The sequence below is a fragment of the Lycium barbarum genome, chromosome 4 (genome assembly GCF_019175385.1).
Source record: "Lycium barbarum isolate Lr01 chromosome 4, ASM1917538v2, whole genome shotgun sequence".
Classification (NCBI taxonomy): Eukaryota; Viridiplantae; Streptophyta; class Magnoliopsida; order Solanales; family Solanaceae; genus Lycium; species Lycium barbarum.
The window spans coordinates 31,673,145-31,745,233 of NC_083340.1; the positions used below are offsets into that span (position 1 = coordinate 31,673,145).

At 34.6% G+C, this 72,089-nt stretch overlaps 2 protein-coding genes and 1 pseudogene across 2 annotated transcripts; 1 reads left to right on the plus strand and 2 right to left on the minus strand.

Annotated features, from left to right (window-relative positions):
• Nucleotides 1–13,500: 13,500 nt before the first annotated feature.
• LOC132637375 (carotenoid 9,10(9',10')-cleavage dioxygenase 1-like) lies at nt 13,501–50,103 on the minus strand (annotated as a pseudogene).
• Nucleotides 50,104–53,541: 3,438 nt separating this feature from the next.
• On the minus strand, nt 53,542–59,991 carry LOC132635807 (exosome complex exonuclease RRP46 homolog). Its single transcript, XM_060352342.1, has 8 exons — nt 59,721–59,991; nt 58,891–59,004; nt 58,413–58,513; nt 57,239–57,259; nt 56,054–56,126; nt 55,876–55,943; nt 55,632–55,764; nt 53,542–53,961 (listed from the first exon to the last, which is right to left on the minus strand). The coding sequence occupies exons 1-8, from the start codon at nt 59,818–59,820 to the stop codon at nt 53,846–53,848; spliced, it is 726 nt and encodes a 241-aa protein (XP_060208325.1). The 5' UTR covers nt 59,821–59,991; the 3' UTR covers nt 53,542–53,845.
• Nucleotides 59,992–66,691: 6,700 nt separating this feature from the next.
• On the plus strand, nt 66,692–70,881 carry LOC132635808 (probable glycosyltransferase At5g03795). The gene is made up of 6 exons (XM_060352343.1): nt 66,692–66,988; nt 67,119–67,203; nt 67,575–68,578; nt 68,668–68,798; nt 69,395–69,743; nt 70,072–70,881. Exons 3-6 carry the CDS (start codon nt 67,706–67,708, stop codon nt 70,717–70,719), a joined length of 2,001 nt encoding a protein of 666 aa, XP_060208326.1. The 5' UTR covers nt 66,692–66,988; nt 67,119–67,203; nt 67,575–67,705; the 3' UTR covers nt 70,720–70,881.
• Nucleotides 70,882–72,089: the final 1,208 nt, after the last annotated feature.

Genomic DNA, 72,089 nt, shown 5'->3' on the forward strand with positions numbered 1-72,089 from the left:
CAATAAGAGGCAAATGCTCGTCCCAAATACCACCGAAGTCCAGCACACATGCTCGTAGCATATCTTCTAAGGTCTGAATAGTGCGCTCGGCTTGCCCGTCGGTCTGTGGGTGGAACGCCGTGCTGAGCTTAACTCGAGTACCTAGACCTTCTTGAAAGGACTTCCAGAACTTGGCTGTGAACTGCGCCCCTCTATCCGTGATAATGGCCAAAGGAATACCATGAAGTCGTACAATCTCCTTGAGATACAATTTAGCATAGGCTTCCGCTGAATACGTAGTCCTGACGGGGAGAAAATGAGCTGCTTTTGTGAGCCTGTCCACGATCGCCCATATAGAATCATACTTCCCTCGCGTACGGGGTAATCCTACCACAAAATCCATATTAATTTCTTCCCATTTCCACGTAGGAATTTCCATTGCTTGCAATAAACCTCCTGGCTTTTGATGTTCGGCTTTCACTTGCTGACAATTTGGATATTGGGCTACAAACCCTGCTATGTCTCGCTTCATGCCATCCCACCAATATAGCAACTTAAGGTCGTGGTACATCTTGGTTGCACCTGGATGAATAGAATACCGGGAATAATGTGCTTCCTCTAAAATCCGTTGGCGTAAGTTTGCCACATCCGGTACGCATAACCTGCCTCGATATCTAAGGACCCCTTCTATGGAAACTTCGAATGGAGACTTTTCTTTTTCGTGAGCTAGATCTCGATAATGACTTAGCTGGGAATCCTCATATTGCCGTTCCTTCACCTCTAGATTCAATGATGAAACTGTGGGGTCATTGATGCTAATACTTGCATCTCCTGCATCAGTCGCACGTACGCCGAGACTTGCTAGTTGATGGAGCTCACGAACCATTTCCTGCTTTTCCGAAGGAACTCCACATAAACTACCCATCGATCAGCGGCTAAGTGCATCTGCCACTACATTCGCCTTCCCTGGATGATATAGAATGTTCACATCGTAATCCTTTAGTAATTCTAACCATCGCCTTTGCCGCAGGTTCAACTCCTTCTGTTTGAAAATATATTGGAGGCTTTTGTGATCCGTATAGATGTCAACACGTACACCATACAAGTAGTGCCTCCATATTTTTAGGGCATGGATAACCGCGGCCAATTCGAGATCATGAGTCGGATAATTCTGTTCATGCCTTCGCAACTGTCTCGAGGCATATGCAATGACTCTCCCATGCTGCATCAATACGCATCCTATTCCCACACCGGAGGCATCACAATATACGACATAGCCATCGGACCCTTCCAGAAGTGTTAGCACTGGCGCTGAGGTCAACCTGTTTTTCAACTCTTGGAAACTACGCTCACAGGCATCATTCCACTGGAATTTATCCAACTTCTGAGTTAACTTCGTCAATGGGGCTGAAATAGATGAGAAACCCTCTACAAATCTCCTGTAATATCCTGCTAACCCAAGAAAACTACGAACTTCCGTAGGTGTCGTAGGCCTTGGCCAAGTCTTCACAGCTTCTATTTTCTGAGTGTCGACTCGGACACCATCATCTGAAATAACATGACCTAGAAATGCCACGGATTTTAGCCAAAACTCGCACTTCGAAAACTTTGCATACAATTCCCGATCTCGAAGAACGCCAAGAACAATTCTTAGATGATCTGCATGTTCTGACTCTGTGCGAGAATATACCAGGATATCATCGATAAACACTATCACAAAAAGATCCAAGAACGACCTGAACACATTATTCATTAAATTCATGAACACCGCCGGGGCGTTTGTCAACCCAAACGACATCACTCAGAACTCGTAATGGCCGTACCTCGTTCTGAAGGCTGTCTTGGGAATGTCTTATTCTCTGATCCTCACTTGATGATAACCCGATCTTAGGTCTATCTTAGAAAACCACTTAGCACCTTGTAATTGATCGAACAAGTCGTCGATTCTGGGAAGGGGATATCTGTTCTTCACAGTCACCTTGTTCAACTGTCTATAATCGATACACATTCGTAGCGACCCATCTTTCTTTCGCACGAACAAGACCGGTGCTCCCCACGGTGATGAACTGGGTCTAATAAAACCCTTCTCGAGTAAGTCTTTCAACTGTGCCTTTAGCTCTTTCAACTCTGCTGGAGCCATTCGATAGGGAGGAATAGAAATAGGCTCGGTGTTGGGTACTACATCAATAGCAAAATCGATTTCCCTTTCTGGAGGAAGGCCTGGTAACTCGTCGGGAAACACATCTGGGAATTCATTCACTACCGGGACAGACTGGAAAGTTGGCACTTCCACTTCCGTGTCATGAACCCGAACTAGATGACAAATATAACCCTTGGCTATCATCTTTCTCGCCTTAAGGTAGGAAATAAACCTACCCTTTGGGGAAACTGTATTACCCTTCCACTCGAGTATGGGCTCTCCCGGAAATTTGAATCGAACTACCTTTGTCCGGCAACAAACATTAGCATAGCATGACGCGAACCAGTCCATACCCATAATTACGTCAAAATCTATCATCTCAAGTTCAATCAAATCAGCCTTTGTCTGACGATCACGTATAATGACTACAAAGTTCTTATATACTTGCCTCGCTATTACAGGATCACCAACCGGAGTGAATACTTCGAAAGTTTTAATTGGCTCGGGTCTCACCCCAACACAATCAGCGATATACGGAGTAATATATGAGAAGGTAGAACCTGGATCAATCAGAGCATATACGTCACGGGAAAATATAGTCAGGGTACCTGTGACAACATCTGGGGAAGACTCGAGATCCTGTCGCCCAGCTAAAGCATACACACGGGGCTGAACAACACCTGAAGTAGATGCTCCCCCTCTACCTCTGCCTCTACCTGCTGTAGTCTGAGGAGTCTGTGCTGTCGGGCGTGCTGAAGAAGAACCCTCTGCTGAACCTGTAGGCTGAGTCCCAGCTCTATCCCTCGCTGAGGGGCAATTTCTCATCATGTGACCAACTTGCCCGCAAGCATAACAAGCATCCGAACCCTGACGACACCATCCGGAATGTAATTTGCCACACTGGCTACACCGCGGTACTAGAGGTCTCCTCTGACTAACATCTCCCTGATACTGAGAACTTGGGGCCCTCGAACTCTGGCCCTGCCCTGACTGGAAAGAGCGATCGAACCTTCCGTCTGAGAATCTGGGAGGCGCACTAGTCGCGGACTGACCTGAGTGCCTGGGATGTGTCTGTCTCGATCCCTCTCTATACTCACTGTTCTCTCCCATAGATCTAGCCCTCTTACCTTGTCTTCTGTCACCATCACGATCACTTATTTACTGTCGTTGTCGTTCCTCGAGATTCTGAGCATGGGCCTGTATCCGGGAAATATCCATCCCGTCTTGCAAGGAGGCCGTCAAACAATCTCTGTACAAATGTGGCCCCAGACCACTCAGAAATCTATAGATTCTGTCTCCCATGTCGGCCACCATAGTCGGAGCATATCGAGCCAATGAGTTGAATTGCATGCTATACTCTCGGGCACTCATACCCCTTTGCTTTAAATTCAGGAACTTGTCCGCTCTAGCTCGGCGGACTTCGGGTGGCAAGTAGTGACGAATAAAGGCATCTACAAACTCTTGCCATACGGGAGGTGGAACATTTTCTCCTCTTGTTATCACCCAAATCTTATACCATAACACCGCCACATCGCGGAGTCTATAAGAAGCCAACTCCACGGATTCGGTCTCGGAAGCATGGATAATCTCCAAAGTCCTCAACATCTCATCGATAAAATTTTGCGGATCTTCATCTGGCTTTGACCCAAAGAATTCTGGAGGATTTAAGGCCATAAAGTCACGGGCTCTCGTGCTAGCTGAACGATCCCTTGGACCCGCATCCTGTCGTTGTGCCTGAGCGGCAACCAATTGTGTCAATAAATGGATGGCCTCGGACACTTGTTGACCCGAAGCACCCGGTGGAGGAATCGGAGCTGAGGCTCCTCCCTGCTCTCCTACATTGGGCGCGGCCTCACTTTGCGATTCGCTTTTCTCTACATTTGCCGGAGGCTCTCTTTCCGCCTGCCTCTTTGCCGTAGCTTTGCCCTTCTGGGCAGCTGTAGCTTTTCCCTTTGGCGGCATTTTCTGAAACCATAACGCACTTTTAGGAATAACATAATCCTAAGCATGGCTCTATCGCACGATTTCATGAGAAGAAAGATGGTCATTTTCCTAAATGCCCTATAGCCTCTTGTTTATTAGCGTGGCGCGCAACACACCATAAACAAGACTCTACTAGACACGGCTCGCAGACACTTCCTAGGACAAACTGCTCTGATACCACTTCTGTCACGACCCAACTTGGGGCCGCGACGGGTACCCGGAGCTAGTTACCGAGCACCGCTCACTCTACTACTTATCTTGCTCATTTAATATTCTTTTATCAACTTACATATCAGTTGTAGGAAAATCATAATTAAAGAAACATAAATACTTTATATACAATTGCCTTTCGGCCATCAAAATAATATACACGCATATGAAAACGTCTTGTGAGACCATCTAACCCACACTGCGTATCTACGAGCCTCTACTAACATACTGTAAATACATGGACGGAACAAGACTCCGTCGTGCCCAAAATATACATATATACCAAAAGGATAATCCTAAGCACCTCCGGACAATGGAGTGCTTTCAACCAGCTGACTGCTACTGAGGATCTGGGCCAAGCTCTCCTCTCTGTCTACCTGTGGGCATGAACACAGCGTCCGAAGAAAGGACGTCAGTACGAATGTTGTACTGAGTATGAGAAGCATAAATAATGAAAGAAAACATCAACAATATAGTGATAACATCAACATGAAATATCTGGATCTGTCTGATAATCATAAAGGAAATCATGCGTGCCATCTTACTCGTACTCATCCTCATAACATATATGCATCATATGCAAGCTGCCCGTCCATGTCGGAACGGTGTGATAATCAATAATATTAGCTCGCGTCCAGGCCTCCCGCGTCCGGTACCATCTCATGCCGCCCACTAGTGGTGTCTGCCCATGCCCGAAGGTCATGGTGTATCCGTATAGCTGCCCGCCTTGGCGGTGACTGCCCGGCCAACTAGGCACGGTGTGAAATGCTCATGTCATGCTTATCATAAAATGCTCATAATAATAATATACTCATCATAAAATACTTATCTCATTGTAATACATGCATAAGGCTCAAGATCAACTTTATTCTATCGGGGTGACGTAAGGTCGTGATCCCCCGATTCCATTATGAAACAACTATTGATACTCTGCCTCACCTTGAAGGAACTAGTACATAAGGTGAGTGTAAGCGATAATTAACACCATCATTATACTAGCATCATCATATCGTATTCCTCATCTTATATAGACATTAAGGAGTTAGACTCTTAACCTTTCGGACTATAAGAACTCATGAAGAGAATAGGAATTTCGTGCTACAAGATTCATGCCATCAGGAAGAAGGGACTAGCCTCACATACCTTGGTCGTTTAGCTAAGATATCGCTCACTCGTTCTCCTTCAATATCGCGTCGTTACCTTCATAAAGAATTCATATCAACATTAGCATACTAACTACAAGAACGCGTCGCTAATTCTAAGAGAAGTCGGACAGCGCTTCTCTTGTTTATACTATTTTTCCCATGTTTCATATTAACTCCCAACATTCATAGCATTACTCACAATATCGAAATCAACAATCGTCGTTTACGTACATTTAGCAAAATCCACCATTTTCCTCCAATTTCCCTCATAATTAGCCTTATGACTCGTCCTTGCATTTTCATGCGTTTAACGCTTGTTTCATGATATAAACATCATTTATAACGTATTTGTATTCACAACACTTCAACATTCATAATTCAATCCCACTATCATTCATTTATGGCACTATTCACTCAATAATGGTTTATTTCTATGTTCTTCTACATTTCAAGTGTCTAAGCTTTTCAATACTTCAAACAACATAGAATGATCATGAAACTTACCTTGGATAGTGGTTGAACAACCCTTGAGTTGAAATTCTTCACTTAAACAAAACCCTAGTTCACCTTCTTGGGAATTACTTGACTTAGATGATCCCTTGATGTGTTCTTGCACTTGATTTCATAGGTTTTGTGTTGTTGATCTTTAGCTTTCCCTTGATTCTCTTGGATTTTTATGGAGGAAGTATTTGGAGAGTTCTAGAGTGTTCTTGAGTTGTATGAATGAAGAATGAAATAAAATGAGGCCTAAGTTCCTTTTAATAACTCAAAAGCTGATGTTTAATGAATTCTCGTCGGGTGAACAGTGGTCGTAAACTGCAGTTTACGGACCGTATTTTGATTTACTGGTCGTCCACTGTGGTCGTATTTAAGCATTCCAAAAACAGAGAGTTTGGCTGGTGGACATGGCAGTTTACGACTGGGGTTTACGGTCCGTAAACCAGTTTACGGGCCGTCCTCCAAGTCGTTTTTAATCATTTTCACCATTTACAGAAAGTCTTGGCTGAGGGACCTGGTGGTTTACGACCTGGTTTACGGTCCGTAAACCAGTTTACGGGCCGTATTCTGGGTCATTTTTAACCATTTCAACACTTAACAGAAACTTGAGATTTTTGACGCAATGAAAGACGATTGCACTATACGGTCCGTAAATCACTTTACGGGTCGTATAGTGCCATATACGACCACTGGGTGAAAATTTTTCTGCAACTTTATTATTTCCAAAAATGCAAAATTAGCCATTCCCGACTTAGTAAAACACCATACACTCAAGTCCTTCATTGTTCTACTCATCACACAAGTACGAAAAAATTTCCGAGGTGTAACACTCACAACTCCAGATATACTATACACCCTGGATCCACTAAGATGTACCATGACCTGAAACAATTGTATTGGTGGGAAGGTATGAAGAAAGATGTTGCTAACTTTGTTTCTAGTTGTTTGACTTGTCAGCAGGTTAAAGCCGAGCATCAGCGACCCGCGGGATTACTACAGCAGATTGAGATTCCAGAGTGGAAATGGGAAAGAGTTACTATGGATTTTGTGATCGGACTACCGCGAACCCTTAGAGGTTTTGACTCTGTATGGGTAATTGTAGACCGACTAACAAAATCAGCCCACTTCTTGCCAGTAAAAACTACATATGGTGGAGTGAAATATGCACATATATTTATGAATGAAATTGTCCGACTTCACGGAGTTCCAGTATCCATCATCTCTGATAGAGGATCACAATTTACCTCCCGCTTCTGGAAATCTTTTCAAGAAGCATTGGGTACACGAGTAGATCTTAGTACGGCATTTCATCTGCAGACAGACGGGCAGTCTGAACGTACTATACAGATCTTGGAGGATATGTTGAGAGCCTGCGTTCTTGATTTTGGAGGTAGTTGGGATTCTTACCTACCCTTAGCTGAATTTGCCTACAATAACAGCTTTCAGTCAAGCATTGAGATGGCTCCATATGAAGCCTTATATGGAAGGTGGTGTCGTTCTCCTATCGAATGGTTTGAAGTGGGAGAGGCTAATGTATTGGGACCAGACTTAGTACAAGAAGCTATCGACAAGGTCCAGTTAATTAGACGGAGGTTGCTTACAGCTCAAAGCAGACAAACGTCTTATGCGGATAAGAGAAGAAGAGATTTAGTGTTCACAGTTGGGGACAAAGTTTTCTTGCGAGTCTCTCCTATGAAAGGTGTGATGCGATTCGGAAAAAAGAGGTAAATTGAGTCCGAGATTTATAGGACCATATGAAATACTTGACCGCGTAGGAGAGGTAGCTTATCGTTTGGCACTTCCTCGTGAGATGTCTTTTATCCATCCAGTGTTTCATGTTTCTATGCTAAGAAAATGCATATCAGACCCTTATCGTGTGCTGGAAGCATCGACTATAACGCTTGATGAGAACTTGACGTATGAGGAGGAGCCAGTGGCTATTGTTGACAGACAAGTAAGGAAGTTACGGTCAAAAGAAATTGTGTCCGTGAAAGTCTTATGGAAAAATCATGCCATTGAAGAAGCTACTTGGGAGTCCGAGAATGATATGCGAGCCAAGTATCCCCACTTGTTTCAGTCTATAGGTATGCTCTTATTTTAAATTCGGGGACCGAATTTCTTAAGGTGGAGAGAATGTAATGTCCTATATTTAAGTGTAGGTATGTAATTGATAAAACTTAAAAAAAAAAAAAAAAAAACAGAAATAAATTTAAAAAAATATATATATATTAAAAAAAAAAAACAGGAATAAGTTATTTGGGCTAAAGCCCATTTCAATGAACTGGAAACAAAAAGGGGATTAGGGAAAGGGCTCACGAAGCATATAAGCTTCTGTGGCAACAAAAAAAAAAAATAGAAAAAGGTCATAAGCATATTATTAACGTTGGACTATTGAAATTGAAAAGATGGAGAATTTTTTAACATCGAATAGGGAAGGATAAAGGAGGATTGAACAAATTGATTTTTGCTGCAATCTTTTGGCGTGAAACAGAGAAGCGAAAGAACACTATTGAAGTTATATTCAATTCAAGGTAAACATATATTTTTGCTCCTATCTCAATTAGTATTTTTATATATACAGGGATTTAGAGATTTGGGTTAAGTTAAATTATGATATTGAGATTGGGAGTATTGTTCAAGTGTATAACCTTAATTATGCATTCTCATGATGAAGAAAATTAGCACGAATGTTTGGGAATAAAGAAAATGGTAAGGAATAAAATTTACTAGGTCCATCAATAGCTTAAAAGTGATCTTTTTGAGCGAAATTGAGATATGGGTAATTGGGATCGTGATGGGTTACCACTTGAATTTATTGGATTTTGGAGTTAGAGGATGATAACATAGAAACTTATATTGATTTATAGATTCACACACGAATTGAGCAGTTTGGATCGATAAAGAGGCGAGCTTTGGTTAGTTGGCATCGAAAGGTGAGTAGTAATCTTACCACAATTTGTATTTACATAACCTTCATAGTTTATACATGATTTTGAAAATAAAATGTGTTACTGATGCTTTGAAATTGCATGTGGGACAAGTCCTTTACTTGATATAGTACCGAACAGTTTACTTGAGATGGTTACCGGTTATTCTAATTGTTTTCACCGTTACTAGATATGTTTTACCGTTTCTGAAATGCAATTACATGATTTGATAAGAATTGAAATGCCCTTTATTGTTTGAAAATGCTTTCATATGAGTATTTATTCTTTACAAAGAAAAGTATTAATGGGAGGAGACTTTGAAGGATCCCGTAGCTAACGGCGGGTTCGTTAGACCTGGTGCACCTTGTATTACATATTACTGTTATAGCCCTCGCTAGTGGGAAGGTAGAACTAGCATACATGTAACATTTTCCCTCGAGCAGGGACCGACAGTTATATTTGACTCCTTTTACGAAGGGGTCCACATGATACAGATTACATGATCCTTTCTTGGAAACCTCCCAGATATAAGAGTTGATACGACAATATTCACCGAGTTTATTATTGAATTGTTAAAGGATTTCTGCTTATATGAAAATAGAGAAGATTGGTTATTGCTACTGTTTTTGCAAAAAGGGCATTTATTCGTGATATTTTATGAATATTATATAAGCATGTTTTCTGACTTGTCCCCAATAAAAACGGTTGTGGTTAAGTGTTATTACTCACTGAGCAAGCGTCTCACTCCTCGCTATTTTTTTTCAGAGACCGCAGGTGACGTTGGTGAGGATTACGGTAACTAGAGAGCACGAGTTGCAAGTTCCTGGTGAGCCCCGCACTTGTCCGCGTGGGCCAAGATTCTATTATCTATGATGGTCTTTTCTTTTGAATTCTTAGAGTTGCTCCATAGTCATTTGATTTATTCCTTGAGTATTCTTTATTCATTATAGACTGGTGACTAGTATTAGGCGTTTTTCCCGTATTCCAGAGATGTTTAGTATCATTATGTTGGAAATGGGTTGATTGCATTTAGTTTGGTTGAGATTGGATGTTTTTATTGTTGATTTTGAGACAGGAAAATTTTGGATAGTCATAAAAATAGGGGAAACTCTGTCCGATTTTCTGTAAATTCTTGTTAAGGCTTGCTTTGGGAATCCTACCCCTTAGCGCCGGTCATGGTCCTAAATTGGGTCGTGACACTTATATAGCAAAAAAAAAAAAAAAAAAACACTGGCGTTGGTGGATTTCGAACTCACATCTTGGGAAAAGAGAGAACTAGACTATCCTCTACTTTACCACTGTACCAATAGTTTATTTGTGTATGTGGGTTGACAAGTAAATAATATCTATCTTTATAGAATTTTTCTAGTACAAATACATGGTCTACACAAAAGCTACTGGGTTCGACCGAACCCCCCTTTATCACTGTAGCTCCGCCCCTGAGCGTATGCATATACACGATGGTATAGGATAAAAAGATAAAGTAACTGCTTTATAACAAGAACATGTGTGATTATTTATTAATCAAGGAATAATTTCATAGACCTCCTCCGAGGTTTAAACTTATAACACATGCTTCCTTTGTGGTATTAAATATTACATAAACCTCCCTTTTTATATAAATGTTGCAATAAAACTGTTTGTGAGCTAAACCTGGACAACTTTGCCCTTAAGCTTTATATTTTGCTTCACTTTTATTTTTCAAAAACAATTACTATCAGTGGAAATTTCACCGGGAAGAGATTTTAGTATGATTTGCTTGATTTGATAACATTTTTTTATGCCTTGCACTCGTTCTTCTGAGTTGTGACGTTTCTTCAATTTAAAAATTATTTACTTGCTCAAGACTTGATTAGGTGATTTTGATTTTAAAGAATAAAGGAAATAACGAAAATGAAACAAAATAAAAGAACTTCCTACTCTCTTTTAAACTTATCATCTTTTTACTTATACTCATATATTTTAGCATTATTTGTAAGTTTAATTTCATTTGTTTTCTTAATAAACCAAAAATAATTAGAATAAATTAAAGGAGTGTGATAGAATTAGAGTCGTATCTAGTTGAATACATGAATATAGTTTGTTTATATAAAAGAATATAATTAAAGTATATATTACGAATTTTTTTTAATGAAGAATAGAGGTTTACATAAAAATTTACTTTCAAGAAATAAGCTGAATTAAATCTATTCACCCCACGATAAAATTTAAATAAATAAGTATTTTTCTTACACAAATTAGTAGAAACATAAACTTACAAACTAAGGGGCAAACTTGTCCATTTCAAGTCAAAATATAATTATGTTACGTTATATAGGGAGTCCGGAACCTAAATGAGTCTAAAAAAAAAAAAAAAGAAAGTGACCAAAGTACATCATAAAAAAAGTGAGTGACCAAAGGACCTTTGACACACTTTTTTATGCGTTATAGTTGACTAGGCTAACGGCCCCCGTTAAACCCATTACCCGAGCTTTAAAAAAATTTAAAAAATAAAAATATTTGAATAATGCAGAAAAAATTGTGTTAGGCAAAGTAGATTTTTTTTTTTTTTTGCTTTGTTGTACATTGCACAATCTGACAAATATTAATGTCATTCTTAGTTCAAACCAAAAAACCCTCAATGAAACTTCCACATGACAGTTAAGTTATAGCCGATTGATTAAGCCCAAAAAAATAAATTAATAGTTTAAATTGAAAATCAAACTTGAATATTATCGGATTTTGTAGATTATCGGTTTAAATTAAAAACTAAATTTGTTTTGGGCTGCTAAGCCTGGTCTCATGTCACACTCAGCCATCTTCATACTCGTTCCGCCAAATCATTGGCTCTGATATCAGTTATTGGGCTAAAATGGTCCAAGATACTCTTAATTACATAATGTGATATTGTCCGCTTTAAACAAGTCCGCAAGACTTTTCCCCAAAAGGTCTCACATTAGTAAGAATATCTAACACCTTATAAGTATGTTTTGATACCAACAATTGTTGGTTTTTTGGGCTTTTTCTCTTCTTATGTGGATAAATAAAATACCTTTTGGACCTAACTCACTTTTCTCTATACCCCACTAATATTAAGGACATATAAATATGACCTATATTAGGTCTTAAAGACAACAAGAGAGAAAAAGAGAGGTGCAACTAGTTTTGAAGCCTCGAGAAAGAAAAAGTAGTGTTCTTTTGTTCCAGAAAATATCTGCTTAGGTAGCTCACTTCAAATTACGTTTTTTGATTTGCTAACCGTTGGATTGTGCTCAAATTTGAACTGGGGGTTCTCAATATCTGGTTCTTGGATTTCAATGGCGGAGATCGAATTTTGTGGTCTGTAGCTTCAGTTTTGGAGGCACGAACAGTAGCTCGTTTTGGGGGTGATTTCTCTCCTTTCTTCACTAATTTTGGTGCAATCTATTATGTATTGTTGCTTCGTGTTTGGCGTTGATCTTGTAGCCATAACATTATTGTAACTCTCATTGATTTTAATGTGGGCCGGAGGTCCCGTGGTTGTTTCCTCTTCACATTGAAGGGGTTTTTTCACGTAAATTTGATGTCTCTTGCATTTGGTTTATTTTGCTTGCTTTGGTATTTTATTGTTGGTATAGCTGCTGACCATATATCCGTTTGTGCTTGAAATCAATTTGTTCCTCTTGTTCAAATAGTACGGGAAGTTTTACCTTGGGTATTTCTTCAGTTATTACCTTGTCGTGCAATTTGATTATTGCTTGTTTCCTCCCAACAATTTGGACGCAAATTATTTAAACATAAAACATGAGAATGAATTTTAAAGCCAAATGAATAATAATGAAATTAAACCATAAGTACTAAATTATATTCCATTATATATTTGAATTACATATACTAAAATTCTTAATCATATATGCTTTACATTAGGGGTGTTCATGGTTCGGTTTGGGTCGGTTATTGGTTAAAATCATAACCAAACCAATTTAATCGGTTTTTAAATGTCTAAAACCATAACCAAACCAAGTAAAATAATAACCACCGGTTTGGTTATTGTCGGTTCGGTTCGGTTTGGTTCGGTTTTTCGGTTTATGACTAGCCGTGACAATTCAAATATTCTCTCTCTACATTCTTCAAATTTCTTATGAAGCTTTTTTTCCCTCATGGCCCACAAGGGTGAACTTTGCTGCATATTGAGGGAAAGACACGCTGTTGGCAAATCAGGTGGACCAAACTTGCAACGCAGTTTAGATTCAAAAGAACAAGTCAAACAGAGGTTTCAAAATACAAACAACCCTTATGCTTACGACTTATTAGAGTTGGGCTTGGATTGTTGGACATATTCTTTTAAGACACGGGCCTTAAAAATAAGTAGACCAAAATTAAATTAATAATTAAAAGGTATAAAATATCTTTAATTATTTATGAAAAGCTAATATTATACATATAAATAATTATAAATTTTATGTATATAATTATCGGTTTGGTTCGGTTATTTATTCGGTTATTTTTTACTATAACCATAACCAAACCAAATATTATCGGTTTTTCAAATTTAAAACCAAACCAAACCAAACTAAACCAAATGTCGATTATTTTATTCGATTTGGTTAAATTTTCGATTTGATTTTGATTTTAACCAAAACTGTGAACAGCCCTACTTTACATCACTAAAGGCTTTTCAGTTACAATGTGGCTAGAAGTATAATTATATTACATCATATAAAGAAGTAGTAAAAAAAATTACTATAACTTACAATCTTAGCATCTACCTACAGAAAGATTCGTCATGGCTATGAGCCTATGAACAAATTAAAAATCTACGTGGACTTTCACATAATTTATTATTGTGAGCATTTTTTTCCGTACATTTAATAATGGTTCTTATATTCATTGCTTTTGTGTGTTTGCACATACTAAGACTCTAATGGCATGAAAGCTCCATGAAATCCATATGGCACCCTACTAGGTAAAGTGATAATAGCAATTGGCTCTTATGTAAATTTATTTGCATCAATTATACAAACCTGCAAGAAATAAATAGGTGTGCATTAGCTTTTAACTCTCAATCAAAAGCGGATCAAAGATTTAAATTTAACTAGTTAATTCTTATTTTATAGTTGTGACATTGAAGTAATTTTACTTTTAAAATTATGCATTTAAATTTAATATTTATTAAAATTTAGTAATTGGTAAGCTACAACAACGTAACCTACCAACTACAAAAATGCAAAAAAAAAAAAAAAAAAAATTAACGTACTTGAGAAATATTTTCATTTTCGTTATGCGTATATGTCATGATCCAACCATCGTCTTCATCGATGCCTCCAGGTTTTTGAACAAAGGAAGCTCCAGAACAAAATGTATTCTTTGGGAACATGTGATATTCAGCTTTAATCAATTCATCTTCTTCATCCTATATATTTCCCAAATTCCAAGGTGAAAAAAATTGGCCACGTAAAAAATATTAGTATATGAAAGAACAAATTAGCTCTTTTTTTAATTTTTTTTTTCTATATTGTATACTATACATAATTAATTACCGTAGAGATTTTCTTTTCTTCAAAATGAAGCTTGGCTAGCCCTCCAAATCTCGTATATCCTGTTAAAATATTTTAGTATAATGAGTCAATCACAAGCTCTAATTATTTGCCAGAAAAGTGACAAAGAATGTTAAAATTTTGTACATATATAGTTTATTTACCTGAGCCAGACACCTCTGCCAACTCAACAACTTGTAGATAGGCAAATTTATTTCTAGATCCAATGAACTTTTCATTGATGATAGGGAATTCCATTGCAAACTCATCTCCAGATAGATTTTTCTTTCTCTCTAACCTCTCCTGTTTTCATGTTCAATCTCCATTCACAAACACGAGGAAAAGTTGATTCTTTTGTGAATTCATTATCGTCATTTGTGAAACTTGTTTCCTTTTTAAACCATTTGAAGAACTTCCCAAAGTGGTTGACGCTAGAACTAGGTCCTGGTATAACTGATTGACGAGCTCTACATGCTCTCACCACCACCTTTGCAGATTAAAGAACATTTCGATTAAATATTGTAATTGGTCCATGTAAAATAAAATGAAACATGATTTAAATTAAATACATTTATAGCTCTAATTCAATTTTTACATTATCAGTATATATAACTTAACCCTTAACCCTGATGTAAAGACTATTTACCTTATTTTTTGCATTGATAAAAATATGCATGCAACTATTGTTTATAGAAAATGATATTAATTTATCATGATTAGGTTATAAAATAAGTATTAAAAAGGTGTATTAATTAATTATGATTTAGTAATAATAGTATATCTTTATATATATGTGTGTGTGTCACACACACACATTCATTGGGTTGATTTGATAAATACCGAGTGCGATAAGTTTTTATCTTTTGCATTATTAATCCCACTTGTTGTGAGTAATCTCATGCATGGAGTTTAAGTTCTACACTGACCATATATAGATTCTTTAAACCATCATATCAATTTGATCTATAACAAGAAGTAATTATTTATAATAAGTCTGATATGTTAATCTGAAAATAAAGTAATAATATGCTATAACTACTCAATTTACTTTGGTGTGGTATAAAAAAAAATTTACACCACCAATGTATATCATTTAAATTCCATTACATATATACTTGTCAGGTGGCCTGAAATCGTGTAATTTCGTTAACAATGAATATAGACATTAAAACACAACAAAACACTTGATCTATCAAAATAAAAAGAGTATGTGCGTACCTCATCATTATCTTCAAAGGAGTTAATGACGTGAAATACACGACAAGGGTCGACCTCAAACCATTTGATGGAATTGGCATCACCATACCGTGGCATTATGCCAATTCTTGCATATCCATCTTTTTCAAACTTCATTAACCTACATAACCATAATATCTATCAGATTAATTCAAAATACACTAGGTTAGATTGTCATTAAATCCATGAAAATCTCAAGTGAAAATATTATACTCACTGGTCCCCGAGAACAACCCGACTTATGTCAATAGTTAGCGGGAAATTCATGATCACATTGTATCTACACGTTTGACATGGTACCAAGTTAGCTATAGTTAACACAAAATTACGTACCATAAAAGTAGTTTAAAATAGCAAATGAGTAATTATCTTACCTTTGTGTAACTGCTATTTCATGGCAAACAGTACACCTGTCAAACTTGAGATCCGCTTTGTGAACCATTCTCTTTCCATCGGCTGAAAGGGGTAAAGAAACTTAGTACTTATATATATAGGTGCCTTGTCCGAAATCTTAATTATTAACAAATTATCTCCAATCAAAGAATTAGAAGAAGGTAAAACATATATAGATAAATAAGGTACGTACCTGAAATAACACCAAGTTCAAAATAAGGCTTTTTTGCATCAATACCAATTATAACTAGTTCTCCGGTGCCAGGTGCTTTCTGTGTAATGTCATTCAAGAAAGCCACAAAAAGAAAATGATTAAATAAATATTAAAAGATATAGTACTATATATCACTTGTAAGAAGTATGTTCGTTTTCTTTAAGATTTTGTAAATCAATTACTTATGTAACGTACCTTTGGCCTTTGGGTGGCTTGTAAATGGTCTATTCCAAGATCCACTAGCAGCATTCCAATTCCCCAGAGTTTGTAGGGAATTTATGTCGATATCTTGAGGCATATGGTCCTCAGCAATTGAGTAGTATTTGTTTGTATGTTCAAACACATTAGTATTGCTCAGGTATTTGTTTATCACGCCAAATCTCAACTGCAACACAACAAAAACACTACTTAAAATCTAGCCTGATTTTCATGATCAAATTAAATTCCTAAATTTAGTATCATATATTTAAATAATATTTGATGACCAAATTAGAGGCAGATCGAGAATTTGAAATTTATGAGTTTCTACAATGATCTCAAGTTAATACAAAAAGCTAATGAGTTCACATTAACCAGTAACGGGGCTTCTAGTTCCGCTCGTGATCCAAATTGACTATATATAGTATGCGTAGGTTTTGTTGGCAGGCGTATGTAGCCTATAAGGTTGGGGTTCAACTGAACCTCAAACTTTGGACGCGGAGCCTAAATTTATGTGTAAAAAATTATTAAAATTGTAATAAATAGTAGATATGAACCCCTAACTTTAAAATATAATGGGTTCAATACTAAAAATCTATAGATTGAACCCATAAAATTTAAATCATGAATTCGTCTCTGTGTTGGAGTAGTACATACCACATTTAGAAGGTAAGCGAACAGTACAGCAGGAGAATCGCCTTGAATAGCTGGGAGAAAACCGGGTTTATTTCTATCTTTTTCCATATTGTAAGTATCTGTCTGGACATGTTTGTTCTTGTACAACATATTCCAGCTGCCACTATTTCTTCTATCTTTCTTCAAATGTAGGGCATGTAGCATTCCCTCTCCCTCAACCCACATGTGGCTAGATTCCCCAAATACACATCTTGTCGATTTCAATCCTCCAAACAGTGGGTTTGGCCCTGCAATAATATATAGTGATTAGTGCTCCACATTATTTGTAAGTAGGCCCCGTTGGGCGTGCACGAATCGATAATTCCAAATATTGAGTTTCACTAACAAATTTCCATTTTTTTTATTTCCAAGTGAAGTTTATGTCCAACAAAATTTCAATTTCCACAAAAAGAATTTGAACTTCAACTCTAAATACTTTTTGTTTTCAATTTTAAACTCAAATATATTATTGTCCAGACGCTTTTATTTTTTGTAGAATGATGGTAGTTAAGCTCTACATACCTAAGGATTGAACACTTCATGTAGGTTTAACGTTTAAGTACACTCTTTGTTTTTTCATAAATGGCATTGTCAATCCATACAAAGACAGGCTAAGTTGCTCGGACTCTCTAAAAATGCTGCTGCACCAGTATCGGATCCTCCAAAAATACACTATTTTTTGAGAATCCGACACGCACCCATCGATATTTTTGAAGAGTCTGAGTAATATAAAAGACAGGATTACGTATGTCGTTTCAACATAGAATAAATCTAAGGATTACATACCGTTTCTTATGTAAACGCCCTCTGGAAAATCATCCGGAATTTTTCCTTCAACTATTCTTACTGTTGTAGCTTCTCCAATCTCTTCACTGGTGCAAAATTACCCTGTCAAAATTAAAGTTTAATACATTAGTGTTCAAAAGCATGTAATAGAAAGAAACTACAATTTGGTCTTTTTATTTTTTAAAGCGATGTTGGAAAATTACCTGAGATGGGAGCAATGGTTGGTCAACGAATTCATACACGAAGTCTCCTTTATAGCTTTGGAACGTCCACTGAAATATTTGGAAACTGGTCCAAGTCCCTCGACAATGGCTGTTCAAATCCAAATGATGCAAGTTATGGATTGTCTCTAACAACTTAGATGATTAAGTTGATAATAATAATGATCCGTAATTAGCAAATTACACAAATTAATACGCTTTTGTATCTGTAGAAAGCATGTCAGTGGGGTGGGGTGGGTGTTCGGGCGAGGGGTTAACTTTAAACTTCATAGTTCACTCTGTTATATATGTATATGTATATATGAACACACAATACGCGCATGCACACATATCTACATTATTGTCGCATCTAAGGGTAGTGTCACGACCCAAACCCATAATACCTATTGTTCGGTTTCGCCCAACAGGCCTCATGGATTTATTTCTTGGGTTACGCCATCATCAAGCCCGAAAGCGTGCGTCAGAAGTTGTGTTATCCCCTATAAAACTCTTCAATTACTTTCCTTTCCCATTCTAATATGGGATGGCCTAGAATATCATGTATACTCTTTCAAAGCTTGTCAGCCAAAGGCCTCTAGTCTTTCTCTCTTTGTGTACGATTTTAAAGAAGTTTTTAGTTTTTTTTTTTTTTTTCCAAAAGATTTCCTTTTGAAGAAAGGGTTTGAGCGAGGGTGTTTTAAACAAAATGTTGCACTAAAGGAGGATAGTTTACCTTTAAACTAGAGGATAATGGGTTCCTCGGGTGCTCAAGGTTGGCTGGAAGTGAAGACCTCTGCAAAGAGCATTTGGCAATGATTGAATCGCAATTTGGGTATGAAAAATGTATCTCGTAAATGATATGCTACTTAGGGCCTGTTTGGAAAGCCACCAAATAATTGAAATTGAGTGTAATTACATAGTTTAACAGGTTTGTTTGATCAAGTAATTACTTTGTTAGGTGGGAATTGAGTGTAATTGAGAGAGTGTAATTACACTCCAATTCTCAAGGGTGATTGGGGGTGCTGAGAATTGGGTGTAATTACACCATGTAATTACAGGGTTCCTTTTTAATTTTTTTTTGTTTTTTTTATTTTCTTTTTTTTTAATTCATTTTTATTTCTATTATTTAATTTTTTTATTTCCACTTTTAATTATTTTTCTTTTTATATTATTTATCTTTCATTTCCTTTCTTCTCCTTCCCAACATTTACTTCTTGTGGTTCCATGTAATTGCTCATATTTTTTTTAATTTTTAATTTTATTCTTTTAGCATAAACGTGTTATTATTCTAATTTTTGAAACTACACCTATTAATATTTAGAAAGAATGAATCATTAACAAATTTGGCATATAATGAGTGATGTTATTAAAGTAGAATTTCGTTGTGAATGGGGTTATAGACTTATATGTTCCCTATCTTTTGAATTATATTTACTTAAGTTACATTGGAACTTACTTATGTTATGTTGGAATTTGACATAAGAGTATTACGTTAAACTTTTTCTTTTGGATTGTGAATTTAGGTTATATTTTCAATTTTAATTTATTTGCTATAGTATTATTGACTTGTTAGTTCACATTCTATGCTGTTTATTTTTCACTTACAATTGTTTTTTTGTCAAACATTTTAATAATATTATGACATTATATTTACAAATATTATTATTTTTTTGTCAAACATCCAATCTATGATGTTCTCACAAAAAAGTTTGCTTTTAATTTTTATAATTAATTAAAATTAAAATATTATTAATTAATTAATTAATTAATATATATATATATATATATATATATATATTATTTTTTACAATATTAGTTACAAATATAAGATTATTAATTAATATATTTTCAAGAAACAATGTATTGTTAAATACCTAATTTAATATCATTTATATAGGCACGTATTTTTCAAATATTTAATTTTAATTTTTAATAATTAAATTTATTTTTAAATTAAACTAACCGTGTCATTACACTTGTGCGACCAAACAGCACGCTTATAATTACACTATGATTACGTTATGACAAACAAATAGGTTGTTGTAATTACAATACTGTAGTAATTACACCAATTTCAATTATCAGGTGGCTCTCCAAACAGACTCTTAATAATTGAAGGTGCAATTGCATCATATAAATAAAACTAGTTGTACAAGGCTTGTGCTAAGTCCTGGCCCAAACTCAAAATATAAAAATAGTACTAATATCTTAAATAAAGAAGTATAATTTGTTTCATATTTCCTTACCGCGTATAATTAATATAATTCAGTGGCACGTTAAATATATATTATTGATAAGTCTTCATGAGTTTTTAGTCACCTAATTAGATATTACATTTTTAAGAAACAAATATTATGAGGAAGGAAGTTTGACAGAAAAATTATCAAATACCAAAGGGACACAAATGACTCGATATTTTGTAATGTAACATAATTTAAATTATGTAAAATAGTTCCAACTCGATGAAAATCATATATTAAAAGATATTGACATTTTAATAGTATTTGTGAGCATATAATTTTTTATTTATAGATAGAATTTTTTGTTTTTTGTTTTTGGTATTTATGAAGTTTTAATTTCACTCATATGTAACAAGAGTTTATGCTGTCAAATGTGGTGATTTAAGCTTAGTTTTAGATGAAATTAAGGGAAAAACTAAATTCATTATATGAACTTCAAGAATCAATTTAGTTCTTCATATATAGTTTATGCTTAAAAATATTAATTCTAAGTTAAAATTGCTTTATAGTACTTTCTGTATTTTTAATATCTAAATTTTAATTTAAAATATTAAGTTTATCTAATTCAATTTAGCTTTAAAATTTAGTCAAATTGACTATAGGAAAATGAAAAATGTCACATAAATTAAAAAGGGGGCAAGATTAATTAGCAACATCTAATAAATGCTCCAGTTGAAAACGATAATGTGGCCTCATAATTGCCTAAATTTTGCTAATATGTAATGACAAATGATGTAAAAGGTAATCTAATAATCCTTTCGGTTCATCGTATTAGGTGTTTTTAGCTTGGACACACCTCTTAAGAAATCACTTATCCCTAAAAAGTCAGAAGTGTTTCACAAAATTACCTTGATTAAATAATACTCCCTCCGTCCCAATTTATGTGAAATAATTTGACTAGGCACGAAGTTTAAGAAATAAAGAAGACTTTTGGTCTAAAATAAGCCAAAGATATTTGTGTGGTTGTAAATCATCTCTTAAAGCGTAAAAGGTAAAGTTTAAAGTTAAATTATTGCCAAATAAGGAAATGTATCATTTTTTTTTTAGACTAAAAAGGAAAGTGTATCACATAAATTGGGACAAAGATAGTACCACCTTAATATGATTTTTTGATATATTTGTGTGGTTACCACCTTTTTTTTTTTTTTTTTTTTGAAGGTGATGATTTTCAGCTTGTGCAAAACTGTATAGAGTTTATCTCATGTTATACATGGAGGTCAGGTCTCTTGCCCCCTTATTAAAATTGTAGGTTTCATATTGGCGGTAATAAAATCACGACTTAAAATTAGAAAACAAAATTAATATGCCCAGTTGAGTGTCTCTGTGTGTGTATATTATTTTCATTCGATGTCTTGTATCTGATTTGGTGTTTCTTTAATGGCAATTAACTATTAAAACTTTTAACATAGAACATATAAGGCAATATATAACTCTAATATTGTATGTGCGCTTTTTGGAAGCACATTAGTACTAATGCGGTAACTTTGGAATTTTTGTGTATATACGCAATTATCGAGTGGCTAGTGGAAATTAGTAGAGTACATGTTTAGCAATCTTTATCAATGATAAGCGACAAACTGCTAGTTGTCTTTTCAACGGCAACACTATGGAGAAGAAATTTCTTTAGTTCCTTTTCTATGAATTAAAAACACGTTTTTTCTTAGAAATTAGGACGGGTGGTTGAAGAGAAAAAAAAAAAAACAATGATTGAGTTGCAATTTGGGTACTGAATCTCGTAAATGATATGCTACTAATTAATCATTAACGGTGCAATTGCATCACATAAACAAAAAGTCAAGATTCATTATAGTTATAATTAAAAATTTCCATAGTATTGCCTAACCTAAACTCTGTAGGGGTCAAGTAAGACATGATAGTAATTTAATTGTTTATCTTTACTTTATAGTTTGATTTGTTGTCTTTATTTTGGAAATCCAAGAATCTATTTCGTGTTCAAGATTACTTGTCTTTGAGTACTTATTCAGCATTATTTAATTCAATTATCGTCAAGTTATTTTGGTAAATACAATTTTTTTTCGCAGAGTTAATTCCATGTATGATCATCCAACTTATTGAAATAACCTAACAAAGCTATTTTTATTTTTTAAGATGACAAAGTCACTAAACTATGTTATTTGACTCAAAAAATAAAAGAACAACCATTTGGCATGCTATGTCATATTAAAAATAAAAAAAAAATTAAACCCAGCTAACCCATATCCCTTATAGCCATTTAACCCACCCAATAAGAAAATTTGACACGAAAATGGATCTCTTTTTGAATCAACTAACATGGTATCTGGATAAAAAAAAAATCAAACTATCAGAGTATTATCTAGATCTACCTCAGGATCTATGACGAGAGCTAAATTAACTAGAATCACAAGAAGATAACATTAAAAAAAAGGTTACGATTCATATAAGATTGCGATCATGTATCATGTATGTCCAATTTCAACATATATGGTCTACACTATCCAATATCATATCTCTATAGGCAGCCCGGTGCGTTAAGTTTTCGCTACATGCAAAATTAGAAAAAAGACCGGATCACAAGGATCTATTGTATGCAGCCTCACAGCAACATACTGGACCAAACCAGAAAAGAAACATAGCTTCAATATTTCATCAGCTTAATAATCACACTTCCCCAAAATCCCAGCAACAAATTAAAAGATGTAACATGCTCAAAGAGTTGTCCATCTTCAACGAAGTCTTCACCTGAAAAATGTATTCCCAATGTCTCATGTGACACTCTTCATTTTTTGAGATTCAAACTATGCAACGACTAATATTATAAAATGTATTTTTTTCATCATATTAGAATGAGCAAAATTACATCTTATAGTACTCTTCGCATAGTTTTTGAATAACTAAATTTTAATTTCAAAATATAGAGTTGATCTAATTGAATTTAACTTTAAAGATTAGTCAAATTGACTCTCGTTAAGCGAAAAGTGTCATATAAATTGAGACGGAGAGATTACCAAATTTTCTTATTGGGTGGGTTAAAATGGGTATCAAGGATATGGATTAACTGAGTTTTATCTCAAAGAATAAGTTTTAATATGACATGACATATCGAATGGTTGTTTTTTACTTTTTTGAGTCAAATAGCAATAGATGAGTGCCTTTGTTGTCTGAGCGGGTCCATCGCTCAAGCACGTGTACGTGGTCGACATGTAATAAAGTGATAAGTAGAGTATCGTCATTCCCAACAAAGACTTGTAATTAACTATTCCTTCTTTGTTCTATAATAAATATATTGTGTGATATATGAGCATCTTTGTTCATTTGGTGATACACATCTAAAAATATGAAAAATTGTTATTTTAGTTCTCAATAAGTGAACCTGAGTACGATCTAAGTTTGTTGAATTCGTGTGATCATCTTCGTCGATTCTTCTCTGCCAAAAATTCTCATGATTTTTCTTAAAACATTTGGCCACTTTATTAAATAACTCTTTGCTCGAGGACAAGCAAATATTTAAGTGTATGGGATTTGATGGGAGAAAAATACCATATAAATAAAGTTGTTATCTAATTTAAGACTAATAATTTTACAAATGAGAAGATGTGTGGCAAAGAGATTTAAGTATTGAATTTTAAAAAAAAATCAAGACAAATAAAACAGAAAAAGAAAGGGAAAAGGGTAAAAAATATTCTTCTACTTTCTCTTATTAGCTAAGTTTGTCCTACGTTACAAGTTTCCTATGGATTATTTTAATTAGGTGGGTCATGTTGGGTTAAAAAAGAAAAATCGGGTAATTTTAAGTGAAATTGGGAAATTGAGGTTGATTTGGGGATTCCAACCAATTGAGGGCCAATTTTGTTAACTTCGGTAACAGCAGCAGTATAAATAAACCCAATTTGTAACGGGGGACAAACTTAGCTAATAAGAGAAAGTAGATGGTAGTTTTGACCCTTTTTCCAAAAAGAAAAACTGGGAAGAAAAGGAAAAGGGAAAATTAAGGCCCATGACCATTCGCTCATCTAGTTTAGAGAAATTAGCCTTCTTACCCGATTTAGCCCAATTAGTAAATTACTAGCAAACTACGCCTGTGCGATGCACGGCCCCAACATGATTAATTTGGTTACTCACTTTAGTTAGTCTTTATGGTTTATATATTTTGCAAATGATACCGCAATTCTCCTTAGTGAGTCTCCATTTTTTATTTCTTTTCCTCTTATTTTCCCCCTTAATTTCTCGATTATTGTTAAAATTTGTTTTATTTTAGTTATGTCTGCCTCTTTTTATATTTAGTAAGTTGATAATTGAAATATCCTACATGTCAGGTTTATAATCACAAGATTCAAAGGATATTTTATTATATTATACACATTTTTAATTTAGAATCACAAGATTCAAAAGTCTATCTTTATTTCTTAAACTCCGTGTCTAGTCAAACTTAGACACTTAAATTGAGACTGAGGGACTACATGCCAAATGAAGGAAATGAAAGGATAATTGAGACTTTGCGTTAGATCTAATTAACAAAGAAATTTGTAGAATAAACCCACCATAATTAATAGCAAAACTCTAATTTAAACGGGAAAAATTAAAAGAAATTATCAAATTCAGAGTACCAACTATATGAACCACCAAGCAGGCCAGAGAAAAATCAGATCAAGCGAGTGAAGACCAGAGAAGTAGAATAAAGGCTGAGAGACCACCAGAATAGTGAAGAAGAAAGGCATTACTCACTTTAGTTAGTCTTTATAGTTTGTATATTTTCCAAAGGATACCGCGATTCTCCTTAGTGAGTCTCCATATTTTGTTTCTTTTCCTCTTAGTTTTCCCCTTAATTTTTCAATTGTTGTTAAAATTTATCTTATTTTAGTTATGTCCGCCTCTTTTTATATTTGGTAATTTGACAATTCAAATATACTACATGTCAAGTTTATAATCACAAGATTCAAAGGATATTCTATTATATTATCCACATTTTTAATCTAGAACCACAAGATTTAAAAGTCTATCTTTATTTCTTAAACTCCGTGTCTAGTCAAACTTAGACACTTAAATTAGACAGAGGGACTACATGCCAAATGAAGGAAATGAAAGGATAATTGAAACACTACAGACACGAGGGGGTTTAAAAAGTAAACACACAAGAGGTAGAATTAATGTTAAACTTCTGAAATGTACACATGTTAGTCCCTGCTTAGAGTACAATTTCATGTGCTTTCTATGATAGAGTAATAAAATAAAGTGTAGAAGTAAAGAAATATGATAACGTAAAAGTGGAATACATGTGTACAGAGAATAGGTGACAAACCAAGTACCCCTTCCGTTCCAAAAAGATTATTTTAGTTCCAAGCCTTAGATATTTGTGTGGTTGTAAATCATCTCATAAAGTTAAATTGTTTCTAAATATAGAAAGTTGCCAATCTTTTTGGGACATACTAAAAAGGAAAGGAAGTGTCACGTCCCAAATCTGAATGGGACGGATCATGCTCTATATGCAACTACTATGAATTGTAACAGATTGTATGTCATAACTTTAGATACAAAAGGGAGACATAATGATTTCCGTACATATGTGCCTGAATACAAGTGCTGGGAAAGGGCCTCGAGCTACCCATAATCTCTAACATCAATGAAGAACCCTAGACTCGACTCAGCCCCAGTTAGAATTAGAGCGTATAACTTTTTCACTAAACATCTGTACTGCCTATCAAGATGGTCTGCCAACTTGTAAATCTGAATTTGCAATGTGGAAAAGAATAACAAATGGAGTGCCCCTGGCCAAGGGACGTCAGTACAGAAAGATTGTACTAAGTACTAAGGCAAACATGAAACATAGGTAAAGACATCAATCTAAAGAGGATAAGAAACAACCTGTACGTCTGAATATTTCTGTGAAGCATGAAATACATAATATCATGTATATGCATATGTGATCTTATGTCTCTGTACATCTGAAAGTGCCTCTGAGGGTGTATGATATGCATGCTTTCTTTCAAAAATTATATGCATATATCATAATTGTTAGTGCTGAGAAACGTACAGCCCGATCCATAAGTGTCAGTGTTATGGAATGTACAGCCCGATCCATATATCATATCATCCCGCGTTCGAGGTATCATCATAATCTACCTACTGTAGTGGTATGCACATCTACGTGCCTGCCCAGTCGACTACAGCGTTGTGCGGTGTGAGAAATAGTTGTACATAAATATAAATGCATGAAGGACTCATAAAGATGACATCTGAGCCTTACGGAGGGACGTAGAGTCGATAACCTCCGAATATCATTATGGATCTAACATCATCGATATCTCTTACCTCTACTGGATCTATGATCATGAGGTCAATTCAATAATCATAAGCATAAAACAATAACATTATCAAGAATCCAAAGAAACATAAGCTTTCTAAGAATGGAATCATTATGGATAACGCTCGTTTGTTCTTTCTCATATGATTCATGCCAAAAAGAATAAAAGGGATAGCCTTAACATACTTTATGCTCTTCTGATAGAGCTAAGGCCCTGGGGAACATATGACTCAACAATAATGAGAGGCTAATCATTTACGAGGAGTTGATAAACAACATCTCATGGAGGGAATAATTGTGTAGAAGTAGAAGACTTGTGACGCTCCATTCTTTGGAACTCATCTATAGAGAGAAACATATAATAGTACTTCGCATCGGAGAAGATGAATACGATCTAGACTTACACGGTAACATTTCTACAGACCTTATTATGATACTTTCAGAAACCATCCTCTAATATTCCGGTCCATCTTATTTTGGAAAGACTGTGGTCGACTACGTCAATGTGATTTATCTTAGAAGAATCTCAATACCCTCAATGGTGGAATTTGAATGCTTACGACACAATATTCTTCTTACATTATGCTCTACAACCCCTTATCAATCATCTAGAAACTATCGACAGTATGTCCATCTTAGACAGTGATCTATAATCCCTTTAGGCTACGTGCGACTTATCAATATCAATCCATTTAAGGAAGGGACTGTAATACTTTAAGGAGAACTTAGTGACTTGAACTAGGGAGTTATATGCTCGAATGATAAACTAAATCATGAACATAACGTATTTCTTTATTTAACTTATGGAGTTTATGACATGGATTTAATGTACTTCCATAAACTCTAGAACTCTTCAACGATACCTTTTGAACCTCATACATATAACTTAACTTCCATAAACCTTATGACTCGTCAACGATAGGCCAAAACTAATCATTTGATTCATCTTACTTTCAAATCAACATCCCATCAATTACCACCATAAACTGGCCATACAACTCGTCCTACACATCAATCTATTCCTCATTAGTGCTCCTTAGGAGCTATCAACAATGTTCACCTTAAATGATCCCTCTATACCCAATTCTGACCATAAAGAACTATCAACACCATTTATCTTAGCTAAAATCCTATAATTCCCTTAACCATACTTTAGAAACCATCAACATTATTCTACCTGATCACATTTTCATAACTTATCTTAAGGGACGCTCAACGACCCAACAACGGTCACCTGAGTATCATTAATCATGATTCATCTTACGCTACCCTCTATAACCTCTTAATTATTACATGACCATTAGCCATAGGGTGGCGTTCTTTCTAGCCAACACCCTACTGCCCCATTAATACAAGTCCTAGCTAACAATATGTTTTATATCATAATCTATAATCAATCAACAATCTCATGAAAGTTAACCATACAATTTACCTTAAGTAGTATTTCGTTATCCGTTTATGATCTTTAGGAGCTTCCACATGACTAGTCTTATTTAACTCTCTACATTTTAATAATGACCACTAGAACTACCAATATCCACCCATCTTACGCTACGTTCTACAGCTCCTTTTAATGACATTCCAGGAACTCTCAACACCCCTAGTCCTAAACGTGTTCTATGCCCCTTTTTGGATGATGTCTTGTAAACTCAACTTTGGGAGAGGGCCATTGGAGTGGAGTATCGATATCAAAACATATGACATATTCTAATTCAACTTATAAGACATATAACGTGGAAATGATACGCTTTCTTTTGAAACTCTGGACTTCATAATACATATGAGAGAACACCAACGAGATCTGCAAGCTATCAATATCATCCCATCTAAGGGGGAAACTCTACATCCATTTTGATAACTCAGAATTCGATTTCTAAGAGAAATACGCTTGAGTGCCAACTGATTATGGACATATAACATTTTTTAAGAAACTCATAAGACTTGTAACATGGAATCAATACACTATAAGCTCTAGACTTCATGGTCATATAAGCAACAATTAACACACGTCGTGCCGTAGTGGTGAGTCAAGGAATAGCCTCACGTACCTTTACTTTCTATCCATCAATGATAGCAATAGAACCAGCTCCTTTTGCACTTAAACTACAACAAGGAAAACAAGACTAGTATCAACAAGAGGAACACGCCAATTAGCTTATACACGACAAGCTCATTCTGCAAATGTTTTTACGGTGTTAGTCCAAGCCTATCTCCTTTTTAATCCTTTAAACACCCTTACTAACATGTGAACACAAGTCGAATAACACTTTCAACGCCTGCATACAATAAGGACAGTCCCAACATGCTATACAACACAACTAGCAACTCATTACATCAATCAACCTTCAACTTACCAACTAGTAGCAACTAAGCACATTTAAATCCTTAACTAACTCATCTCCAACATGCTAATATTTTCAGCACCTAAGTATAACAAGAACTGCCCCATCACATGCCACATAACACCTAACATATCAACACCAATTTCCTACACGTTCAGTTCCTCAACACACCAACTAGCCCCTAAACAACATAAGCAATCAAGAAACAACAAGCTTGTTCTACGATCCTGTTTCTTTTGCATTCCTCAAATTCAAAATAACAACAACAACTAACAATAGCCAACAAGTAAAAAAACAACAAGAGCAGCCCAAAAACTACATAACAAGCCCAACAACTCATCTATATCATTCAACCATCAACCCATGAACTTGTAACAACTAAAACACCTCTAAAACTTATACTAAATTATACATATGAAGAAGAATGAGGGACTTACCTTTACAGTGTCAAAACCAGCCTTAGCTTCATCTTATTTCAACTAGAAGAAACCTCCAATCCGACAACAAAGTGGAAGGAACAAGTTAAACATGTACTACAATCTCTCCGGAGGAAGAATCACTTCAAAGTGTTGAGCTATGGAGAGGAGGAGAGGGCTTTTTCTTGGTTGTTTCAATACATTAAGAAGAACACTTAAAATCCTAAATAGAATAAAATGATGGCTGCCTTATTTTTGTGATATAGAGAGAGAATTACCTTGAGTTATGGAGGAGGAAGAGATGGCTTCCATGGCTGCCATCTTAGCTTGAAGCTCAACTTAAAAGAGAGGAAAAGGACAGAATGTAGAGAGAGAAGAGAGGGAGAGCTGGCTGCTTTGTTCTGGAGAAATGAGATAAAATGATAATATTACAAGGGAACTTATCTATATATTTAGCCCATAAATGGGCCTAATCAGATTGGGCTTGGATCTACCCCACCTCAACTTTTTTTTCCCTTTTAATTTGGTCCTCTCATTTTAAGTAGGTGATGCACTTACTTGTTAATTACTTAATCTTGAAGGTTGCTGATTTTCTCTATACATGTGTATCATCCTCATTTAGTAGGTAGGACGTGAACCAAGTAAGACGAAAAATAAGTAGCTCAAGCAGGCAGGAGATGTAAAGGAGTAGCTTAAGCAAGTAGAACATGTAAGCACTTAGGACGTCTAAGCAAGTAGGACGTGTAAGGAAGTAGTTTAAGTAAATAGGACGTCTAAGCAAGTAGCTCGAGTAAGTAGGACGGGTAACTAGTAGCTCAAGCACATAAGGCGTTTAACAAATAGGTGAAACATACAGGTGACACATATAAGTGAAGTTAGTAAGTCGTCTTACCTTGTCCGACATCTCATTCGTTCATGAAAACTTATTCACTTTAACTAGACGTAACGTTCACACTTGGACCATAAGCAACTACTATAACCTTATTCCTCTATATTCAAGTAAGTTCATCGACTTCATCTTAGTCGTACACACATTGAGAAGTACGGGGTGTTACAGGAAGACAATCTTTTTAGACGGAGAGAGTAGTAGTACTTGTCAAATGAATTGGACCCACAACTGGATAAAAAGGAAAGAAACCAAGTACAATTGAAATAAGTCCAAATTTAGTGTACAACTCAGACAGTTTTTCATACAATTTGTTGTTGTTGTGTTCGTCCCTCTTGGACACTTATATATATTAGAAAAGAAAAATATTCAGCAAGAACGTGAAAAGTCAAAAGTGAACAAGCAAAAGTGCACCGAGAAAATAAATACATGTCAGAGAATTAAAATTGAAATGCATACATGTACAGAGGAGAATAAATATTTAGCTTTGAGTATTAATGAGACTCAAATGGTGTGGCTTGGTGTATAAAATGACATACATATGGTTTGCTGAAGAAGGAAGCACATACACGTGTGCGATAGCGATAAAATAGGCCCACCCATTTATTGTACAATTTAGGTAACATTTGGTACAACTTATTTCAGCAGTGTTCGTCCCACTTAGCCGCTTCTATATATTGGACTAGATTGCCTATGCCCGTGCTGCGCAAGGGCCCAACACTTCGGATTATAGTGTGCCTATGTATATGTAGTTGTGCCTATGTTCAAAATATGATTAATATAACATTGTAGTTTGTGCTCCGTATCTAAAACTTTATTATATTCGTGTTTGCTACAAAAATTTATTAATACTTTTTAAAAGAGAAGACTTGTTTAAAAGAAAACTATTTTCCCCTCTTTGAGATAAAATAATAGCAATATTTAAGCATGAGTTGATACTTTCAATTTTAATTCGATTAATTTAAAGGTGTAAAATACTTATTATTTTTAATCAAATTTTGATTTGGATAATTCTAATTCAAATTATTAAATTAATTTTATATGTTTAAAACGAAACAAAGTAGAAATTGATTTTCTATTTAAACGAAGAAATGCTATTTTTTAATTTTTGGTAAATATTCTCGGTTTAGCTCATTTTACTTGTCATGTTATCTTTTGCATGGTTTTTTAAGGAAACGTGAATTAGAATTATAATTTGACTAATTTACCTTATTCATCATTTGATCTTCATTTGATATTAATCTCTTTTCACATTTATTAGAGTAAGAATAAAAATAAAAAGGTAATTAAATTGTATCTTATTTTTTAAATATATATATATATATATATATATTTATTTATTTATTTTAGTAAACATAACAAATAAATGACATGGCGGAATAGCAAATACAACAATTAAATATTTTGAAGAAAAGTAATAACATGAGGTCCATTTTTTTGCTGTGCAATAATTTCATCTGCTCCCACTAATGGGTTAATATGCATGTGGCAATGAATCCACTATTATTGACTTGATGGGGATACTTTGGGAATTACATGAATATTGTTTGATTTTTTAATATATGGGGTGCACTTTTTTTTTTTTTGACGTTGCCTTTTTTTTTTAATATGGGGTCCACTTTTTTTTTCATGAGTTTGGAGAGGGTGGAGTTTACTTTTTTTTTCATGAGTTTGGAGAGGGTGGGGTCCACCTTATTTTTTTTAATATTGCTTGGCCTTTTTAGTGTGGGGTCCACTTTTTTTTTTTTTAAGAGTGACTGTCGACGAAGCATGGGTAAACCGATACTTCTATATAGTAGAAAAATAAAAATATAATAAAGTATTTCTATCTACTTTTTAGAAGAGTTGGTAATATAAAGTATAAAACGTCATTTTTTTGCCCTTCAATAAAAAAGTGGGTGGGACCACAAAGGATTTTTTTGCCCTTAAATAAAAAAGTGGGACCGAACACGGACGACGATCTTGCCTCTATAAACCGGCTCTTCTATATAGTAGTAATAGTAAAGTAATACATATAAATTTTTTTATCAAATTTTGATTTGGATAATTTTAATTCAAATTATTATATTAATTTTACATGTTTAAAATGAAACAAAGTAGAAATTTGATTTTCTATTTAAATGAAGAACTTCTATTTTTTAATTTTTAGTAAATATTTTTTGTTTAACTCATTTTACTTGTCATGTTATTTTTTACACGATTTTTTAAGGAAACGTCAATTAAAATTAGGATTTCACTAATTTACCTTATTAATTATTTGATCTCCACTTAATATTATTTTTTCTTTTATGACATTAATCTCTTTTCACATTTATTAGAGTAAGGAAAAAATGAAAAAGTAATTAAATTCTATCTTATTTTAATATATAAGTATTTTAAGTATGTTGTTGTACAATAATTTCATTTGCTCCCATTAATGGGTCGATACGCATGTGGCAATGAATCCATCATTATTGGTTTAATTGTTTGATTTTTTAATGTAGGATGCACTTTTTTTTTTTAACATTGTTTGTTTTTTTAATATGCGATTCACTTTTTTTTTAATATTGCTTGGTTTTGTTAATATAGGGTCCACTTTTTTTTTCCCGTGAGTTTGGAGGTGGTGGTTTTCACTTTTTTTTCTTCCCTTTTTTTTTTAAATACTGGTTGGTGTTTAATATGGGGCCTACATTTTTTCTAATATTAGTTGTTGTTTAATATATATGGGGCCCACAATTATTTTAAAAATAAATTGGAACGGGCGACGAAAAAGTTGAGCCAACCGGCTCTTCTATATAGTACAAATTTAATATATAAGTATTTTAAGTATGTTGCTGTACAATAATTTTATTTGCTCCCACTAATGGGTTGATACACATGTGGCAATGAATCCATCATTATTGATTTAATTGTTTGATTTTTTAATATAGGATGCACTTTTTTTTTTAACATTGTTTGTTTTTTTTAATATGGAATTTTTTTTTTTTTAATATTGCTTGATTTTATTAATATGGGGTTTACGTTTTTTTTCCCATGAGTTTGGAGGTGGTGGGTTCCACTTTTTGTTTTTTAATACTGGTTGGTGTTTAATATGGGGCCCACATTTTTTTTTAATATTAGTTGTTGTTTAATATATATGGGCCCCACATTTTTTTTTTCTAAATTGGAACGGACGACGAAAAGGTTGAGCCAACCGGCTCTTCTATATAGTACTAGATGGCCTATGCCCGTGCTGCGCACGGGCCCAACACTTCGAATTATAATGTATCTATGTATATGTAGTTGTGTTTATATATATACTATGTTCAAAATACGATTAATATAACATTGTAGTTTGTGCTCCGTATCTAGAACTTTATTTTATTCGTGTTTGCTACAAAAATTTATTAATACTTTTTAAAAGAGAAGACTAGTTTAAAAGGAAACTATTTTCCTCTCTTTGAGATAAAACAATAGCAATATTTAAGCATCAGTTGATACTTTCAATTTTAATTCGATTAATTTAAAGGTGTAAAATACTTATTATTTTTTATCAAATTTTGATTTAGATAATTTTAATTAAAATTATTAAATTAATTTTACATGTTTAAAACGAAACAAAGTAGAAATTGATTTTCTATTTAAACGAACAAATACTATTTTTAAATTTTTGGTAAATATTCTCGGTTTAGCTCATTTTACTTGTCATGTTATCTTTTGGATGGTTTTTTAACAAAACGTCGATTAGAATTATAATTTGACTAATTTACCTTATTCATTATTTGATCTCCATTTGATTTTTTTTTTTTTACGACATTAATCTCTTTTCACGTTTATTAGAGTAATTTCATTTGCTCGCACTAATGGATTGATACGCACGCGACAATGAATCCATCATTATTGACTTAATGAGATACTTTAGAAATTACATGAATATTGTTTGATTTTTTAATATGGGTGCACTTTTTTTTTTTGACATTATTAATTTGCACTATTTTTATGCATATATATATATATATATATATATATATATATATATATATACATACATACATACTATGTTAAAACACGATTAATATAACATTGTAGTTTGTACTATGTATCTAAAATTTTATTATATTAGTGTTTACTACGAATACAAAGTCTGCACTTTTTTTTTTACATTATTTTTTTAATAAGAGGTTCACTTTTTTTTTTTTATATTGCTTGATTTTGTTAATATGGGGTCCACTTTGTTTTTACCGTGAGTTTGGAGATGATGGGTTCCACTTTTTTTTTTTTTTTTATAATGCTTGATGTTGTTTAGTATGGAGTGCACTTTTTTTTGGGCAATTATTAGTTTGCACTATTTTTATGCATATATTAGTACTATATAGAAGCATGGGTTTGCACTATTTTTATGCATATAATATATATATATATATATATATATATACATACTATGTTCAAAACACGATTAATATAGCATTGTAATTTGTACTCCGTATCTAAAACTTTATTATATTAGTGTTTGCTACGAATACAAAGTCTGCACTTTTTTTTTTTGACATTGTTTTTTTTAATATGGAATTCACTTTTTTTTTATATTGCTTGATTTTGTCAATATTGGATACTATGTTCAAAACACGATTAATATAACATTGTAGTTTGTGCTCCGTATCTAAAACTTTATTATAGTAGTGTTTGCTATGAATACAAAATCTGCACTTTTTTTTTGACATTGTTTGTTTTTTTAATATGGAATTCACTTTTTTTTTTTATATTGCTTGATTTTGTTAATATGGAGTCCACTTTTTTTTTCCGTGAGTTTGGAGAGGGTGGGGTCCACTTTTGTTTTCATGAGTTTGGGGAGGGTGGGGTCCAGTTGTTTTTTTTTTTTTTTTAAGAGTGACTGTCGACGAAGCATGGGTAAACCGATGCTTCTATATAGTAGAAAAATAGAAATATAATAAAGTATTTCTATATACTTTTTAGAAGAGTTGGTAATATAAAGTATAAAACGTCATTTTTTTGCCCTTAAATAAAAAAGTAGGTGGGATCACAAAGGATTTTTTACTCTTAAATAAAAAAGTAGAATCGAATACGGACGACGATCTTCCCTCTATAAACCGGCTTCTATATAGTAGTAATAGTAAAGTAATACATATAAAACAAATTTATCAAATTTTGATTTGAATAATTCTAATTCAAATTATTATATTAATTTTACATGTTTAAGATGAAACGAAGTAGAAATTTGATTTTCTATTTAAATGAAGAACTTCTATTTTTTAATTTTTAGTAAATATTTTTTGTTTAACTCATTTTACTTGTCATGTTGTTTTTTACACGGGTTTTTAAGAAAACGTCAATTAAAATTATAATTTCACTAATTTATCTTATTAATTATTTGATCTCCATTTAATATTATTTTTTCTTTTATGACATTAATCTCTTTTCACATTTATTAGAGTAAGGAAAAAATGAAAAAGTAATTAGATTTTATCTTATTTTAAAATATAAGTATTTTAAGTATGTTGCTATACAATAATTTCATTTGGTTCCACTAATGGGTTGATACGCATGTGGCAATGAATCCATCATTATTGATTTAATTGTTTAATTTTCTAAGCACTTTTTTTAACACTGTTTGTTTTTTTAATATGAGATTCATTTTTTTTAATATTGCTTGATTTTGTTAATATGGGGTCTGCTTTTTTTTTCCCGTGAGTTTGGATGTGGTGAGTTCCACTTTTTGTTTTTAATACTGGTTGGTGTTTAATATGGGGCCATGAAGAACTTCTATTTTTTTAATTTTAGTAAATATTTTTGTTTAACTCATTTTACTTGTCATGTTGTTTTTTACACGATTTTTTAAGAAAACGTCAATTAGAATTATAATTTCACTAATTTAGCTTATTAATTATTTGATCTCCATTTAATATTATTTTTTCTTTTATGACATTAATCTCTTTTCACATTTATTAGAGTAAGGAAAAATAAAAAAGTAATTAAATTCTATCTTATTTTAATATATAAGTATTTTAAGTATGTTGCTATACAATAATTTCATTTGCTCCCAGTAATGGGTTGATACGCATGTGGCAATGAGTCCATCATTATTGATTTAATTGTTTCATTTTCTAAGCATTTGTTTTTTAACATTGTTTGTTTTATTGATATGGGATTCACATTTGTTTTTTAATATTGCTTGATTTTGTTAATATGGGGTCCACTTTTTTTTTTCCCGTGAGTTTGGATGTGGCGAGTTTCACTTTTTTTTCTTCCTTTTTTTTTTTATTGCTTGGTGTTATTTAGTAGGAGGCCCACCCTTTTTTTTAAAGGGAAAACGGACGATGAAGCATGGGTTTAAACCCATGCTTTATATAGTTTCTTCTTTTTTTTATTTTTATTTTTTATATTGCTTGGTGTCGTTTAGTATAGGGCCCACCCTTTTGGACATTATTAGTTTGCACTATTTCTATGCATATATATATATATATATATATATACATACATACTATATTCAAAACACGATTGATATAACATTGTAATTTGTGCTCCGTATCTAAAACTTTATTATATTAGTGTTTGCTAAGAATACAAAGTCTGCACTTTTTTTTTGACATTTTTTTTTTTTTTAATATGCGATTCATTTTCTTTTTATATATTGCTTGATTTTGTCAATGTGGATACTATGTTGAAAACACGATTAATATAACATTATAGTTTGTGCTCCGTATTTAAAACTTTATTATATTAGTGTTTGCTACGAATACGCATTGTGTTTAATATGGGGCCCGCAATTTTTTTTAACATTGTTTATTTTTTTAATATGGGATTCACTTTTTTTTAATATTGCTTGATTTTGTTAATATGAGGTCCACTTTTTTTTCCCGTGAGTTTGGATGTGGTGGGTTCGACTTTTTTTTTTAATACTGGATGATGTTTAATATGGGGCCCACAATTTATTTATTTTACAATTTTTTTTATTGGCCTGTTTAATATGGGGCCCAATTTTTTTTTTTATATATACTATGTTCAAAACACGATTGATATAACATTATAATTTGTGCTGCATATCTAAAAGTTTATTATATTAGTGTTTGTTAAGAATACAAAGTCTGCACTTTTTTTTTGACATTGTTTATTTTTTTAATATGGGATTCATTTTTTTTTGTTATATATTGCTTAATTTTGTCAATATGGATACCATGTTCAAAATACGATTAATATAACATTGTAGTTTGTGCTCCGTATTTAAAACTTTATTATATTACTGTTTGCTACGAATACGCATGGTGTTAATATGGGGCCCACATTTTTTTTAACATTGTTTGTTTTTTAAATATGGGATTTACTTTTTTTTTTCAATATTGCTTGATTTTGTTAATATGGGGTCCACTTTTGTTTTTCCGTAAGTTTGGATGTGGTGGGTTCCACTTTTTTTTTTTTATACTGGATGGTGTTTAATATGGGGCCCACAATTTTTTTTTATTATTAGTTGTTGTTTAATATATATAGGGCCCACAATTATTTTTTTTTACATTTTTTTTTATGGGCCTGTTTAATATGGGGCCCAAATTTATTTACTTTTTATTGGGGGGGGGGTCCACAAAGGACGACGAAAAAGAAGCACCAACCGGTGCTTCTTAATATTAGTAATATTATATTAATTTTACATGTTTAAAATAAAATAAAGTAGAAATTTGATTTTCTATTTAAATGAAAAACTTCTATTTTTTAATTTTTAGTAAGTATTTTTTATTTAACTCATTTTACTTGTCATGTTATTTTTTACACGGTTTTTTAAGAAAACGTCAATAAAATTATAATTTCACTAATTTACCTTATTAATTATTTGATGTCCACTTAATATTATTTTTTATTTTATGACATTAATCTCTTTTCACATTTATTAGAGTAAGGAAAAAATGAAAAAGTAATTAAATTCTATCTTATTTTAATATATAAGTATTTTAAGTATGTTGTTGTACAATAATTTCATTTGCTCCCACTAATGGGTTGATACGCATGTGACAATGAATCCATCATTATTGATTTAATTGTTTGATTTTTTAATATAGGATGCACTTTTTTTTTTTTTTAACATTGTTTGTTTTTTTAATATGGGATTCACTTTTTTTTTTAATATTGCTTGATTTTGTTAATATAGGGTCCACTTTTTTTTCCCGTGAGTTTGGAGGTGGTGGGTTCCACTTTTTTTTTTTTTTTTAATACTGGTTGGTGTTTAATATGGGGCCCACAATTTTTTTTTAAAATTGGAACGGACGACTAAAAAGTTGAGCCAACCGGCTCTTCTATATAGTACAAATTTAATATATAAATATTTTAAGTATGTTGCTGTATAATAATTTCATTTGTTCCGCTAATGGGTTGATACGCATGTGGCAATTAATCCATCATTATTGATTTAATTGTTTGATTTTTTAATATAGGATGCACTTTCTTTTAACATTGTTTATTTTTTTAATATGGGATTCACTTTTTTTTTTTAATATTGCTTGATTTTATTAATATGGGGTCCACTTTTTTTCCCATGAGTTTGGAGGTGGTGGGTTCCACTTTTTTTTTTTTTTTTTAATACTGGTTGGTGTTTAATATGAGACCCACATTTTTTTTAATATTAGTTGTTATTTAATATATATGAGGCTCACAATTTTTTTTTTAAATTGAAACAGACGACGAAAAAGTTGAGCCAACCGGCTCTTCTATATAATACTACATAGCCCATGCCCGTGCTGCGCATGGGCCCAACACTTCGGATTATAGTGTATCTATGTATATGTAGTTGTGTTTAGATAATGATAATATATATATATATATATATACTATGTTCAAAATACGATTAATATAACAATGTAGTTTGTGCTCCGTATCTAAACTTTATTTTATTCGTTTTTGCTACGAAAATTTATTAATACTTTTTAAAAGAGAAGACTTGTTTAAAAGGAAACTATTTTCCTCTCTTTGAGATAAAACAATAACAATATTTAAGCATCAGTTGATACTTTCTATCTACTTTTTAGAAGTGTTGGTAATATAAAGTATAAAACGTCATTTTTTTGCCCTTAAATAAAAAAGTGGGTGGGACCATAAACGATTTTTTTACTTTTAAAAAAAAAAGTAGGACCGAACACGGACGACGATCTTGCCTCTATAAACCGGCTCTTCTACATAGTAGTAATAGTAAAGTAATACGTATAATTGTTTTTTATCAAATTTTGATTTGAATAATTCTAATTCAAATTATTATATTAATTTTACATGTTTAAAATCGAACAAAGTAGAAATTTGATTTTCTATTTAAATGAAGAACTTCTATTTTTTAAGTTTTAGTAAATATTTTTTGTTTAACTTATTTTACTTGTCATGTTGTTTTTTACACGATTTTTTAAGGAAACGTCAATTAGAATTAGGATTTCACTAATTTACCTTATTAATTATTTGATCTTCATTTAATATTATTTTTTCTTTTATGACATTAATCTTTTTTCACATTTATTAGAGTAAGGAAAAAATTAAAAAGTAATTAAATTCTATCTTATTTTAATATATAAGTATTTTAAGTATGTTGTTGTACAATAATTTCATTTGCTCCCACTAATGGGTTAATATGCATGTGGCAATGAATCTATCATTATTGATTTAATTGTTTAATTTTTTAAGCGCTTTTTTTTTTGTTTTTTTTAACATTATTTGATTTTTTAATATGGGATTCATTTTTTTTAATAGTGCTTGATTTTGTTAATATGGGGTCTACTTTTTTTTCCCCGTGAGTTTGGATTTTGTTAATACTGGTTGGTGTTTAATATGGGGCCATGAAGAACTTCTATTTTTTAATTTTTAGTAAATATTTTTTGTTATGTTATTCTTTACACGGTTTTTAAGGAAACGTCAATTAGAATTATAATTTCACTAATTTAGCTTATTAATTATTTGATCTCCATTTAATATTATTTTTTATTTTATGACATTAATCTCTTTTCACATTTATTAGAGTAAGGAAAAAATAAAAAAGTAATTAAATTCTATCTTATTTTAATATATAAGTATTTTAAGTATGTTGCTGTACAATAATTTCATTTGCTCCCACTAATGGGTTGATACGCATGTGGTAATGAATCCATCATTATTGATTTAATTGTTTGATTTTCTAAGTATTTGTTTATTAACATTGTTTATTTTATTAATATGGGATTCACTTTTTTTTTTAATATTGCTTGATTCTGTTAATAGGGGTCCACTATTTTTTCCCGTGAGTTTGGATGTGGTGAGTTTCACTTTTTTTCCTTCCTTTTTTTTATTGCTCGGTGTTATTTAGTATAGGGCTCACCCTTTTTTTTAAGGGACAACGGACGATGAAGCATGGGTCTAAACCCATGCTTTATATAGTTTTTTTTTAATTTTTTATATTGCTTGGTTTTGTTTAGTATGGGGCCCACCTTTTTGGACATTATTAGTTTGCACTATTTCTATGCATATATATATATATATATATATATATATATATATATATATATATATATACTATGTTCAAAACACGATTGATATAACATTGTAATTTGTGTTCCGTATCTAAAACTTTATTATATTAGTGTTTGCTAAGAATACAAAGTCTGCACTTTTTTTTTTTTCATTATTTATTTTTTTAATATGGGATTCATTTTTTTTTTTATATATATATTGCTTGATTTTGTCAATGTGGGATACTATGTTCAAAACACGATTAATATAACATTATAGTTTGTGCTCCGTATTTAAAACTTTATTATATTAGTGTTTGCTACGAATACGCATGGTGTTTAATATGGGGCCCGCAATTTTTTTTTAACATTGTTTGTTTTTTTAATATGAGATTCACTTTTTTTTTTAATATTGCTTGATTTTGTTAATATGAGGTCCACTTTTTTTTCCCGTGAGTTTGGATGTGCTGGGTTCCACTTTTTTTTTTTTTTTAATACTGGTTGGTGTTTAATATTGGGTCAACAATTGTTTTTTTAATATTAGTTGTTGTTTAATATATATGGAGCCCACAATTTATTTTTTTACAATTTTGTTGTTTTAATGGGCCTGTTTAATATGGGGTCTACAATTTTTTTTTGAATATTAGTTGTTGTTTAATATATATGGGGCCCACAATTTTTTTTTTAATGGGCCTGTTTAATATGAGACCCAATTTTTTTTTCCAATATATTGCTTGATTTTGTCAATATGGGATACTATTATGAGAACACGATTAATATAATATTGTAGTTTGTGCTCCGTATTTAAAACTTTATTATATTAGTGTTTGCTACAAATACGAATGGTATTTAATATGGGGCCCATAATTTTTTTTAACATTATTTATTTTTTTAATATGAGATTCATTTTTTTTTAATATTGCTTGATTTTGTTAATATGGGGTCCACTTTTTTTTCCAGTGAGTTTGGATGTGATGGGTTCCACTTTTTTTTTTTAATACTGATTGGTGTTTAATATGAGGCCCATAAGTTTTTTTTAATATTAATTATTATTTAATATATACAAGGCCCATAATTTTTTTTTTATAATTTGTTTATGAGCCTATTTAATATGGAGCCTAAATTTTTTATTTTTTATTTTTTATGGAGGGGTTCATAACGGACGACGAAAAAAGAGCCCAGTGATTCTTAATAGTAGTAAAAAATACGTAGTTTTTCTTTAAAAACCTGGTCACTATTCCTTTTTTTCTCTCCCACGTGACTTTGTCTTGTCAATCAACCCCCTATGTCTCTCTTTGTTCTTCTTTCCAGATGTCCCTATCTCTCCCTCTCTATCTTATATCACTACAAAAAATGAATAACTTGCCGAGATTAAAACTTATAATTGGCAGAGGTTTTATCCTCTTCTACCAAAATTATTTCTTTTTTGCGTGTATTTCTCTCTTTCTTCTTTGTTTCTTTCTTTTTTTTCTCCTTCTTGCTACAACTCAAATTAAGGTCTTCAGTTCGAATAATAAGAATGGTCGAACGAATGTTTTATAAACTCCCATCTCAAAGAGGAAGAGCTGTCATATCTGAATGAAATAGGTTCAACAGAAAATTGTTGGATGACTTCTGTATCTTATTCTTGTTCTTTTTTTCTTGTTTGGTGATTAAGGTGTTAAAATGGAGGTGCAATGACGGTAGGATGGTGTTTTTGTAAGATAAATGTGCATGATACATGTATCTACACCGTTATACAACGTGTATACACTATTTATACAGTATAGATACATTACCAATAATGTGTATATGTATTGTATAGCAATGTACATTGATGTAGAAACATCTCTTATACATTATTATATAATGTTTATACATTTTATAATGGTGTTGGTAGTTTAATGACAATTTTTATGGTAATGAGTTGTGGAAGGCTGGTGATGTGTTCCTTTTTGTTTTTGATGAATTTCATACAGAAAAAAAGAAAATGAAATCCGATTAAGAGCGAGAAAGATGAAATTGAGAGAGACGACGATTGTCTTTTTTTGAATCTGAAATAGAATCATATTAATAGTGATAGTGATTTTGATTTTTTTAAGTGAGGATTTAGGTTGAAGCAAGGAGGAGCCATTGATGAGATAAGTACAGAAACAAAGTGAAGGAGTGGCGCTGTATTTTTTAGCATTAGGCTATAGTGACTGGAATTTATTTTTTTTGGGCTATAGCGGGTTAAAACTATTTGGGCATTTCGCAGAAATGCCTTTATTTCGGGGTGGTCTTTAATTTTTGCCCCTCAAATTGTTGGTCTTTAAATTTTTTCCTTCTCCTAAAATTTTTAGGTTTCGGGTTCGAACTTCCGCTCAATCAATTTTTTTTAAAAAAACATTGCAAGATAGAGCTTGGATTCGCAAGATAGAGTTTTGCCTGCGAAGACAGAGTTTTGAAGGCATACGGCGAACTCTACATTTAACTAACTAGCTACTTCCTTCTTTCATTTGGTTTCTTCCGAAGGTCTTCCTATTCTTTCCATGGTCTTGAGTTGGTAGGCTCCATGCAATGCTATCTTTAATTTCTGTACTTTCATGGATGTTGCAACATGGAAGCATATGTGTGGGTATTTGCAACAGTTAGGATGAATCGTCTGTTATACTTGCCTTATTTGCCTCTGAATCATCTTAGATACAAAAAGAGTAGCTGAATTCTAGAAAATTTGAGACTGGGCCAAAAGCTTAAGGTAGAGTTTGCCTTAAAGTAATAAAAATAAAAAATAAAAAAAATAACTACTTAGCTAGATTCTTGCAAACCTTTACCTTAAGATTTAATTTTTGCCCGAATAAATTTAATTTTGTTACAAACTTCTATCTTGCGATTTTTTTTTCTTAACTGATCTGGGGATCGAACCCAAAACTTCGGTGTATTCGACGAAGGACAAAATTTAAAGACACCAATTTGAGGGACAAAAATTAAAGACCAGTGCCTTCAAAGGACAATCCGCGTAAAACAAAGAAACAATTTTGTCTGGCGGTATATCTTTTTTAAGAATCCCAAAAGAAAAGGCCCTATACATTGTACACAAGCCCCCACTTAAAAGCAAGCAGGTCTCTACTAAAATGAAAACTTGTCGAAACATGATATTGCAATTTGCCGATTTAGAGAAAGAGGTGCAGTGAACTTACCATTTCAAGATCGAAGGCAAACTGCATCTATCGTAAGTCAATTTTAAATCAACTTGGACAATTGAGTGTTGGAACATGCAACTTGCCAAATTAAGAGAGGGGATAAAAAGTCATTTACATCTTTTGAGAATGTCTATAAATAGGACAACTTCTTTGGGCTGCGGAGGGGGGAACCGAATAGGAGAGCTGCAAAATACATTGTTTCATTGTTAATTTTTCCCTCTTCCATTATTTCTTCAAATTTAGTATTGGAAATATTTAGTTTATGCTTCTAATTAAATAGCGGAATTATCTTTCTTAACTATTTTTTATATTTAATGGACAAAGATATTTCTGTTAGAAGTAATAATTCCAATATAGAGAAATTATTCTTGTGTTAAAAAAATGATGAATCTCGATATTTCTATATAGTACTCCCTCCATATTGGCACTTATCGTATTTCGAGAGTCAAATTTCTTAATTTTGATCATATGTTCAACATAGAATCTTTAATTCTTTCGAAATAAAATTTACATATTTGGAAACTACATAAAAAGTAATATAAGTCACCATAATTAATTATTTAATATATTTAAAAGACATGAAAAAATTACGGTCAAAGAACAATTCGTTTTACTCTCGAAAAGCGAAAAGTGTCAATCTTTTTGGGACGGAGGGAGTAGTAATTTCTCAATTTCACGTGCTTAAGCTAAAGCTTTCTATTATATTATTATCCGCTTTACAGTTAGATGTAATTTAATTTGATAACGTATATCTATTGTGTACTACATGTTAACATATTGCTAATTCTGTAATTGAAAGAGGCGGAAGAAATAATATCGTTAACTGTGATATTGATAGATTGTTAACATTATTCATTGACATCTATCTCTTTTATGTTATAATTGATTCTAAACTTATCTGTAATCAGAGAGGTGAATAGTATTGTAATAATTAATTACAACAAGTAAGGTAACCGAAAGGGTTTACTAAAAAAAGTGTGTTTTAATTCAAACATATATTTCTGATTCTTTAATTTACTACTTTGACGATTAATTTATAAAACCGAAAGTTAATTATAATATTTCTAAGAATATGGCTAAGCAAAAAAGCTCGATTCGCATCATTATGTTTGATAAAAGATACGAGGGAAGCTCCAATAGAAAGATATTGAACCTTTTTCTTGAATCCTTGCTTTGAAAATGTTCTTCCATGAAATATTTCTAATCACGATAGGAAGGGAAAGACAAAATCAATATATATCATATATCTCATGAGTATAACCTGACTGTTTATTCTTATAAGTTGTAGAGATCAGTGTTTTAAAAGGCGTTTTCGGGGTGAGTCCCGGGGCTAGCCCTGGGGCGGGGCGTACCAAAAATGCTCCGGGGCGATGGGTCGGGGCGAAAGTCTCCAAAGGGGTATGCCCAGCAATTCGGGGCGTACGCCCAGGCGTTTGGGGTGAGTTTTTTTTGTTGGGGCGTAAGCCTAGAAAGCTTCTTCGAACTAAAACGAAATTTGTTAAATAAGTCCTTAATATAATGCCCAAATTCTCAAAAGTTAACATGTAATTACTCAAATGTTTTAAAAAGGAACTAAAACATTAAATTTAAAAGTCAAGACCTTTTTTTATTGCTAGAATGCCTAATATATATTCTTTTCCAATTATTTATCTTGTCTTCTACTATCTCAAAAAAGTAACGAGCAGTCACTTGTACTTGTAAGTAGCGTATAATAGATTGTTCAATTTAATTTTTTTGTGGGGGTGGAGCATATATATATTCTTTTTCAATTATTTATCTTGCCTTCTACTATCTCAAAAAAGTAACGAGCAGTCACTTGCACTTGTAAGTAAGGTATAATAGATTGTTCTAATTAGTTTTTTTTTTTGGAGGGGGGGGGGGGGTGTGGAGCATATATATATATATATATATATATATATATATATATATATATATCACTTATTTATAATTTTCTTTAATTTTTTACGCTATTTCACCTATTTAAAAGTATTTATTATAATTATATCATTTTATAAAATACTAAAAATTAAAACCCCGTGAGGCTTACGCTCCGTGTCTCGGGGCTTATGCCTCACTGAGACAGACGTAAAATGCCCCGCCTTACGCCCTCGCCTTTTAAAACACCGGTAGAGATATTGATCCGTGTCTAATGTATGTGACTGACATTATATGACCGAGAAGAGTATCTGAGATTTGATTTAATATATAGTACTCGCTTTACTAATGGTTGAATAACCTGAATACTTTATCTTATTCTTTGCACTCTCTTGATAATCATAATAATTGGTCTCCAACTATATAATCTCATTTTACGACTATGGCAAAGAAATCAAAGGCAAAAATGATTTTGTCACTTCATTATTATTCATTGAAAGAAAATGTTATTGCCCAAATCCAATGTACCATTGGCACATCGAATTTTGAGTCCGGAGCCTAAAGGGTATAAAAATACACGGTATAAACCAAAAGGGGTAGCCAAAAATTTACAGACCAAAACGGGTATAACGTGGAGCAGTCCACGTTATACCCCAAAATTTTTTTCCATTGTCAGATCACGGAAAAATTAAAAAAAATTAAAAATTAAAAGGTATAACGTGATGTATAACGTGGATCAGTCCACGTTATACCTTTCATTAATTTTTCCCCTAGCGTTTTACAAATAGTTTGTAAGACGTTGCCTCTATTTAAATCATATTCGGCTGTGTTTTCAATAAAAAAAAATTATTGATTTTTTTAATTTTTAAAGCATATAGTTAATTTCAGTGATTAACTCAAATAAATATTTTAACACATGCAATAATTAAATATGTGTTATATATGCGAACAGAAATAAAAAATAAAATATAAGTTAAATAAACGTCACACATTAACTGAGTAGTAAATGTTAAATTACATACTAACTATTAAACGGCACAAGACATGTTATATATTCTTGGAAGATTACATAAGGAAACAACAATCGTACAACTTAAGAAAAAATATAAAAACCAACAAGCAACAACAACTACTGATTTCTGTCGGGGCAGCGATTCTTGTTATGACCTGTTTGCTTGCACGTACTACACTTTCTAGTCATGCGAGCAGGAGCTATATCCATTTCATTCCTCCTTCTAGTTGTAGTCCGCGCTCCTGAAGTTCGCTCGTATTCAGTGTTTGCAATTAAACTGAAGGGAGAAGGTGGCCAATATGCCTCATCACCCAACGGTGAAAAATTTCCACTGTACGTTTGCTTGTAAAACCTGCAACTGTAGTACTTGCTAACATAGGTCTTTGGTTGAATTCCGCGGATATCACAAAATTTAATTGCATGTGAACATGGCATATGGTAGTTTCTCCACTTCCCACACGAACACTTTTTCCCTTCGGCAGAGACTTTATGGATATTTTCGCTCTTACCTTCGTGTGCAAATGTCAGAATCTCAAAGACCCCTTCAGTTGCATTGTATTGCTGCATGTCAGTATGCTTTAGGGACCTCTCCCAGTATTCATCACACTTCTTTTCAACAGCGCGCGGCCAAAACTTTTTATCCGCAATCAACAAATCAGCAAGGGTGCTTCTCTCAACAAACCGATCAACAAGATTTTTAAACGTATAACGGACCATGGCAGTAACGGGCAATCCACGAGCTTTCTTCAATAAACCGTTGTAAGACTCGAAGACATTCGTTATCATAGCCCCCCACCTATGACCGTTGTCCTTATGCAATGTCCATTTCTCCTCCGGAGGAGCTTTTAACCACAGATGCGCTGGAGGTGACATTGTTTTGATTTGTTCCATCCTCATTTTATACTTTTTCTTCTGGTGCTCTGTAACCGCCAACCACATTAGCTTCTCAAGGTCACTGCTGAGGAACTTTTTATTGAAGTTGTTTTTCAAATGCCGAACGCAAAACCTATGGTGTGTGGATGGTGGTTGTAACCAATCATGTGTTTGGACACATTGCAAGATGCCCTGATGACGGTCAGAAATAAGTCCAATTCCTTGTCTCTCACGAACAATATGTCTCCACAACAACACAAGGAACCACGTTCAGGACTCAAAGCTCTCACGTGCAACAATAGCATATGCAAGTGGAAAAATGTTATTGTTCACATCAATTCCAACAGCAATTAGCAGTTTCATCTCATACTTACCGTACAGATGAGTACCGTCTATTGAGATGACAGGCCTGCAACTTTTGAATCCATTGATGCTTGGTTTATAAGCCCAGAACAGAAACTTGAAGATGTGTTCACCTTGCATTGTAGTTGATTGGTGCTCCCACTCAACAACGGTCCCCGGATTGAAATATTTTAAGGCAGCCATGTATCGGGGCAATGTCTTGAAAAAGGTTTCAAAATCACCAAATACCATTACAAAATCACCAAATACGCCCCTTTTGTGCTTTTCTATAACTAGGAGTAAATGTATGCAATCCTTTTATTTTTTGCTGAACTGACTTAATACTGATGTATGGATCGACCATAATATATGGTATCAACGTAGTAGCAATTAGGTGACTGTTCAAATTGGAATGATCCTTTCTGTAATCATTCGTGAGACAACTGTGGTGGAGAACTGCTTTGCCTGCCTTCCACATACCACTTAAAATTTCTCTAAAACGGATCATCCACTCACATCCCAACATATGACGCTTGCAAATAACCCTCCAAAATTTACCTTTGGACTGATCACAAATGAACTCTTTCTTTTCTTTGAGACAATATTGTCTCACTGCGCCTTTCATTTCCTGCTTGTTCTGAAATAACATACCTAATTGCATAATACAAGGAAAATTATCAACCCCTTAAAAATGGGCCAACAAATAAAAAGAATATTCATTGCCACCATACTAACCTGATCTGATAAATTCAAGTTTTTTACATTCCCAAAGTGCAGATCGAACTGGACCCTCATCTCTCATGAAAGCAAAATCATCCGGGCCTTCTTCTGTGTTATCCAAATATTGTCTACGTAAAATCGGACAGCATCTCCCCTGTAACAAGGACTTCCTCCAATACCATATACCAACACAAACAACCAAAGCAACCAAGACAAAACACCACATAACAACCACAAGTCTCTAAATACTTTGAATTAAAAGCTAACCTGTGGCTCTAAAGTTTGTACATCCGGCACAGGAATGTGTGAGGATCCAACATCAAATGCCATGGGAGACTATGCAAAATAAATAATATAGACACATAAGGTAGCCATTACATTAATGAAATTAAACAAGATACAAGCTATTTGAGTGGTTAGAATACTCACGTCGGTAAAACTCAGTCTCCTCCCAATTGAAGAGCTCTGTCCAGTGAATGCAGGTAAAGGCCCCTCAGTCATCCCATAAGAGCTGCTTGTCTGAACACCAAACTGTCGGGCCATAACTGCGAGGCTAATAAGCTCAGACGATGCGAATGCCTGAAAAGGCCCTTCACTTCTGATTACCGCTGGTGATTGGACCTCAGGAGCAGACGTCGATGAGCTGGACATAAAATCTATTATTGGGTAATATGCATCATCAGCTGCAGGCATCGTTGAGCTGGACATAGTTTGATCAAAACGAACCTCTTCCTCATCAACCAATTGGTGATCCACGGGACCTCGACCCCGTCTGTTACCTGATTGGCGTCCTCTACCACGCGCCTCAGGTCTTGGTACATTAGGACGTTGATGACGAGGCACTTGCACAGTAGGCGGCTCAACATACTCCGCCGGTGGTGTATAATTGGGAGCGAAACTCAACATCGTCCCCAGAGAGGCAGCAGCCATGGACTCTGTATTAATGTGGCTAAACATCTCTGCTATTTCCTTCACTTCATTAGACTTGGTTAGATCTTGGATAGTCTGCTGAGCCAACCTGTACGATTCTTGATGTCTTAAAGCCTAAAAAAAATAAAAAAAAATTACAAGATTTGATAGTGGTCTAAGACACATATAAAGACATCAAACATCTAATGGAATGTAATGTACGTACTGGTGCCTCATGCCTGCCTGCCATGTGTTAGTATCCTCTATCCACATTATGCGCAGGATTTCCTATGAAAGTGTGCGAGTGACGTCGATACCAACAAAAATACTCTGATAATGACTCTGGGTCTTGAGTTTCATACTCCGCCAGAATTACCCTTTGTCGACGATTTTCCCACAAAAAGTCCGTTTGTGTAAAATTTTGTTGATCCTCCACTGTTATAGCATACCACTTATCACGTTTGTAATGAAAAGGATCAATCTCAGCACATGGTCTCGGAATATGTTGCTTCCTACCGAACTGTCTGAGAATGCGGTCTACCATGTGCCACTCTCGATAGATCCCACAAATAAGGGGAACCTGCGCCATCCAAATAACTCGGCCACGCAGACACCACTTAGGGAGTCCTTTAATGATGGTTTCTGAATAAGGTTGCCACACAAACTACGATAGAAAGAACATAAAATTACATGATAATAAAATAAATAAATTACACATAAGCGTAACTATTATATCAAAACGCCATTAACAACCATAATTATGATAAAATACCTGACCATCTGTTAGGTTGTCCAATACATCCCTACATATGGGTAGCACAACACGTGCCTCATTTTCGCGAGCTTTACGATGAGTCCACTTTCGTGCAAGAGCCGTGTGTGGCTGAAGGGCCCTGGGTGGTGGCTGCATCGGTATAATTCGCTCCTAAGCCCAAGCCTATGTTAAAAAATTAAAATAAATACATAAAAACCTTATAACTATCAAATAGGACAACCAAATAAAATTGTATAATTTTAAAGGTCACGTACCTGTAATAAGGAAATGAATCCACACACATCCTTGGCTTTCCTCAACGAAGCGCGGCATAAACAAGTATACAAATATGATAATGCAGCCGCTCCCCAAGCTTGTCTACTCATTGCTCTAAGGTCACGCATGTCAAGCAAATAGTCTAAATTAAGTAAGTCACTGGACTTATCCGGAAATATCGTGCCGCCACAAAGCCATAGCAAGTACAACCTAACCCGCTGTTGCACATCAATTTCTGGGGTCTGATCTGTAATGTCATCTAAGCCTCTAATATATTCAATTAATTTATTTAATTCTAACCTACTAACACCATTAAAACAATCCAGACCGGGTGCCCAACCAGTAAGCTCATGGATCAATTGTTTCCACCCAACAATACTTATATTTCTAGCATTAAGATCATTCAAGGGATTACCATCAACAACCATGCCAAACATGAGCTCAATATCTTGTAATGTGATGGTCGCCTCACCCGTACGCAGATAAAAGGTGTGCGTTTCAGGACGCCATCTCTCTATAAGTGCAGTGATGACTGTCTAATCATATGATACACATCCTACCTCTACTACTCCCCTAAATCCACACAGGCCAAAGTAGTCAAGGATGCGAGGATGAAAAGGATGACGCCTCACGTGCTTCCAAAATTCGGTATCCGCGCGGCGTGGAAACAGGCATCCGGTCGGTCCTCTCAAGGCACCATCCCACACAGCCTGTGATCGATGCTTCTCCTGAAGTGTTAACACATCGTACACTTCTGGCCCCGGATGTACGCATACCCGTAGAAACTCCATACCTTAGATAAAAAAAAATGAAGTCTAGATCAAGCTATTTGGAGTAACTTACTATTAAAAAAAATATATTATTCCAATTTTAGCAGAATAAATATGCACTGGCTAGATAAAGCCAACTTCCATACGCCTTATTTAGAAACCACTGATAGTGGACCACATTAATACCTATAAGGTATAGACAAAATAATTGTCCACCCACTTAGACTTAGGTCCCATATAATAAAGCATTATCATGACATTTTAAGTATCTTTTTTTTTGGGCTACTGAGGCATCAATTAAGTTTCACTTTTCTGGCTATATAAATATCTCATTAAAGGTACAATGAAAAAAAATTAGTTATTCAGATCTTTTATATAACAATCCACAAAAATAACAGTAGCATAACAACAAATTCCTTCAAAAGTGCTACTAAACAAATCGGACCTTTTATATAATAATGCTTCTAACAATCATATCTTAAGTTCAAATTGTTCAAATTAAAATAACACAAACATATATCTTATACGTATTAAAATAACACAAATAAAAAATAACAATTAAGATATATAAGACAAACAGATATCTACATCTACTATAAATATACAATATTATATGACTTAGAAAAAATACCTTAATTTAAATAGCAACAAAAGATAAAGATGAAGAAGTTGCTCCAAAAATTAGACTGTAATGCAGGGTTTACAAATATATGTTGTAAAATGTGGACTGATCCACGTTATACAAAATTATTTGTATAACGTGGATCAGTCCACGTTTTACAATATATATTTGTGAAACGTGGTACGTGGATCAGTCCACGTTATACCTTATAATTTATTTATTTTTAATTTTTCCATGATCTGACAATGGAAAAAAAAAATTGGGGTATAACGTGGACTGCTCCACGTTATACCAGTTTCGGTCTGTAAATTTTTGGCTACCCCCTTTTGGTTTATACCGTGTATTTTTATACCCTTTAGGCTCCTCGAATTTTGATGGAAAATTGAGTATATTCTTTGTCCACATGCTTTAGGATCAAACAACGTGTGACTCATGCACCATTTTCTGGATATTGTTACATTTTTTATTTTATTTTTCAACTTCAAAAAGTTCTTTAATTTCAACCAAACACAAGTTCAACAGTTTCTCTGTTCTTCTTTGAAAAGGCAATCAACTATTGTAAATATTAGTAACTATTTTGAAAGATTACATTCCTTCAGACACACTTGGGTGACTCATATTTCCTAAAACTATTTACAACGATATTCAGCTCTTTTAACTTTTTAATTTTGAGGTTCTTGTAATAATAAAGATTAGAAAGGTTTGTCATCGGCCAATCATCAATTCGCAGGTTCCTTATTAGCTTTAATAATCCGAGCATGAGCACTTCTATGAAACTTCAAATCCGAAAGGCTCAAACAGGCCTTCACATTCATGGAAAATGCAAATCTCTTGTTCAGGACTGGAATATCTGAGAATAAACGTGTTATTGTTGTGACATAATTGTTACTACAATAAACCAGTAAAGCTTCTAACATAATTGTTGCAATAAATCGGTAAAGCTTCTCTAAACCAAGAAATTACACCCAATGACCTTGAAAACGGGTGATCTTAAACTTTATCCCCACTTGCCTAAGGGCAAAGATTCAATGTCAAAAGTATAGGTAATTGGACAAGACTTGCTAAACTTGAAGTTGTACAAACGGGGCCAAAATTCAAGACCATCATTTCCAGTCCGTTCTAGTATACAACAACATACCCATGTTGGATCCCACGGTGTGGGGTTTGGGAAGGGTTAAGTGTACGCAGACCTTACCCCTAGTCCATTCTAGTATATCACCTCTAAATCACCCTTTTTCTTAAAGATAATGGCTTGGAGAGCCAAGTAGACCCTATTAGGTAGAGAACATATGTAGGATTCTAGTAGGAACTAACAATCCTTTCTAATATACTCTAAAGGAATTCTCAGAAAAGTGTATATTACAAAGGGAAAATTTATCATATTAAAACTTTTAGAAATGCCAATAGGTAGAGTTAAAAAATTGTTATACCACAATAGAACACTGTTGTGAAGTCAAATCTGCGGGGAAGTCCCCGGAATTATTCCTTAAAACATTTTACTCCTAAAAAGAGCATCAAATATAACCAGTTTCTGGGACACAGTATTAAATGAAGCCGTAATGCAAACTAATACTCAGTCAATTTTTTACTGCTGTCATTAGCATCAAGCCGAACCAACAGTTTCACCTTCATTTCCCCATGATGTGTTTTCTGTGAAGTGAAAGGGGAATATGCTACACTGACATTCCATGGAAAACCACACCTAAGCTATTTCGATTAGTTTCCAAAGCCATCAAGATGATATCAAAATTTACAACAATGAGGACACCTTCCACGTTCAAATTTTGCCAGCAAAGATCCAACACAAACGAATCAATTGACTTGCCAGTCGGTGAGATTCTCGGTCTTGCTGACCCTGGAAAAGTTAACCCAACTTGGATAAGTCACTTTGGACTTGTGATTGCAAGCTTCTCCTGAGAAAATCCGACAACTTTGAAGTGGCAGCACGTCCTCGCTCCAAACACCGAATGTAGTCATCAACTGAATACAGAAAACAAATCACTATCAAGAAATAAAACAACACCACCACAACAACAACATACCTAGTAATGTCACACAAGTGGGGTCTGGAGAGGGTGGGGGGTACGTACACCTTACCCCTACCTTTGTGGGGTAGAGGGGCTGTTTTTGATAGACCCTTGGCTCAAGAAAATTGTTTTCTAGAACAGGTTTGAAAGAAATGCAAGAGTCAAAAGCCATAATGAAAATATTGAAGAAAGAAAGTACATACAGTAAAAATAGTAAAGATAACCAAAGTAAAAGACTCTTTAAGGAACAAAAGCCAACATGAATTCCCACTAAAGTATCTACTTTATCAAAAATGATGTCCAATTGCTGCAAGAGAAAACTGCTAGCAACTGTAGGCCAAAGGTTACAACGGTCCCACATTCTCATACTTATTACAACTATCATCTTACATTAAAAAAGCCGAAAAGGGATGAGGCTCCGAAATGCCTATATAACATTGAAAGTGATTGGTTTTAACTCTAATCCAGATACCATGCAATGTGAAAATGGAGAGTCAGATGGCAGGGAGGGCGACAAATTCAAGAGGAGGTTAAGGGGAAGCAACATACGTCTACCACATTCAAATTTAACAGATCTTATGTTGCTTTTCAGATGGAAAGAAATCACCCATCTGTCTTGCTTAATTCGAACACTGGTCTCCCATGATATTTATTCCAACCCCATAGACCACTAGACATCCTTCAATCTACGTAACTCAAATTCTTATATTTTCGACTTACATATTTTTATGTTTATGCTTTATGCTTTCAACACTTACGGAAACGACAACCCTCCAAAATAAAACTGGAGTGACAGTGGTGTTCTGTTTCAGGTGAGTCTTCTACTTGGACTAAACTCCTGCTGGAGAGTATAGACATCTATGGCTCTTACAACTAAACCTTATCCTATTTTCTCCAAAATTGAATTGCTTTATTGCAAGTACAACTTAGTGAAAGCAAGTAGTAAAACTTATAATTTTTGTAAAAGAAAATGCAAAGTTCAAACAAAATTTTGTTTGCAATATTTTGCATGTAATTTTACAAGTACCTTCTTGGTGCTTCATTAATAAAAGTTACTTTCCTGTTCAACATAAAAGCTAACCTTTTTGGCGTTAAAAGTGTTTTAGCTTTACACAGAAGCTGAGGAGAAGGATAAGCAGTGCATGTTGATATCCCCATAGTGAAATTCTTTTTAGAAAAATTAAACATTAAGTGGCAAACTAGGATCAAACACACAATATCAAGTAACATGTTTGTTTCATTGTTTCAAACAAGGGTATAAAAGATAGAAAAGTTAGGAGGTTTGCCAAAACCTGAGGTATCTAAGCCAGTATTTCTATTTAAACCTGTAAAAAGAAAAGAACAAATTCCCTTGGCAAACAAGACAAGAAAAACACTAATGGTATCACTAGAGTGTCATGATGATAACGAGCTACAACATATCATCATTTCAAATGCATCCCGATTGCGACCTCCCAAACTTCTTTTGTATCTAGATTGAACCACAAAATTAAGAGCAATTGTGAAACATCAGCTGTTCCATACTGGTACAACTTTGATGTTATAACAATCTCAGCAGTTAAAGGAATTTCTACGAGATATTGTCATAATGACATTAGGAATGTAAGTACATAGATCACTTACCCGACATTACACCATGCGTAAAAGATGTTATAAGCCCATGTTCCATGAGTTCACCTCTCACTTTCAATGATTCTTCAGGAAGCACAGATAATGTTGAGTTCGGGAAAACTAGATACACAAACGCCTTCATTTTCTGTTATCATAACGTAAGCAAATTATACAACAGAATTATTGCATGAGCACAAGATAGTTAAGAATGCCAAAAAAGCTTACTGAATTACATAAAAGACTAAACGAAAACAACCTGCTCTTCTAGCTTGCTAGGGTCCAGTAGAATATGTCCACTCTCTGCTAGACAACAACATATTGCAACTACAGAAAAAAATAACCCTCCATCATTTCATCTTTCCTCATATAAATGCATTAAGTAAATCATTAAATAATGATACTTCATCGCAATATAGCACGTGGAAGATTAGTACCAGCAAGGTGCTTCAAAGGAATTCCAGCATCCACAAGGGCAGCACATAATGCATTTATGGCACATGGAAGAAGCTTAGGAAAAATGCAGTCAAGGAAGTTTCTTGACTAACGAGCAAATCAAGGTTGAAGAATTATCTTAACATCAGTAATTTGCAGAATTCAATCTCATGATAGATGAGATAGCGGCGGTTCCCTTAAAAAAAAAGATTGGTTAGTTTGCTTAGTTTCTTCAAAATGGTTTTCTCATGGTCACATAATATTCTCTTAACTGGAAGTAGTTCCTAAAAATTTCAACATAGTAGATATTACAAAAGCAAAAAATGAAACCTTAAAGAAAGTTACGACTTCTGGAGGGTAGGCATACTCTGTCCTCTCGCTACCCCTACTCTCAAGTGCCTTACAATATCAATAAACTATGTTAAGTTGTCCCACATTGGCTTTGGGATGTGCACTTCATATGGTCTTGAGCAATTATGACCTCATGAGCTAGCTTTTGAGATTGAGTTAGTCTCAACGTCCATTTCTTCAACATGGTATCAAAATCAAACTCGTCCTAGTTCATGGCTAACCCGATGTTGGGTCCCCATATTATGTTGTCCACACTTAAGTTGGCAGGACCAGATGTGTGGGAGGAAAGGGGGTTAAATTGTTCCACATCAGTTGTGGGACGTGGATTTGATATCTTTTATATGGTCTTGAACAATCCTCACCTTATGAGCTAACTTTTGGGGTTGAACTAGGCCCAAGATCCATTTCCTTAAAACTATACACACCAATTGTCTTAAAAATGATCGACTCTTGAAAATATAGTCAGCATTCTAATGTGAAGCTAGATTCTTGGAGCACTATTAAGAAACTGAAAAGTAAATTCTGAAAATCAAGAGGAACCAAACAAGGGATGATCAAAATCAAAGATTAATTACAATTCGAAACGCAACCGAAGTAAATTCACAGGTGTAGATCATCAAGAAGCACCTAATCCAAGGCATTTAGGACAGCAAAATGTTTGTAAGTAATCATCTATAATAAATCAACAATATGCTCATTCCTTTAGTAATTTGATGGTTTAATCGTTTATTCAAATTGATGAGAGCTCTCTTCCCGTTATCCCTGAGCACTCTCAGATACCAAGGTGTAGATCATCTAAATTGTAGCAAGAGAAGGAGTTCCATAACTAAGGATACAGCTCCATCATCGTTGACAACCTGCATCAAAACTTAACTACTTAAGTTCGGTTGGAGCTATCATTATGATCAAAACAAATATATATAAAAGAATACTAACAAAATGACAATGCATAGAAATTCCCCAAAGGCCAAAACTACTTTTATGTCAGAAACCTAGTTTAACCAACCCAACTGTCTTAGATAGGCATAAATGTAATGTTCATCAATGCATACACTGCACTCTAATATCATAGTATACTGATGTGAATACTTTTTAGCCCCCAAAATGAAGTAGCTATGACGTGTGCTTCAGCTTTCATGCTTAATTGAGTAAATAACGAAACAAAGTGAAAAGACAGAGAAATGAACATGAAATAAAATCCATACCATCTATGTAAACATAGATTTTTAAAATTCCTACTCCATGCTTGGGCTCTAGTGACTGCAACATAATCATTGCCATCTAGGTCATTATGTCTTCATAACTAAGTGCCATATCCTCCTAATATGCATTGTACTATGCTCTTCAAATCACATACTAGTTTCCTTTTGGCACACCTTGAGTTTCTGGTTTGTATATAGGTAACTTTTGCCAAGAACCATGTCTTATTGTAGGGTCTCTACTTTTTGGTATATTGCTTGTATACGGGGATTTACGCAGTCGCAACGGAAATATTTACCTTATCAAAAAAAAAAAAAAAAAACTGTCCGAAATTTCAGTACTTCTTTAGAAAGTTTATTGCCTTCAAAGTTTATTGCCTTCCGACTTCCTTCAAGAACTATAGTGTTCGTAAACATGTAAGAGCTGTAAGTTGGAGTGTTAATAGTTTTTCCTTCAAGAACAAATTCAAGTTCTCCGTCCAGATTACAGCTACGGTACAAAGCTAACAACTCATCCACCACCAGAATGAAGACCTATACCCCATACATACTACAACAACAACAATCCCTAACTAGTTGGAGTCGGCTATCTGAATACTCACTATTCATCTCGCTCCATTTGTACAAGTTTAATTCCAGTGTTTAACAGTTTAGGTTGTCTTACAATAGAAGTTCTTTACATTTCTACTGACATACAAATATCTAACAATTAAATAGTTGGCAAAACCGACTGGTAATCATCTTAATTGCTGCAGCTAAGGTTCACAAATGCCATGAAATGAAGTTCCTCTTTACTTTTAGACTGTCTCACCTGAATGATAATTGACGTGGTGGTATTTGGATGAACATTCAAAACACAAATGCTTTGCACGGTCCTCTTCAAAATCATCTCATACTCCTTCTCCGCTTTACCTAAACACAAAGTGATTGAGATTACAAAAGGAGAAACTTCTATTGAGATCATGCCCCATTAATACAATCCAAATGCCGAGGAGGTTTGTAAAACCAATACCACAATCATCAGACTTATAATGCAACATAAGAGAGGAACACCAAGCAATATGTGAATGAAAATATCAAATACTGTAATTCCCTTTTTATCAATTAGTAACAAGAAAGTGCATGAAAAGGCCAACTTACAAAATTCAATAGAAGTAGCGTCAAGCATTTGAAGTAACCTTGGCTGTGTATTTTAAGCAATTAAGAGATAATACAAAAGTAACCTTTCTGGATAATATTTGATATACCCGTCAGTTTAGAAATAAGGAAATGCATTTTAGGAAACTCACCACTCTGCCCCGTTTTTGGCTTCCAAATGACTTCAAAACATGCCTTTTCTGGGTTCTCGTTCTTCTTTGTGCCAGCCTTTGGTCCATAAACAGCGGCAAGAACTTTTGTCTCCCCTATACAAGTAGAATAAACCCATCTCAAGAATCTAGGAAATCTAACATTAAATGAAACAACTAAAGGCAACTCCAACAACACAAGAGTAATATAGTAACCCTGAGAGATTATATACAAATGCTTTTAGGATAATATTTTTTTTGTTCACATACCAAACACAAGAAAATAAGTAAGTACACTTATTTTCCATGGAAAAACATTTTCCTTCATACCAAACACACCCTCTGTAACACCAATAGAATTTCTTTTTCACTCCCTATGTCCAATGGCGGATCCAGGATTTTCACCGAGGGGGTTGGAAATATAAAAATGTGGTGCCTATGATTTGAACTTGGAACCTCATGGTAAATTTTGAACCCCTAAACCACTGAACCAACATCTTCTCTTGTGTTTAGGGTATTCAAAATCTATCTATATATATATACATACATAAAAAATATCTTATATATGCCTTGTAATTTTTTGCTGAGGGTGTTAGGGTGAGCACACTTGGAGGGCCCTAGACCCGCCCGTTCCTGTGTCTCACTTTAAGCGTGGTAAATTAACCTTAGAGGTCAAATTAACCATCCTGATACTGATATTCTACCTGCCTACTTAAAGATTTGGCAGACGAAAGTATAAAATTATCGAAGTGGGTCTAAAATGCTAACAAGGAAAGTGTTAAATTTACGACAAGAAATCCATATTTAAAATGTATGTAGAACGAAATAAGTACCTTGAGACCAACTAGCAGAGCCATGAGGACGATTAAGAAGGTTACGAGTGCAAGCCAATGGCCTCAGTTGATTCGCTTTTCGCCCATCTTCTCTATCCATACCTCTTCAGGGTTTAAGCTAGGGTTTATGGGGTTGTAGTTACCACTAGCACCAAAGTTTAATTTAAGAGAAAATGATTTTTGTCCTTAATGCATGATTTTCATCCTAAATCCTAAACATATGGTAAATGTCAAAATCCCACTTCCTAAATTTTGACGGAGAATGATCAGAGTCAGCGTCAGTGGGGCCGCTTATGGGGTAAAGATTTCAACGGCCTAAGCCTGTCAAGTGGGCAGCCCGGCCCGGGTCAATGGGGCCGACGGGCGATTGGGGGAACCATGAAGGGGCGATGGGCCGCACGAGGTCCTGGGCCTTGTAGGCCGGCCCATGTGCAAGCCCGGGTTTTAGCCCATCAGGGCACCAACACGATTATTTTTTTTTATTTTTTATAATTAGTGCTACTAAATCTGATTTAATATTTTAAATCATAAGTTAAATAGACTTAAAAAAAAAAAAAAAAGGTACACAAGCAATAGAACAAAACTATTTGTAAATGATAAAACTTTAAACAATCATAACTTTATGCTAGTTTATTCTATTTATGTGATTTTTAAAATTTTATGTAATTTTTCAAGATCTATATGGACGAACAACCATAAGATGATTATTTGGCCAAGCCAATTTTGAGAAAGACCGTCTTTATCCCATTCAACTAACATTTTTCTCCAAATTGGTACGATATTTTAATCTTTTGATCGATAAATTGTTATGCAAAAAGGCAGAGCTTAATATTAAAATGGTTTCCCATAACTTATGTCAATGACCAGGCAAATAATTAGAAATTTTAAAACTTTCATAAGTTGTGCATGCATCATGGTAAAGGAAATTTCATATCTGAAAATCATAAACATTTAGCTTAATTAGTACTTGTATACGATAAAAACCGAAGCAATTTGTACTTGGTAAGAACTGGGGTAAAGTTTAAAGCCGTCTGGTATGAGATCGAGGAAATATAAGGTCGTTGACCATCGATGGGAATGAGGATCGAGGGGTCATGAGTTCATTCAACTCAGCGTCAAAACCAAGGGTATGTTGATAGGCACAGAAAACCCAAGCCTGAAGCGAACACACTCAACATAGGCTCGGAGAATCCGTTATGGGATAGGCCACGTGTCATTTGACCGTTCCACCATTTGCGCTGACAACAGTACGAGTGTCAGACCATACGGACGCCGCCTTATCCATTTTAGGGTTTTTTCTAGACAGGCCTTTCTTAGATTGTACTAAGGCCTATCTATTTTTAGCTATAAATAGGGATGTACCCCCTTCTTTTTTATATTAGCTTTTCATTATTCTTCACACTTGTAATCAGAAAAGGTGATAGCGGAATCTTCTTAAGTGATTGGCTCGGTTAAAGAAAATATTTCCAAACCGGACCAGTTCTCAGAGCTTACAAACTTGGCTTCTTAGGTTTTCTTTACTATTATTTATCAATATATTACCATTTACTTGTTATTGTCTTACGCTGTAAATTAATCTAACCACATATCCTATCAACCACTTACAAATTTAATTATTATTCATTTTTTAGGGTAAACAGTTTGGCGCCCACCGTGGGGCATAGGATAATAGTGGTGATTTAATTTGCTACTCCCTCTTTCACTTGTTCTTTGAAAATTTGTGTTTCAGATACGTTCGAGATGGTAAGCAGTTGTCAATCCGGACACGTGAACAACAGCAAAATAGTGGCTGAAAATGAAAACAACATCGAATTGCCAAACCCGAATGCACCCCCTGCTGACCCGCCCAACCCAAATGCTGTCAACTTGACTGAAGGCCTTAACCAGAATACCGTCAACCAGGATAATGCCGCCCTTCCGGCCACAGATTCTTTGAATAGTAATAATTCAACTACTTTGCTTCGGGCGCAAGCCCGAAAGATGCCGGATGTTGCGGATGAAATTAGCTTACGTTTGATATTTGAAATGTTGCAGGAACAACAGATCGTTATAACTCAGCTCCTAAACAAAGACAACAAAGCAGCATCGGCAAAGCCAAACCCGACTACCGAACCAAGGAGAGAGGAGGCCCGGATAATCAAGAGGGACAACGGATCCGGGGCTGGTACATCTACCGAGGCCTTGAAAATGCTTGACATATTAGCTAAACGAATCGAATCAACTGAAAAAAAGATGGACACGTATAACTCTCGAGTGGATCAAATCTAGGGGGCACCTCCAATCTTGAAAGGAGCAGACTCGAAGAGATATATCGAAAGGTCCTTTCCTCCGAGTGCAGCCCTGAAGCTGATCCCGAAGAGGTTCAAAATGCCCAATATCCCGAAGTATGATGGGACGACAGACCCACAGAAGCATGTGACTTCGTATACTTGTGCCATAAAAGGCAATGACGTGGAAGAAGATGAAATTGAATCAGTGTTGTTGAAAAAGTTTGATGAAATGTTGCCTAAAGGGGCACTGACTTGGTACGATCGTCTGCCCGAGCATTCCGTCACTTTTTTTGAGATGCTCACAGATGCGTTTATCAAAGCCCATACCGGAGCCAAGAAGATACAAGCAAGGAAAGCAGATAACGAGCTACTCTGAGATAACGAGCTACTCTGAGAGTTCGTGAACAGGTTCCAAAGGGAACGAATGGAGCTCCCTCCGGTCCCAGAGGAGTGGGCAGCTCAAGGCTTTATTAAGGGCCTCAACCCACGAATCTCAGCTGTCTCGTTCAAATTAAAGGAAAATTTGTTGGAATATGAGGCAGTAACTTGGGCCGATGTCCATTACAGGTACGAATCCAAGATTCGGGTAAAGGATGATCAACTTGAATTTTCTCCCGGTCTGACAAGTAGAAGTAATAATTCTAAGAGACCGAGAAGGAATTTCGAACCTGAGATAAGGTCATCAAAGGATAGGTATCGACCGTATGCTCAACCGGAGAGATCCAGTTTTAGGTAGGATAAGGGAAGAAGCGGCTCCGGTCATCCTTCGAGTAGAGGTGATAACGAGCTGATCGCGGATCAAGCAGTCGAGGCTTGCTGTTTAGAGGTGACGTTGATGGGTCAGCCAACAATGGGGATATTCCGAGGTTATCAGAGTACAACTTTAACATTAACGCGACATATTTTGTCTCGGCTATTGGCCATATCAAGGATGCCAGTTGGCCGAGACCATTAAGATCTGATCCAGCTCAAAGAGATCCAAGCATGATGTGTGAGTATCATGGGACTCATTGCCATAGAACCGAAGACTATCGCCAATTGAGAGAAGAGGTGGCTCGGTTGTTAAAAAACGATCACCTTCGTGAATTCTTGAGCGAGCGAGCCAAAAGACACTATAAAGGTAGGGGAAATCACAAACAGGTCGAGCCCTTGGAGCCACAACACGTGATCAATATGATAATTGGAGGAACGGATAGACCACAAGGACCGATGATAAAGAGAACAAAGGTTTTAATTGTACGAGAAAAGCGAACCAGGGATTACGTGCCGGAGGGATCTACTTCCTTCAACGATGAGGATGCAGAAGGCATCATTCAACCACACAATGATGTGTTGGTAATTTCTATCCTTACTTTTAAATATCAAGTTAAATGTATTTTGATTGACCCAGGTAGTTCGGCCAACATTATCCGATAGAGAGTAGTAGAACAATTGAGGTTGTTGGACCAAATTTTTCCGACAGCTCGGGTTCTCAGCGGATTCAATATGGCAAGCGAAACTACTAAGGGAGAAATATCTTTTCCTGTCAACATCCATGGGAATATTCAGCAAACTGTGGTCTATGTCATCGAGGGAGAGATGGAGTATAATGCGTTACTCGGCAGACCGTGGATTCATAGCATGAGGGCAGTACCGTCGACATTGCATCAGATGTTGAAATTCCCAACCTCGGAAGGGATAAAGACAGTCCGTGGTGAACAACCCACATCAAGGGAGATGTTCGCGGTCGAAAAAGCGCTCTCATTCTGAAGGAACCGGTCCAAAAAGTCGTTGAATCAACCAAAGGCAAAAATACTAAATAGCAATTAAAGAATGCAAGCTCGGATGAAGAATAGGAAGAGACGAGCCTGAACTTCGAAGAAGATGATTTCGGTGTACCCAGACTGTTCGTATTACCGGGCGATTCGGAGGCAACCAAGTCTACCATAGAGGAATTGGAACAGGTTATCTTGTTCGTACACTTGCCGATAGAAAGGTATACCTAGGCACGGGGTTAACCTCGGAGCTCAGGCGCAAATTAATTAAATTTCTTCAAGCTAATGCTGATTGTTTTGCTTGGTCCCCATTATTTAGACATGATAGGTGTGCCACCGGAGGTGACGACATATAAGCTCAGCCTCAATAAAATATTTCCTCCGATCAAACAGAAGAGAAGACCGATAGCCGAATTAAAGCATGCCTTCGTCAAAAGAAGACGTAACAAAACTTTTAAAAATAAGTTCTATGCGGGAGGTTAAATACCCGGACTGGTTAGCTAATGTCGTCGTTATGCCAAAAAAAGGTAATAAATTTAGAATGTGTGTTGACTATAAAGATCTGAACAAAGCATGCCCGAAGGATTCATTCTCTATGCCTCACATTGATCGAATGATCGATGCGACGGCCGGACATGAGATATTAAGTTTTCTTGATGCTTACTCCGGGTACAACCAGATTCGGATGGACAAGGAGGATCAAGAGAAAACTTCTTTTATAACCCGATATGGGACTTATTACTACAATGTAATGTCGTTTGGATTAAAAAATGCCGGAGCAACTTACCAACGCTTAGTTAACCGAATGTTCAAAGAACAAATAGGCAAGACAATGGAGGTTTATATTGATGACATGTTAGTTAAGTCCCTGGAAACAGAGGACCATTTAAAGCATTTGCAGGATACCTTCGATATACTTAGCAAGTAAAACATGAAGCTGAATCCGGAGAAGTGTGCTTTAGAGTTAGATCAGGTAAGTTTTTGGGATTCATGGTGTCGAACTGGGGGATTGAAATCAACTCGGACAAAATCAAAGCCACTGAAGACATCGAAGTTATTACACCCCGTAGTTTGGGTACATTAAGATTCGCTAGGTGGTAGTTGTACTATTGCGGGCGTGGGGTTATAGTTGAGGATATACGAGGCTATAGATATGTTCATTTTATGATTATCAGGGTTAAGTTCATATATTAGGTCATGGAAGGGTTGGAGGACAAGGAAATCAGGGAGATTAAGTTTCCGGAACCCTGGAGGAAAGTTAGATGAGACTCGGTACGGTAACTTTGGTCTGACTTGGAGAAAGGATATCTTTTAGTATATTATAAGTTTTGAAGTGAAACAAAAGCCTAAAGTGAAGTTCGGGAAGTCTAGTTTCCAATGCAACAAACCGCGCGTCAATCGAACATCGGAATCAAACGTTATGCGCGTTTTAAGATCGGCTATCAGGGCAGGAAATTAACCCTGCGCGAACGCGCCAGAAGGTGGCACAAACGTGCAGGGCAAGACCCTGTAACTCAGCGCGAACGCGCAACTTGGCAGCGTAATCGCGCTGAGCAAAATTTAAGTCGGTCTAGGCAGAACCTGAAGCGTTATATAAAGGGGTTACCGCCTTGTTTCTTCAGCCCAAACACCCCAAACTCTCTCTAATATTCTGGAAATTTCCCCCAAATTCCTAACACCAAATTTAAGCCTAAACCAGGTATAATTCCCGAATTTCGGTCCAGATAGCGTATAGTTGCGATTATAAATTGTATAGCGACGCGTTTCGGCTTAAGTTCAAGGTGGGGGAGTGAAGATATAGCATATTATCGGGAGAAAGGTATGAATCTCTTATTATTAATGTTAATCTTGGTTTATTTACGGAGATAGGGCCGTTTAATAGTTATAAAATGATTTTTGTTGGTGGAAAAATGGCATAAACACTATATGGAATGTTTGTGGAGTATTTTGGTATTGAGAATATTATGGGTGATGTTGGTATTGTTGTTGGTTGTTGAATTGAGGTTTTGAGCTAGACATATAAACAGGGGAGATGCTGTCCGATTTTCAGCAGAATATAAAATAGTTTAATTTGAAGGCTTAGCTCAAATATGCGACAATGCGTCTAACGATAGTGTGAATCCTCTCGAATGTAGATTTACGAGCTCAGACGGATAAGCGTAGCTAATAGGAGGTCGAACAGGTATGTTAAAGCTAGTCCCCTTCTTTCCAAAGGCATGACTCATTTTCTGATAATCCATAAATGTTTTCCTAAATGTCTGTATTTGCCAAACTAGAGGTTTATGATTCTGTAAGCTCTTATGACGACAATGATGGTCATATTTTTACAATGATAACGATGATGTCAAAGATGAGTTTCAAATTATTAAAAATATATGTTTCAAACCTTTTATTTATTTATAAAATTAAGATAAAATTAATTAAATCTTTTTCATCTTACCCTTAGTATTAAATGTTTTAAAAATAAGTCAATATTGATTAGAATGTATTTATTGAAGAGAAATGGGGATAAGGTAATAAAATACATCTTTTATTTATGATTTCTTTAGGGGTGTGCAAAAGGAAAAGTGACCAAGTAATATGGGACGGAGGAAGTAGTATTTGAAATTAATTTGGAAAAAGGTGTTCGAAAATTAAAGTTATATCTGGATATGAATTTTATTTGAAAAATGTTAAAGTTTTGTAGAAAAAGATACTTTACCAAACTTGTAAAATTAACTAAAATAATATAGCTAAACAGTAATTCGATTCTTTTTTGACAAAAACAAAATAATTATATGTCCAAACGGGAACGAAAATAACAGCACGTCAAATATGTAGAGATTGTTGCAAGCTCTAACAACTTGCCATATCTAAGCAAAATCCCAAGAAGAGAAAAAGAGAACAAATCCAATTTAAGAATCAATTAATTAAGGAAAGAAAATAAATTACAGTAGCATTTACGCCAAATATCGTGTCTATCACAAACGACACCACCTTTCTTCAGAAAATTCATTCTCCAATTCTCTTGAAATTCCAAAACTCCTAAAGAAACCAAAAAACACTCTTGACTTAAGGAGGACGTGTGGCATTCATTAAGTAATTAATACTTGGAAAGAATTAAAGCAGTGGCCGGAATCTAGCCTCTTGCATGGCTTTACACACTTCTTTATTCAACAACTTCATGTATTTCTTGATATTCATGGAGGAAAAATAACAAGATACAGAGGGAAACTCTTGTTCTAAGTAGCATCATATATTAGAGGTAATTCTTCAAATTTGGGATTTAGATAGAGAGGTTATTTATTTAACTTATTTAGTAAGGACTTATATTGTAAATTCTAATAATTTTACTGCTATTTTTGTCATGTGCTAATCATTTTTCTTTTTAGCAGCTTTGCCAGCCAAAATTTATGCGGACTTGCCGCAAGAAACTTCAGACTTGCTGAACAATAGGTCACCACACTTTTTTCTTCTAGGGTAAGCTGTGCATGTGGTATTTATAGTTGTGGAATAGAGTTTTAATACAAGTGGAATACAATCTTAACCTATATATAACAATTATTACCTTTGTCTTTTTCTTTCTTTTCTTCTTTTTTGTTCTTCAATGTGTATGTTGAGTTTGTTATTGAATCCTAATTGTCCCTGCCATGTTGGGTTTTTTTTTTTTTTTCTTTCCTTAAAATTTATTAAGTAGTACTAACTGCAATTGAACTCATGGAAGCCTGATTATGCAGCTCAACCATTTTTTTGTCTGGAAATCTTGGTTTAATCTAAAGAATTGTCAATTTTTTCTTTGAAATTTCTCTGTGAATCTTTTTGGTTTTGATTATGCCTTTTGTTATGTCCAGTGGTTCAATCAAGATTCAAGTGATTGGCAAGGATAATAATTAGGCTATGGCCTTTGGGAAATTTGCAGGAGCTTTTAGATGACCATTGTATTAATGTATTTGGCAAGTGGTAAATTCAAGAAATAGAAATTATGGGTTCTGATTTCCATCTATTTTTATGCCGGGCTGAGACCAGGAGAGTATTATGGGTAATGGGAGGTGTGTTTGCATTTTCTATACTAGTTCAACAATATTTTGAACTTCCATATGGAAACTTTATAGGGTCCCTATTTTCTGGTGTAAATTCCAATAGAACGAACAACGTTAATACACAATTCAACTTTACTGTGGGATTCGATGGGAAAATGAAGAGAAACGACTCTATTTTTCCGATTAAGCCAAATGACAGTTCTGGAGTGGAATTGCTGAAACCAAACAGGGACTTAGCTCCAGAGAGAGCTAAGGAATTTGAGAATATATTCAAAGGGAAGAATGAAAATGCAGCCCCGATGTTGGAAGAACAAAGTAAAGACGATATTGCCCCTCTAGCCTCCAACGTCTCATTACCGCCAATGATTTCACTAGCTCCATCTGTTTCACCTAGACATGTTGACGATAATTCGATAGTTATGCATAGTTCTGATAATCCTGGTGGGGCCACAACTACTCAGAATAATGAAGTAGTTGCATTTGTCCCTTTAAAGTCGAATGCTGCAGTACAGACGATGAATTCACCAGCTCCCTCTGTTTCACTTAGACATATTGACGATAATTCGACTACTGCTCCAAATAAAGCAACAGAGCTATTAAGAAATGATCTTGCCTTGTCAGGGAACGCTTCCACTTTGAACAAAGCTCTTGCTGTTCACGATAATTTGACTACTCTGGCTAGTTCTCATACACCCTATGGTGCCAAAACTCCTTCTGTGAAGGAAGCATCGGATAAGCCAGTGAAAGGTGTAGTGTCAATATCTGAAATGACTAATATGTTGCTTTGGAGTCATCACCCCTCGAACCTTCTAACGGTATGTCTAGGTAATATGTTAAGATATGGGAAAGCTAATTCGTTGAAGGAAATCATTGCTAATTCCTTTTGCGTATTGAATTCTGCCAGAATCCGAAGTGGTCTTCAGCCAGTGATGAAGAATTGCTCAGTGCAAAATCACAGATTGAAAGTGCAGCTAACAGTATCGGTGATCTTGGCCTACATGCACCAGTTTATCACAATGTTTCAAAGTTTATAAGGTACACTTAGTTGTTGGTATTTGTCTTGCAAATCAATTTGTTCATCTACTAAAATTGTCATAAAAAGACAAACTCTATTAATTGCTACCATATCAAAATTTGGCTCATAACTTGTCTAGTATATGCAAGCATCATTTATGAGCTGCATACTGCATAATCTGCTTTCGCTTGCATTATTTCATTTCCATATCGCTTTAAATCTCTTATCCGAATCTCTTAACCTTATCTGACTTCTTTTTATGCTTTTATTGAGCCGGGGGTCTTTCGGAAACAGCCGTCCTACCTTGGTAGGAGTCAGGTCTGCGTACACTCAACCCTCCCCAGACCCCATGATGTGGGATTTCACTGGGTTGTTGTTGTTGTTGTTGTTGTATACTGCATAATCTGCTTGATCATTCCATGTATAGACACCAATTTCTGACAAACGTTACTTTTAGTTATTTACTTGCATATTTGAAAAGGATAAAATTAGTTATAGAACATATAGTATCCAGTCCCCAAGACTCTATTGTCAGGATAAAATAAATTGGCTTTTGCTGGTTCGGATGAATCTCGAGATAGCAGTATGTTTAAAAGATTTTATTCATCAAATGCAGGAGCTATGAGTTAATGGAACGGAATCTCAAGGTTTACATCTACAGGGAAGGCAAGAGACCCGTATTCCATCAATCAAGGCTCACGGGCATCTATGCTTCAGAAGGTTGGTTCATGAAGCAGTTAAAAGCTAGCCAGCACTTCCTCACCAATGACCCAAACAAAGCACACCTGTTTTACTTGCCGTTTAGTTCTCAAATTTTGGAAGAAGTGCTATATGTGCCTGGTTCTCACAGCTTCACTAATTTAAAAGCATATTTGAAAAACTATGTTGATTTGATCAAGGGAAGATATCCGTTTTGGAACAGAACACAAGGAGCTGACCATTTTCTTGTTGCTTGCCACGACTGGGTATGCTATAACAAGTTCTTATTATCATCTATGTTCAATCTATTTCTCTATGTAGGATTATACAGTCAAACCTCTCTATAAAAGCATCGTTTGTTCCAATAATTTTTGGCTGCTATAGCGAAATGTTCCAAAGAAAGTCGGTTGTAGCGACTGGGCTGCTATAACATGAAAGTCGGTTCCAAAGAAACTAGTCCATTTAGTGAAATGTTGTTATAGAAATTGACTGTTATAGAGAGGTCTGACTGTATGTCGTGTGCAAGTTTCACTTTGATGGGAGAATAAGGAGTTGTGTATGGCTATGAAGTGTCTTTCTCTTCTTTTATCTTAGGCCCCAGAAGAAACTAGGTGTGAGATGGCCAATTGCATAAAGTCTTTATGCAATGCTGATTTGAAAGAAGGATTCAAGTTAGGCAAGGATGCTTCTCTACCTGAAACGAACATTGGCTCAGCTGATCCATCGAGAAGCCTTGGAGGCAAACGTCCTAGCCAACGAAAATTTCTTGCTTTCTTCGCTGGCAGTATGCATGGTTATGTCCGTCCTATTCTTTTAAAGCACTGGCAAAACAAAGATCCAAACATGAAAATCTTTGGCCGGATGCGCAAGACTGACTACATCCACCACATGAAGAGCAGCAAGTACTGTATATGCGCAAGGGGTTATGAAGTCAACAGTCCACGAGTCGTGGAGGCTGTTTCCTACGAATGTGTTCCTGTGATCATATCTGACAACTTCGTACCACCATTTTTGGAGACATTGAATTGGGAATCCTTTGCTGTTTTCGTCCTAGAGAAGGACATTCCAAATCTGAAGTCTATACTCGAATCGATCTCGCTGAGAAGATATCTGAAACTGTATAACAATGTGATCAAGGTACAACAACATTTCCTTTGGCATCCTGAACCTGTAAAATATGATATGTTCCACATGATACTTCATTCTATTTGGTACAATAGAGTTTTCCAGATTGCATCCTAGTTTTGGATCTTTTTATGGTCTTGTAGCTTTGGGAAGGAAAGAAGAGAACAAGAATCTAGCACATTATTTCGATTGATTGGAAAATGCTATTCCATTATAATATAGTTTGTACAACATTTGGCGGTCGTCTGGTTTACATATTAATCAATAATTATACGGGGATTATGATTATTAGGGGGATGATTAATGATGACAAAATTGTTAATGTCGTGATTTTTTTTATTTTTTTTAATTTAACAGTCGTGATGATTTATAATTACGAGGGTGATATTTTTGTCTTTAACTAATTTATTGCATTTATCGTTTGTACACGTGTTGTTCCTTTACATTCTATCCCGCATATAAATAAATAAATTCTCTTATGACTTAATGCAGATATTATTTAATACCGCCTACTAAATGTTATAGTAGTATAGTATTAGTTATGGCGGCTATTATTTTTCTTATGTGGTTAATCAAACATTGTATTATTTTTTGCCTATGTCAATACAATCCACCAAGTCGGTATTTAGACTAACAAAGCTTCTCACTACAATTCCCAACTATATTAAAGTTTTCTTATAGTAGTTGAACATGTGTCAGATAAAATGATTCTACAGCAGTAATAATGAAAGGAAACAGCTCAATGGTTTTCTTCATGGATATCAAAAGAATTTCACTATTTGAGTATAATGCAATTGAGGTTTTGGGGTGGAACTTTAAGAGTCCGGAACCAAAATGCCCCAAAAAAACTATTTTGAACCAAAATATCTCAACAAAAAAAATGTGACAAAAGTACCTTTAGCGCAGTAATTTACTGCGCTAAAGCACTTCACGGAGACAGCTCCGTTAAGTGCTATAGCGCAGTATTTTACTGCGCTATACAAATCTTTCTCTCACCTATAGCGCAGTAAAATACTGTGCTATAGGACTCCGCTTTAAACCATCGGGTTCCACCCTGGTCCCTCCAGTGGTAAAAAAAAAAAAAAAGTTGAAAACGCCATTGGAGGCGAAACCGAGGTGGTCCCCACATCCAAAAACGTCATTTTCTATTAAATTTCGTCCGGAAAGTTTAGATTCTCGGTATATTCAAGTCAAGGAGCAAGATTCTAAGTTCGAATTTTGGGAAAAAGTGGCGTGCAACTCGATTAAAATAACTCTACAAAAAATCTTCGATTAAGATTTTCTACTATGAACTTTTGTTATATACATTATATTCTAAGCATGTTTAACATTTAATCCTTGCTATTTTCCAAAAAAAAAAATCAACTTTTTTTGTTCTTGTTCGGACTGGGCAGTGGCTTTTGCCACTGTTGCGATTTTTTTTTTGTTTAATTCATTATTTGTTAAATGTTTATGAATTGTTAATTTGTTAAATGTTTATGAATTGT

What these genes read in the sequence shown, in the direction of transcription:
- LOC132635807 (XM_060352342.1), bottom strand. Translation starts at nt 59,820, where the DNA reads ATGGATAGAGAAGATGGGCGAAAAGCGAATCAACTGAGGCCATTGGCT. An exon ending in CTCTGCTAGTTGGTCTCAAG is followed by an intron (nt 59,005 to 59,720) that starts GTACTTATTTCG and finishes CTACTTGTATAG; the next exon opens with GGGAGACAAAAGTTCTTGCC. An exon ending in CCACGTCAATTATCATTCAG is followed by an intron (nt 57,260 to 58,412) that starts GTGAGACAGTCT and finishes GTTTTGATGCAG; the next exon opens with GTTGTCAACGATGATGGAGC.
- LOC132635808 (XM_060352343.1), top strand. Translation starts at nt 67,706, where the DNA reads ATGGGTTCTGATTTCCATCTATTTTTATGCCGGGCTGAGACCAGGAGA. An exon ending in ACCCCTCGAACCTTCTAACG is followed by an intron (nt 68,579 to 68,667) that starts GTATGTCTAGGT and finishes GAATTCTGCCAG; the next exon opens with AATCCGAAGTGGTCTTCAGC. An exon ending in AATGTTTCAAAGTTTATAAG is followed by an intron (nt 68,799 to 69,394) that starts GTACACTTAGTT and finishes CATCAAATGCAG; the next exon opens with GAGCTATGAGTTAATGGAAC.